Below are 72089 nucleotides of genomic sequence, written 5' to 3'. Positions count from 1 at the left end.
AGTTGCTGTGACCGCCAGTACGGCGCCGTGCACTTCCTCTGTGCTTTCCTTACCAAAGCCTGGTTGGTTAGTGGCATTCGTCAGTGCGGCACCGCATGCACTCTTGTGCCTTAAAATTGTTATTGAGTTTCCTTACACACCCAGTTGCGGTGTTGTGCCAGCAAAGGTCTAATCGGACTTCAATCCTAGTTGGGGTTGAGTTCGCTGACTACTTGCTCGCGCTCTATGTGCGGTACCGCGGTCCTGTGATGCAACAGGATCGCTTCCTTCATGCTGGGTGAAGTTTAACCCACGTGTGTATACTTATGAGTACCGCAATATAGTCCGTCATTACTTGGCAGCAGGTTCCATCTCTGCACGGTGGACCCCGGGCTGCGAACGCACCATACTCTATCTGTCTTATTATTTGGTGCGTTCCGCTAGCCCTAACACCAAATAACATAAAATGATTTTTCCAATGACAAATTAGAAACCAAATAAAAAAAAAAAAAAAAGGCTTTCTATGCCCCACTGAGTGAGAGATGCCACACACAGGAGTCAGGAGTGGCACACAAGCCCAGAGGCCAATATTTTTCTCCCAATGATTGATGTAGTGATTTTTTCAGGTAGATTTTGGAACCCAAATCAAGCAAAAAAAATAATAGGCTTTCTATGGCCCACAATTGGAGAGAGAGAGAGAGATGGCACACCCAGGAGTCAAGACTGGCACACAAGCAGAAAGGGCAATATTAATCTCCCACTGATTTTTTTTTTTTTTCAAGGAGACTTTAGAAAAAAAAAATAATAGAATAAAATGATTTTTTCAGGAAGAATTTAGAAACCAAATAAAATAAAATGATTTCTTCAGGGAGAATTTAGAAAACAAATAAAACAAAAAATAGGCTTTCTATGGCCCACTGAGTGAGAGATGATGCACACAGGAGTCAGGAGTGGCACACAAGCCCAGAGGCCAATATTTTTCTCCCAATGATTGATGTAGTGATTTTTTCAGGTAGATTTTGGAACCCAAATCAAGCAAAAAAAATAATAGGCTTTCTATGGCCCACAATTGGAGAGAGAGAGAGAGATGGCACACCCAGGAGTCAAGACTGGCACACAAGCAAAAAGGGCAATATTAATCTCCCACTGATTTTTTTTTTTTTTCAGGGAGGCTTTAGAAAAAAAAAATAATAGAATAAAATGATTTTTTCAGGAAGAATTTAGAAACCAAATAAAATAAAATGATTTCTTCAGGGAGAATTTAGAAAACAAATAAAACAAAAAATAGGCTTTCTATGGCCCACTGAGTGAGAGATGACGCACACAGGAGTCAGGAGTGGCACACAAGCCCAGAGGCCAATATTTATCTCCCACTGATTGATTTATTGATTTTTTCAGGTAGAATTTAGAACCCAAATCAACCAAAAAAATAAATAGGCTTTCTATCGCCCACTATTTGTGAGAGAGATGGCACGCTCAGGACTGGCACACAAGCCCAGAGGCCAATATTAATCTCCCACTTTTTTTTTTTTTTTCAGGGAAAATTTATAAACCCAATAAAAAAAATAATAAATAGGCTTTCTATGGCCCACTATCTGAGAGAGAGAGATGGCACGCTTAGGACTGGCACACAAGCCCAAAGGCCAATATTAATCTCCCTTTTTTTTTCAGGGAGAATTTATAAAACCAAAAAAAATAAATAAATAGGCTTTCTATGGCCCACTATTTATGAGAGAGATGGCACGCTTAGGACTGACACACAAGCCCAGAGGCCAATATTTATCTCCCACTGATTGATGTAGTGATTTTTTCAGGTAGATTTTAGAACCCAAATCAAGCAAAAAAATAAATAGGCTTTCTATGGCCCACTGAGAGATGGCACAGACAGGGATGGCACTCTAGCAGAAATGCCAATCTTAATCTCCCACAAAAAAAAAAAAAAAAAGGAACTGTCCTTCAATTACTATCTCCCTGCAGTAATCTCAGCCAGGTATGGCAGGCAGCAATAAGGAGTGGACTGATGCACAAATTAAATAAAAAGTGTGGACAAACAAACAAGATAGCTGTGCAGAAAGGAAGGAACAAGAGGATTTGTGCTTTGAAAAAAGCAGTTGGCTTGCACAGCGGCGTACACACAGCAATGCAGCTATCAGGGAGCCTTCTAGGGCAGCCCAATGAGCTACAGCGCTGAGGAAAAAAAAAAATGTAGCTTCCACTGTCCCTGCACACCGAAGGTGGTGTTGGACAGTGGAAATCACTACAGCACAAGCGGTTTGGTGGTTAATGGACCCTGCCTAACGCTATCCCTGCTTCTGACGAAGCGGCAGCAACCTCTCCCTAAGCTCAGATCAGCAGCAGTAAGATGGCGGTCGGCGGGAACGCCCCTTTATAGCCCCTGTGACGCCGCAGACAGCAAGCCAATCACTGCAATGCCCTTCTCTAAGATGGTGGGGACCAGGACCTATGTCATCACGCTGCCCACACTCTGCGTTTACCTTCATTGGCTGAGAAATGGCGCTTTTCGCGTCATTGAAACGCGACTTTGGCGCGAAAGTCGCGTACCGCATGGCCGACCCCGCAAAGGGGTCGGATCGGGTTTCATGAAACCCGACTTTGCCAAAAGTCGGCGATTTTTGAAAATGAACGACCCGTTTCGCTCAACCCTATTGTCATTGGAGAAGGGAGGATACACCTCTGATATCATTTGTCTTTAGGAGGATTTTGGCGCACTTTTAGCAGATGAGGAGGGCATCGGGGGATGGATGAGGTCGTAAATGGGGTTTAATTAAGATTATTAAAGGAGTCTGTGTCTTTCTTTCAATTAAAGGACTTTTTTCTTGGTGACTGTGTTTTCATACAATGTGGCGCCTTTTCTGTGGCGGCTGAGAGCTGATGTTTTTAGCCTGAGGGGAGCAGTATCCATCCTTCTAAAATTCTAACAAAATAAAACAACATTTCACAAATGATGCCGATGTAAAGCAGACATAAAGGAAATGTTATTTATTAATGTTTCTGTGTGGTATGACTGTCTGCATTAAAGGGATAATCATTCAAAGTTCGGAAATCACAAATTTTTCAACATTTTTGCAAAATTTCTGATATTTTTTATAAATAGACACAGAAAATATCTATATAAATTGTACAATATGTCGCAAAAAAACAATCTGGAAATCTAGGGGATATGTTTAAACATTCAAGAGTTATTAACACATAAATTGACATCGGTCAGATTTGAAAAATTTGGCCCGGTCACTAAGGGGATGACAGTGGGTCTTCTGCCTGAGCCAATGCATCTGCTGAATCAAACTTGTTTTTTTGCAAAACCCAAATAAGTCAATTCCACAAATGACCAGATTGTTTCCTGATATCCTTTTATAATCCATCTCTTACAGTATTATCAAACATTTAGCAGACGTAGAGGTCAGACTTCTTGGCTCCATTCCCGACACATGAGGATTAGTCTGCCAGGTTGTGCTCAAAACAAAACGTGTTGTGGAAAGTATGTCCCACTTTCGGCTTACTGTAGTTTGACATTGTTGCACATTTATTGTTGTGTTTGACAGTTTTTTGAGCATCAAAAGAGATCGTGTTCTGGGTAAAGAGCTGAGATAAAGAGAATGAAAATATAATCTATTCATGCATTATTTTTAGATTTTTGGCATTGTAGGAGCATGTATTGTATGGGAATTATTAATAGTTGTAAAAGAGCTTTCTACTACTTTGATACTGATGATCTATGATCTATCCAATTGATAGGTCATCAATATCTGATCGATGGGGGTCTGGGAGGCTGAATGTAGCCAGCATTAGCCGGAACAGCACAGATCTGTAAAATGTTGAGTGGCTGTTCTTAGGTACAGCAGCTCAGCTAATAGGAGCTGAGCTACAATTGTTCACAGCAACTACTGAAGAGTAGGGTTGAGCGACTTTTAGTTTTTTAGGGTCGAGTCAGGTTTCACCAAACCCCTACTATCTCAAAAGTCGAGTCGAGTGAAATCGTCCGATTATCGCAAAAAGTCGGGGGTCGACCGAAACACGAAACCCAATGCAAGTCAATGGGGGAGCAGAGTCGGCAGTGAGTGGAGGCCAGGAAAACACCTACAGTGCCCATTTTAATGGCAAAAACATCCATTCTTGGTACTGAAGCTTGTTAATCTTAATTTACCTTATAATAATAGTTAGGCATTGGACATTGGGGGTCATTTGGCTAAAGTTGTGGGGGGTATGACTGGGTCAAGTATTTAGTGGGCCCAGGAAACGTGGACCAGGTCACGGCAGTGGAGCAGGGAGAGGTAAGTATTTCAACTTTGCAAGTGCTGTGATCCTGAGCAAGCAGGGGGGGCCCACTCGTTCACATTGGCACTGGCACAGGGCCCCTCAAAGTATGGCAGGGTGTTTGCATGGCGGGGGCGCCTCCCACCGGCAGCGACACTTTTGCGTACTATGAGAGGCCCTGTGCAAGTGACGTCGCCAATGAGTATTCCCCCCCCACCTGATGAAGGAACCTGCACTTTCATCTGTACCTTCCTCTTTGTCCCCGTGTAAGGTGGTATAGTATGCGGGAAGGGGTACCTCACTTTCAGCGGGGTCAGAATCTGGCTGTGTAGCGTGCAAGGGGAATGTAGCGGTCTGGGTCAATGTACCAGCAGAGTCATCTAGCACTGGCTGGGCAATGGGCAGGATGAGGAGGAAACACAGATATAGGCCCAAATACAAAAGTATGCTAAAAGCAGTTCAAAATTGGTAACAGGACTAAACAGGCGGCATTGCTTTGTTCAGTGGAGGACAACTGTAATGAGAGGCTGACACCGTTAGTAGGCCCCAACCCAACTAGTAGCCCCACTGCATTTGTTCCATTTAACAACTATTTAACAAGAGCCTGAAGATAGAAGCTCAGGAAAGGCAACCAGGAGAACACCATGGAGCGGCAGACACTGTTAGTAGGCCCCAACCAAACTAGTAAATCAGTAAGTAGTCTAAATGCAGTTCAATATTGGTAACAGTAGTAAACAGGCGGCACTGCTTTGTTCAGTGGAGGAGAACAGCAAGGAGCGGCAGACACCGTTAGTAGGCCTCACCCCAACTAGTAGGCCAAAAGCAGTGTAATATTAACAAGTACTTAACGAGAGCCTGAAGATCGAAGTTCAGGACAGGAAACCAGGAGAACAGCAAGGAGCGGCAGACACCGTTAGTAGGCCCCAACCAAACTAGTAGGCCAAATGCAGTGTAATATTAACAACTACTTAATGAGAGCCTGAAAATGGAAGTTCAGGACAGGAAAACAGGAGAACAGTAAGGAGCGGCTGACACCGTTAGTAGGCCCCAACCAAACTAGTAGCCCCACTGCATTTGTTCCATTTAACAACTATTTAACAAGAGCCTGAAGATAGAAGCTCAGGAAAAGCAACCAGGAGAACACCATGGAGCGGCAGACACTGTTAGTAGGCCCCAACCAAACTAGTAGCCCCACTGCAGTTTTAAAATTCCGATAGGCTGAAAACCTGACAATTGCAGGTCATTTTTTTAAGAGGACAGCTGTATTGAGTGGCACAGACAGACACTGCTAGTAGGCCTTACACCACAAAGTTGGCTCAATGCAGGTTTAAAAAAGGTTACATGGGTACACAGGCAGCATTGGTGTGGTCAGTGGAGACAGACAGGAGACAGGGACTGCAGACAGACTTAGTAGGCCTAAAATAAAAAAGGAGGCTCTATGCACTTTTAAATAGGTTCCAGGGGTACACAGGCAGCATTGGTGTGGTCAGCGGAGGACTATTGGAAGGAGGGACCGCAGACAGACTTAGTAAGCCTAACATAGAAAAAAGTAGGCTCAATGCAGTTTCAATTATCTTGCAGGGGTACACAGGCAGCATTGGTGTGGGCAGTGGAGGACTATTGGAAGGAGGGACTGCAGACAGACTTAGTAGGCCTAAAATAAAAAAGGGAGGCTCTATGCAGTTTCAATTATCTTGCAGGGGTACACAGGCAGCATTGGTCTGGTCAGCGGAGAACTATTGGAAGGAGGGACCGCAGACAGACTTAGTAGGCCTAAAATAAAAAAAAGTAGGCTTTATGCACTTTTAATTAGGTTCCAGGGGTACACAGGCAGCATTGGTGTGGGCAGTGGAGGACTATTGGAAGGAGGGGCTGCAGACAGACTTAGTAGGCCTAAAATAAAAAAGGAGGCTCTATGCAGTTTCAATTATCTTGCAGGGGTACACAGGCAGCATTGGTGTGTTCAGCGGAGGACTATTGGAAGGAGGGACCGCAGACAGACTTTGTAGGCCTAAAATAAAAAAGTAGGCTCTATGCACTTTTAATTAGGTTCCAGGGGTACACAGGCAGCATTGGTGTGGTCAGCGGAGGACAATTGGAAGGAGGGACCGCAGACAAACTTAGTAGGCCTAACATAAAAAAAGTAGGCTCAATGCAGTTTCAATTATCTTGCAGGGGTACACAGGCAGCATTGGTGTGGGCAGTGGAGGACTATTGGAAGGAGGGACCGCAGACAGACTTAGTAGGCCTAAAATAAAAAAGGAGGCTCTATGCAGTTTCAATTATCTTGCAGGGGTACACAGGCAGCATTGGTGTGGTCAACGGAGGACTATTGGAAGGAGGGACCGCAAACAGACTTAGTAGGCCTAAAATAAAAAAAGTAGGCTCTATGCACTTTTAAATAGGTTCCAGGGGTACACAGGCAGCATTGGTTTGGTCAGCGGAGGACAATTGGAAGGAGTGTCTGACACAGTTAGTACTCCAAAAGAATACATAGATGTTAATGTCTCACAAAAAAACAAAACAAAAAAAAAAGGGTGGCATACTTAGGTACAGGGGTGGGCTCCTCTGCTGACTTTCAGACATTGTTATTTGGTGCAAAGTATTTACTGGTGTAAATGTAGGACAGGGCCACTGAATATTTTAAGTAGCATCATACATGTCAAAAAATTGGTATTGTCAGTGCCAGGCATTGAAGGATTTCACCGCATAGACTAATCAGTGGTGGAGCAGTGACAGATAATTTTGCAAGTGGTAGAGCACAGTTTGGGCTGCGGGGTGGGGGGCACTCTCTCGTGCCCGGCGGTACTGGCCCAAGGCCCCTCATGTTACAACGGTGTGTCTGACGTTGGGTGCGCGCCACCACCGCCAGAGACACTTCATTGTTCTATGAGGGACCCGGTGCCAGTGCCGTCGACCAAAAGTGGGCACACCCACCTCTTCAGACAAACGGCACTCTCACGGGTGCTTTCGCCAAGTGGCAAGACCACGGTCCCGTGGGGGGAGTCAGCCCATTTAGGGAGATGTAAACATGTCGTATGCTGGACATACAGCAGCTGCAAATGGAGAAATTGGAACACTCAGTAAGACCAGTCCAAAAGCAAGACCTTTTTAAAGGAAAGCTAGGTGTCAGCCGGGAAAGGTGGGGCAAAATAATTAGAAATCCATGAGTGGTTCATTTTAATGAAGGTTAGATCATCAACATTTTGTGTAGCCTGACGAGTCCTTTTTTCAGTCAGTATTGAACCAGCAGCACTGAATACTCTTTCTGATAGCACACTAGCTGCTGGGCAAGCGAGCTCCTGCAATGCATATTCGGACAATTCAGGCCAGGTGTCTATTTTGGATGCCCAGTAATCAAATGGGAATGACGGGTGAGGGAGAACATCGATAGGGAAGGAAAAATAGTTAGTAACTAAATGTTGTCTCCTGTCACTTTGAATTGATGCTGCAGTACCTGTCCTGTCTGCGGTCATTGCTAAATCACTCCACAACCTGGTCAGAAAACCCCTCTGTCCAACGCCACTTCTGACTTGTGCACCTCTAACACCTCTGCCCTGTTGCCCCCTGCAGCTCGTGTGAGAACCATCACCGGCGCTGTGTGCTGGGAATGCCTGAATCAAAAGGTCAACAAGAGTTGCTTGTTTGGTTGCCAATATTTATTCAAGGTTCTCATGTGGCATGATGTTTTGCAGTTTCCCCTTTTAGCGTGGATCCAGGAGGCAGGCCAACCAGTGATCGTCAGCGGTCATCATTTTTATAATGCGGGGGTTCCTTGTTAGGATACGCAAGGCATAATTCGCCATGTGGGCCAATGTTCCAGTTGTCAAATCACTGCTTGTGCTGGGTTGAGGAGCACTTTCGGGCAAATCAACGTCACTTGCCTCCTTCAAAAACCCTGAACCTGGCCTTGCAACGCCACCAGTTTCTATTGCCCCCTGAGAAGCTTCCTCATCCAAAAAATACCCATCCCCATCATCCTCCTCATCCTCCTCCTCTTCTCCCGCCACCTCGTCCAGTAGACTTCCTTGACCAGACAATGGCTGACTGTCATCATGGCTTTCCTCGTCCTCGGCTGCAAACCCCTGCTCCTTTAATGTGCGTCAAACTTTGCATCAGCAGACGCATTAGGGGGATGCTCATGCTTATTATGGCATTGTCTGCACTAACCAGCCGTGTGCATTCCTCAAAACACTGAAGGACTTGACACCGGTCTTGTAGCTTCGACCACTGCACACCTGACAACTCCATGTCTGCCATCCAACTGCCTGCCCGTGTATGTGTATCCTCCCACAAATACATAACAGCATGCCTCTGTTCGCACAGTCTCTGAAGCATGTGCAGTATGGAGTTCCACCTTGTTGCAACGTCGATGATTAGGCGATGCTGGGGAAGGTTCAAAGATCGCTGATGGTTCTGCACACGGCTGGAGTGTACGGGCGAACGTCGGATGTGCGAGCAAAGTCTGTGCACCTTCAGGAGCAGGTCGCGTAACCCCGGATAACTTTTCAGGAAACACTGCACCACCAGGTTTAAGGTGTGAGCCAGGCAAGGAATGTGTTTCAGTTGTGAAAGGGCTATGGCAGCCATAAAATTCCTTCCGTTATCACTCACTACCTTGCCTGCCTCAAGATGTACACTGCCCAGCCATGACTGAGTTTCTTGCTGCAAGAACTCGGACAGAACTTCCGCGGTGTGTCTGTTGTCGCCCAAACACTTCATTGCCAATACAGCCTGCTGACGCTTGCCACTAGCTGTCCCATAATGGGACACCTCGTGTGCAACATTGGCAGCTGTGGATGGAGTGGTCGTGTGACTGCGGTCTGTGGACGAGCTCTCGCTTCTGCTGGAGGACGAGGAGGAGGAGGAGGGGGGGGCGAACGCCTACAGCCAACTGTTTCCTAGACCGTGGGCTAGGCAGAACTGTCCCAATATTGCTGTCCCCTGTGGACCCTGCATCCACCACATTAACCCAGTGTGCCGTGATGGACACGTAACGCCCCTGGCCATGCCTACTGGTCCATGCATCTGTTGTCAGGTGCACCTTTCTACTCACAGATTGCCTGAGTGCATGGACTATGCGGTCTTTTACATGCTGGTGGAGGGCTGGGATGGCTTTTCTCAAAAAGAATTGTCGACTGGGTAGCTCGTAGCGTGGTACAGCGTAGTCCATCAGGGCTTTGAAAGCTTCGCTTTCAACTAACCGGTAGGGCATCATCTCTAACGAGATTAGTCTAGCAATGTGGGCGTTCAAACCCTGTGTACATGCATGAGAGGAGGAGTACTTCCTTTTCCTAACGAGAGTCTCTTGTAGGGTGAGGTGGACTGGAGAGCTGCATATGGTGGAACTAGCAGGGGTGCCGGTGGACATGGCAGACTGAGAGAGGGTTGGTGATGATGGTATTCTTGCAGTTGGCCTACATACAGTGTTTCCTACCAAGAACCTGGTGATTCCCTGACTGCTTTAGCCTTGCGACGAAACCTCCACATTTGATGCAGGTGGTGTGGTAAACGGTGGGTTTACAGTGAGGGAAGGGATGTAGCGTTGCTGACTAGCTTCATTGTGAGAGCGTTAAACAACGCTATGGGACGTTTGGTAGTCCAGGCTTGCAATTGCATGGTGGTTAAATGTCTACGCATGCAACTTGTATTTAGATTTTTAACATTCTGACCTCTACTGACGGTCCTTGAGCATTTCTTACAGATGACTTTGCACTGATCATTTGGATCTTGGTTAAAAAAATGCCAGACTGCACTCTTCCTACTATCGGATACCTTTTCAGGCATTGCACATTGAGCTACCAGGGATTCAATTTTGAGGAGGATAATTTGCATATTCCAGGTGCCTTCTGGAAAAGCGAAGAGTCTCCCTCAGCTAGAAGATCGTTGGGTACAGCCAGGACCAGCTGCTTGGAAAGCATCACCAAACCAGGGATTCAATTTTGAGGAGGATAATTTGCATATTCCAGGTGCCTTCTGGGAAAAGCGAAGAGTCTCCCTCAGCTAGAAGATCGTTGGGTACAGCCGGGACCAGCTGCTTGAAAAGCATCACCAAATCAGGGATTCAATTTTGAGGATGATAATTTGCATATTCCAGGTGCCTTCTGGGAAAAGCGAAGAGTCTCCCTCAGCTAGAAGATCGTTGGGTACAGCCGGGACCAGCTGCTTGGAAAGCATCACCAAACCAGGGATTCAATTTTGAGGAGGATAATTTGCATATTCCAGGTGCCTTCTGGGAAAAGCGAAGAGTCTCCCTCAGCTAGAAGATCGTTGGGTACAGCCGGGACCAGCTGCTTGGAAAGCATCACCAAACCGCGCGCCTTACGGCGCGCAAATTTTTGCCTGTAGGACATTATTGCAAGAGAGCTTGGCTGAGTAGATTACACAAGAAGGAAAACACACAGCAAGTCAGCAGGATCTAGGAGCAACATGGCAGATGTGACAACCTACATGGTGAGCTGCAGCATGTGCTACATGTTCACAGATTGACCAGAAGAAGAATCGAATTTCACCTGTCAGAAGTGTAGACTAGTGGCCCTTTTAGAAGAAAAGCTGCGGGGTCTGGAAGAAAGAATAGCAACTTTGAAACTCATCAAAGAGAATGAAGACTTCCTAGACAGAACAGAAGCATCTCTACTGGTCACAGAAGGTGAAAAAAGTGTCAGAGAACCTCCAAAAGCAGATGAGTGGAAGCATGTGACCAAAAGAAGCAAGAAGACCATGGAGAAATCACCAACCACACAACTGAAGAACCGATATCAAATCTTTGTAGAGGATGAAGATGGCACACCTAAGGATGAAGCAATACCAGCAAGCAAAAAAGAAAAGGGCACACAGCAACAAGTGACAGCAAAAAGTACAGCCAAGAAGCAACGAAGAGTGGTGGTGGTGGGAGACTCACTACTGAGAGGCACAGAAGCAGCCATCTGCAGACTGGACATAACTGCAAGAGAAGTATGCTGCGTTCCAGGTGATGATCAAGGATGTGACCGATAGGATACCAAAGCTCTTCAGCTCCAAGGACGTCCACCCATTTCTTCTGATACATGTTGGCACCAATGACACGGCAAGGAAGGACCTACCGACAATCTGCAAGGACTTTGAAGAGTTGGGGAAGAAAGTAAACTGGATGCACAGGTAGTTTTTTCTTCTATCCTTCCAGTAGACGGGCATGGGACCAGGAGATGGAACAGGATCCTTGAGGCGAACAACTGGCTAAGACGATGGTGCAGACAACAAGGATTCGGATTCCTGGACCACGGTGTGAATTACTTGTACGATGGACTCCTCGCTAGAGACGGACTACACCTCAACAAACCTGGGAAACACACATTCGCCAGAAGACTCGCTACACTCATCAGGAGGGCGTTAAACTAGAAGAAGAGGGGACAGGAAGAAAAACATTAGACTCGAACAAAGAAGACCCAGGAAAACATACTCAGAAGGGAGGTAAGAACATTTCTAAAACATTCCACAGCGAGGAGATTGGAACAAAACAAAATCCTCTAAACTGCATGCTCGCAAATGCCAGAAGCCTGACAAACAAGATGGAAGAACTAGAAGCAGAAATATCTACAGGTAACTTTGACATAGTGGGAATAACCGAGACATGGTTAGATGAAAGCTATGACTGGGCAGTTAACTTACAGGGTTACAGTCTGTTTAGAAAGGATCGTAAAAATCGGAGAGGAGGAGGGGTTTGTCTCTACGTAAAGTCTTGTCTAAAGTCATCTTTAAGGGAGGATATTAGCGAAGGGAATGAGGATGTCGAGTCCATATGGGTCGAAATTCATGGAGGGAAAAATGGTAACAAAATTCTCATTGGGGTCTGTTACAAACCCCCAAATATAACAGAAACCATGGAAAGTCTACTTCTAAAGCAGATAGATGAAGCTGTAACCCATAATGAGGTCCTGGTTATGGGGGACTTTAACTACCCGGATATTAACTGGGAAACAGAAACCTGTGAAACCCATAAAGGCAACAGGTTTCTGCTAATAACCAAGAAAAATTCTCTTTCACAATTGGTGCAGAATCCAACCAGAGGAGCAGCACTTTTAGACCTAATACTATCTAATAGACCTGACAGAATAACAAATCTGCAGGTGGTCGGGCATCTAGGAAATAGCGACCACAATATTGTACAGTTTCACCTGTCTTTCACTAGGGGGACTTTTCAGGGAGTCACAAAAACACTGAACTTTAGGAAGGCAAAGTTTGACCAGCTTAGAGATGCCCTTAATCTGGTAGACTGGGACAATATCCTCAGAAATAAGAATACAGATAATAAATGGAAAATGTTTAAGAACATCCTAAATAGGCACTGTAAGCGGTTTATACCTTGTGGGAATAAAAGGACTAGAAATAGGAAAAACCCAATGTGGCTAAACAAAGAAGTAAGACAGGCAATTAACAGTAAAAAGAAAGCATTTGCACTACTAAAGCAGGATGGCACCATTGAAGCTCTAAAAAACTATAGGGAGAAAAATACTTTATCTAAAGAACTAATTAAAGCTGCCAAAAAGGAAACAGAGAAGCACATTGCTAAGGAGAGTAAAACTAATCCCAAACTGTTCTTCAACTATATCAATAGTAAAAGAATAAAAACTGAAAATGTAGGCCCCTTAAAAAATAGTGAGGAAAGAATGGTTGTAGATGACGAAGAAAAAGCTAATATATTAAACACCTTCTTCTCCACGGTATTCACGGTGGAAAATGAAATGCTAGGTGAAATCCCAAGAAACAATGAAAACCCTATATTAAGGGTCACCAATCTAACCCAAGAAGAGGTGCGAAACCGGCTAAATAAGATTAAAATAGATAAATCTCCGGGTCCGGATGGCATACACCCACGAGTACTAAGAGAACTAAGTAATGTAATAGATAAACCATTATTTCTTATTTTTAGGGACTCTATAGCGACGGGGTCTGTTCCGCAGGACTGGCGCATAGCAAATGTGGTGCCAATATTCAAAAAGGGCTCTAAAAGTGAACCTGGAAATTATAGGCCAGTAAGTCTAACCTCTATTGTTGGTAAAATATTTGAAGGGTTTCTGAGGGATGTTATTCTGGATTATCTCAATGAGAATAACTGTTTAACTCAATATCAGCATGGGTTTATGAGAAATCACTCCTGTCAAACCAATCTAATCAGTTTTTATGAAGAGGTAAGCTATAGGCTGGACCACGGTGAGTCATTGGACGTGGTATATCTCGATTTTTCCAAAGCGTTTGATACCGTGCTGCACAAGAGGTTGGTACACAAAATGAGAATGCTTGGTCTGGGGGAAAATGTGTGGAAATGGGTTAGTAACTGGCTTAGTGATAGAAAGCAGAGGGTGGTTATAAATGGTATAGTCTCTAACTGGGTCGCTGTGACCAGTGGGGTACCGCAGGGGTCAGCATTGGGACCTGTTCTCTTCAACATATTCATTAATGATCTGGTAGAAGGTTTACACAGTAAAATATCGATATTTGCAGATGATACAAAACTATGTAAAGCAGTTAATACAAGAGAAGATAGTATTCTGCTACAGATGGATCTGGATAAGTTGGAAACTTGGGCTGAAAGGTGGCAGATGAGGTTTAACAATGATAAATGTAAGGTTATACACATGGGAAGAAGTAATCAATATCACCATTACCCACTGAACGGGAAACCACTGGGTAAATCTGACAGGGAGAAGGACTTGGGGATCCTAGTTAATGATAAACTTACCTGGAGCAGCCAGTGCCAGGCAGCAGCTGCCAAGGCAAACAGGATCATGGGGTGCATTAAAAGAGGTCTGGATACACATGATGAGAGCATTATACTGCCTCTGTACAAATCCCTAGTTAGACCGCACATGGAGTACTGTGTCCAGTTTTGGGCACCGGTGCTCAGGAAGGATATAATGGAACTAGAGAGAGTACAAAGGAGGGCAACAAAATTAATAAAGGGGATGGGAGAACTACAATACCCAGATAGATTAGCGAAATTAGGATTATTTAGTCTAGAAAAAAGACGACTGAGGGGCGATCTAATAACCATGTATAAGTATATAAGGGGACAATACAAATATCTCGCTGAGGATCTGTTTATACCAAGGAAGGTGACGGGCACAAGGGGGAATTCTTTGCGTCTGGAGGAGAGAAGGTTTTTCCACCAACATAGAATAGGATTCTTTACTGTTAGGGCAGTGAGAATCTGGAATTGCTTGCCTGAGGAGGTGGTGTTGGCGAACTCAGTCGAGGGGTTCAAGAGAGGCCTGGATGTCTTCCTGGAGTAGAACAATATTGTATCATACAATTATTAGGTTCTGTAGAAGGACGTAAATCTGGGGATTTATTATGATGGAATATAGGCTGAACTGGATGGACAAATGTCTTTTTTCGGCCTTACTAACTATGTTACTATGCTACTATGTATGTTACTTTAACCGGATGGCCACGCTGTCCTACAACTGGTTTTGGTTTTGCCACACGTTTTTGGCCAGATACGGGCCTGCCAGATGGAACCTGTTGCGATGTTGATGCCTGCTGCGACTCCTCCTCCGCTTCAGAGCTACTGCCGGCTGCACCCTATTCCCCCAATGGCTGCCAATCAGGGTCAACAACTGGGTCATCTATGACCTCCTCTTCTATGTCCTGTGCACCTTCCTCTGTGTCACCATGTAAGACGGTGCTATAGCGTTCGTGACGGGGCTCCATAGTCTCATCAGGGTCAGATTCTGGATCAGTACACTGCGAGGGCAATGTTGTGATCTGAGTCAAAGGAACAGCATAATAATCTGGCTGTGGCTGTGCATCTGTGCACTCCATGTCCGATTCGTGTTGTAATGGGCATGGCCTGTTAACAATTTCCCTTTCTAACCCAGAAACGGTATATGTAAAGATCTCCATGGAGTAACCCGTTGTTTCGCCTGACACATCCTTCTCTGTTGTTCTGGGTGAAGAACGCAAGGAAGCAACTTGTCCCTGACCAGGAACATCCACTGATGATGCGCTGCTTTTACATTTTGCACTTTCCGAAGAGGAGGCAAAAGAGCTAGAGGCAGAGTCAGCAAGGAAAGCCAAAACTTGTTCCTGCTGCTCCGGCTTTAAAAGCGGTTTTCCTACTCCCAGAAAAGGGAGCGTTCGAGGCCTTGTGTAGCCAGACGATGACGGTGGCTGAACAACTCGAGACTTAGGTGCTATATTGCTTTTCCCACGACCACCTGATGCTCCACCACCACTACCATCATTACCAGCTGGCAATGACCGCCCACGGCAATGACCTCTTCCACCAGACTTCCCCATTCATGGAAATATGTAACCAAACTAACAAACGGTATTTGGTACTGTAAAACCAGTTACAAGGTGGACGCAAAATTGTTGTTACTTTAAATCTCCCTTTATAGGTGTGTGAGACTGCAGGGAAAATCAGGCCCACTGTATTATAGTACACAGTTTTAGTGGCAGACAGTGGCTGGCAGATATGCCACTAACAGGACTGACGCAGATGCACACACTGGAAATAAAAATCTCCCCTTCTTTTTGTTTTATATGGAAGACTAGTGAATAAATCTGTCCCACTGTATTACAGTATATTTTCTGTGGCAGAAAATGACAGACAGATACCACAGACTGGACTGGCACAGATGCACAGATTTGCCAATATTAATCTCCCCTTTTTGTTTTTATATGGAAGACTAGTGAATAAATCTGGCCCACTGTTTTACAGTATTGTTTCTGTGGCAGAAAATGACAGACAGATACCACAGACTGGACTGGCAGAGATGCACAGATTTGCCAATATTAATCTCCCCTTCTTTTTTTTATGGGAGACTAGTGAATAAATCTGGCCCACTGTTTTACAGTATTGTTTCTGTGGCAGAAAATGACAGACAGATACCACAGACTGGACTGGCACAGATGCACAGATTTGCCAATATTAATCTCCTCTTTTTTATGGGAGACTAGTGAATAAATCTGGCCCACTGTTTTACAGTATTGTTTCTGTGGCAGAAAATGACAGACAGATACCACAGACTGGACTGGCACAGATGCACAGATTGGCCAATATTAATCTCCCCTTTTTGTTTTTATATGGAAGACTAGTGAATAAATCTGGCCCACTGTTTTACAGTATTGTTTCTGTGGCAGAAAATGACAGACAGATACCACAGACTGGACTGGCACAGATGCACAGATTTGCCAATATTAATCTCCCCTTTTTGTTTTTATATGGAAGACTAGTGAATAAATCTGGCCCACTGTTTTACAGTATTGTTTCTGTGGCAGAAAATGACAGACAGATACCACAGACTGGACTGGCAGAGATGCACTGATTGGCAATATAAATCTCCCTTTTTAGGTGTGGGACAGTGCAGAAAAATACAGGCCCACTGTTTCATACTACACAGTTTCAGGGGCAGAAAGTGGCTGTATATATATATATATATATATATATATATATATATATATATATATATATAAAGGGACTGTACTACAATTACTGCCTCCCTACAGTAATCTCAGAAAATAATGGCAGGCAGCAATAAAAAGGACTGCTGCACACAAAAGTGTGGACAAACAAACAAGATAGCTGTGCAGAAAGGAAGGAGCAACAGGATTTGTGCTTTGAAAAAAGCAGTTGGTTTGCACAGCGGCGTACAAACAGCAATGCAGCTATCAGGGAGCCTTATAAGGCAGCCTTATAAGGCAGCCTTATAAGCTACAGAGCTGATGCACTGAAATCTAGCCTCCACTGTCCCTGCAAGGAAAAGGTGGTTTTGGACAGTGGAAATCGCTACAGCACAAGCGTTTTGGGGATTTATATTCCCTGCCTAATGCTATCCCTACTTCTGATAAAGCGGCAGCAACCTCTCCCTATGCTCAGATCAGCAGCAGTAAGATGGCGGTTGGCGTGCACGCCCCTTTATAGCCCCTGTGACGCCACAGAAAGCAAGCCAATCACTGCCATGCCCTTCTCTAAGATGGTGGGGACCGAGAACTATGTCATCACGCTGCCCACACTCTGCGTCCATCTTCATTAGCTGAGAAATGGCGCTGAACGCGTCATATGAAACGCGAGTTTTGCGCGAAGGTCGCGTACCGCATGGCCGATCCCACGCTGGGATCGGACCGGGTTTCATGAAACACGACTTTGCCAAAAGTTGGCGACTTATGAAAATGACCGATCCTTTTCGCTCAACCCTACTGAAGAGTGTACTAAGCTGTGCTATTCCAATTCCATATACAATTTACATCTGGCCAGAGCTGCTAATTAAAGATTGATGGGGGGCACCAGGTGTTGGATCCCCACCGATCCGATATTAAGGACCTATCCTTAAGATAGCTTAACAATATCAGTGTAATTGACAGCCCCTTGTGGTGAATCGTCTGACTCGGCTGCACATTGAGGTAGACACAGGAATGCTGTCTCTTTAAACCTCCCACTGGTTTATTGAACATACTGCATAAACCAGTGTAGAGTTAGAAAAATAAACACGGCCTTTCAGGCCTAATGGAAAAAAAAAAAACATAACATATTGCACAGTCTGTGTTGGTGTGAGGATCCACCTGCTCAGGAGCAAACTTAAAAAGGTTCAACTTCCGCCATCACGCAAACACAGCCCTGCAGCTCTGATATCCAGGCACGCTCAACACTGAATTAGCTAGAAGGCTGTGTTTATCTTCTGGACTCCACCCTGTGGTGGAGATATGGTGAACAGCCTCACACCCACTCTTCAGCTGGTCACTAAACCTAGTCTTTAACATGGCCAATTAACCCCTCTCAGCACCTAGTGTGCTAGAGCATTTTTCTAGGTTCGTATCACTGCAGCTAATGACCTCAATGACACATATCTCCACTCCAGTACTTCGACAGTCAATTTGTCACACTCTCTAGCTAAATTGAAATATGATCTTTACATGATGTTATATATTCTTTTCATATTTTTTCTCTCATTTGGACTGATATTGTCTGCTTTTCTCCTTCAATAGTGACCCTTAGGACAGATTATTTTTTACATACTTTTTAAAACAGTTACAGATTCCTAAAAATAATCTCCACCATTGCACATATATATCTATGTAAATTACATCTTCTGAAAGGAAGAGGTCCAGCATTCTAGGGTGACCTATTGGAAGTAGCAATCCTAAAAGTCAATATCGACAATCTAATGATCCTTCATTAAAGTATTATAAGCAGTTTAACCCCTTTCTGCCATTAGATGTACTATTCCGTCCATGTGGGGTGGGCCTTACTTCCCAAGGATGGAATAGTACGTCATGGCTTTAATGCGACACTGCGACTTAAGTTGCAGCGATCGCATTAAAATTCCGACGCCATCTTACCTGCAGGAAGATGGTGTCGGCATCCTAGGGCCTGTCGCCGCCCCCCCCGGCCTCCCGATCGCTGTGATTGGCTGCTCAATTCTGAGCAGCCAATCGCAGCCTTTCTCATTGTTTCAGCCAATCAATTTGGCTGAAACAGTGAGGTCCCAGCCTAGGATCGAGTACCGATGTACTTGATCCTAGGCCAGTGCCTGGCAATGCCAGGCATGGGCCCAAACCCCCCCAGGATTGGCGCGATCGATCTCGATCGCGCCAATCGCAGGGCACAGCGGCGGTGTTACCGCTCTGTGCCCTGCCTGTACCTGCACGCTCTGCAGCCCCGGGCCATGGCTCCGGATCCCCTGCCATGGCTCCGGAGCATTCAAGTCTGATTGGCGCGATCGACGATCACATCGATCGCGCCAATCGCAGGACACAGCGGCGGTGTTACCGCCACTGTTACCGCCGCTGTGTCCTACCTACCTGCGCGCTCTGCAGCCCCGTGTTCCCCGCCTCCGGATTGGGATCCTTCCAGTCTGATTGGCGCGATCGATGTGATCGTCGATCGCGCCAATCACAGGGCACAGCAACGGTGTGACCGCGCTGTGCCCTGATGGTGACCTGCCGGTGACCTGCCGGTCACCTGCCTGTCACCTGCTGGTGACCTGCCGGTGACCTGCCTATGATCGGAGCTGTGAGCTCCGATCATAGGCTGGTGCATAGCAACACCAGCGTCACCAGGGCCTTCTTTGATTGGTGGGATCGATGTGATCATCGATCCCACCAATCACAGGTCACAGCAGCGGTGTGACCGCTCTGTGACCTGTCTCACCTGCCCCTGACCTGTGTAACTGCTCTGAAGGAATCCTCACACTTGGTGAGGATTCCTTCAGAGCGGTCACGCTGTGAGATCCCCTCCTGTGCTGAGACTTGTGGTGCCACAGTAGCCTGTGACACCACAATTCTAGCTAAAGAAAAAAGAAAGAAGAAAGAAGAGAGACTACAAACCGTAAGTGTTGATACCCCGATCCCGGCCCGATCTCTATTCATCCCCCCTTCTCCCATCCCCCCCTTCTCCCATCCCCCCTTCTCCCATCCCCCCTCCTTGCGCCATATCCGTGCCCAAATTTAGCCGCCGAGCGTTGATTGGTGACGCAGTTCACCTATCAACACTCGTGCTCGCTTTTTTTTTACCCGCTTAGCGCCGCCGAGCGTTGATTGGTGACGCAGTTCACCTATCAACACTCGTGCTCACTTTTTTTTTCCCCATCCCCGTGCGCTCCCCCAGCTGCTGCGTCTAATCCGTGCCTTTTCTTTTTTTTTTCCCCCATCCCCTTGCGCTCCCCCAGCCGCCGTGTGTAATCTGTGCCTTCCCTTTTCTTTTTTTTTTTCCCCCATCCCCTTGCGCTCCCCCAGCCGCTGCGTCTAATCCGTGCCTTTTCTTTTTTTTTTCCCCCATCCCCTTGCGCTCCCCCAGCCACCGCATGTAATCTGTGCCTTCCTTTTTCTTTTTTTTTCCCCCATCCCCTTGCGCTCCCCCAGCCGCTGCGTCTAATCCGTGCCTTTTCTTCTTTTTTTTTCCCCCATCCCCTTGCGCTCCCCCAGCCGCGGCGTCTAATCCATGCCTTTTCTTTTTTTTTTTCCCCCATCCCCTTGCGCTCCCCCAGCCGCTGCGTCTAATCCGTGCCTTTTCTTTTTTTTTTCCCCCATCCCCTTGCACTCCCCCAGCCGCCGCGTGTAATCTGTGCCTTCCTTTTTCTTTTTTTTTCCCCCATCCCCTTGCGCTCCCCCAGCCGCTGCGTCTAGGGTTGAGCGAAACGGGTCGAACATTTTCAAAAGTCGCCGACTTTTAACAAAGTCGGGTTTCATGAAACCCGATCCGACCCCTGTGCGGGGTCAGCCATGCGGTACGCGACTTTCGCGCCAAAGTCGCGTTTCAATGACGCGAAAAGCGCCATTTCTCAGCCAATGAAGGTAAACGCAGAGTGTGGGCAGCGTGATGACATAGGTCCTGGTCCCCACCATCTTAGAGAAGGGCATTGCAGTGATTGGCTTGCTGTCCGCGGCGTCACAGGGGCTATAAAGGGGCGTTCCCGCCGACCGCCATGTTACTGCTGCTGATCTGAGCCTAGGGAGAGGTTGCTGCCGCTTCGTCAGAAGCAGGGATAGCGTTAGGCAGGGTCCATTAACCACCAAACCGCTTGTGCTGTAGCGATTTCCACTGCCCAACACCACCTTCGGTGTGCAGGGACAGTGGAAGCTACATTTTTTTTTTTTCCCTCAGCGCTGTAGCTCATTGGGCTGCCCTAGAAGGCTCCCTGATAGCTGCATTGCTGTGTGTACGCCGCTGTGCAAACCAACTGCTTTTTTCAAAGCACAAATCCTCTTGTTCCTTCCTTTCTGCACAGCTATCTTGTTTGTTTGTCCACACTTTTTATTTAATTTGTGCATCAGTCCACTCCTTATTGCTGCCTGCCATACCCGGCTGAGATTACTGCAGGGAGATAGTAATTGAAGGACAGTTCCTTTTTTTTTTTTTTTTTTGTGGGAGATTAAGATTGGCATTTCTGCTAGAGTGCCATCCCTGTCTGTGTCATCTCTCACTCAGTGGGCCATAGAAAGCCTATTTATTTTTTTGCTTGATTTGGGTTCTAAAATCTACCTGAAAAAATCACTACATCAATCAGTGGGAGAAAAATAGTGGCCTCAGGGCTTGTGTGCCACTGCTTACTCCTGTGTGTGCCATCTCTCAGTGGGCCATAGAAAGCCTATTTATTTTTTTGCTTGATTTGGGTTCCAAAATCTACCTGAAAAAATCAATAAATCAATCAGTGGGAGATTAATATTGGCCTTTGGGCTTGTGTGCCAGTCCTAAGCGTACCATCTCTCTCTCTCAGATAGTGGGCCATAGAAAGCCTATTTATTGTTTTTTTTATTGGGTTTATAAATTTTCCCTGGAAAAAAAAAAAAAGTGGGAGATTAATATTGGCCTCTGGGCTTGTGTGCCAGTCCTGAGCGTGCCATCTCTCTCACAAATAGTGGGCCATAGAAAGCCTATTTATTTTTTTGGTTGATTTGGGTTCTAAACTCTACCTGAAAAAATCAATAAATCAATCAGTGGGAGATAAATATTGGCCTCTGGGCTTGTGTGCCACTCCTGACTCCTGTGTGCGTCCTCTCTCACTCAGTGGGCCCTAGAAAGCCTATTTTTTGTTTTATTTGTTTTCTAAATTCTCCCTGAAAAAATCATTTTATTTTATTTGGTTTCTAAATTATTCCTGAAAAAAATCATTTTTTTTGTATTTTTTTTTCTAAAGTCTCCCTGAAAAAAATAAATAAAATAAAATCAGTGGGAGATTAATATTGCCCTTTCTGCTTGTGTGCCAGTCTTGACTCCTGGGTGTGCCATCTCTCTCTCCAATTGTGGGCCATAGAAAGCCTATTAATTTTTTTGCTTGATTTGGGTTCCAAAATCTACCTGAAAAAATCACTTAATCAATCAGTGGGAGATAAATATTGGCCTCTGGGCTTGTGTGCCACTCCTGACTCCTGTGTGCGTCCTCTCTCACTCAGTGGGCCCTAGAAAGCCTATTTTTTGTTTTATTTGTTTTCTAAATTCTCCCTGAAAAAATCATTTTATTTTATTTGGTTTCTAAATTATTCCTGAAAAAAATCATTTTTTTTGTATTTTTTTTTTTCTAAAGTCTCCCTGAAAAAAACAAAAAAAAACAAATCAGTGGGAGATTAATATTGCCCTTTCTGCTTGTGTGCCAGTCTTGACTCCTGGGTGTGCCATCTCTCTCTCTCCTATTGTGGGCCATAGAAAGCCTATTAATTTTTTTGCTTGATTTGGGTTCCAAAATCTACCTGAAAAAATCACTTAATCAATCAGTGGGAGATAAATATTGGCCTCTGGGCTTGTGTGCCACTCCTGACTCCTGTGTGCGTCCTCTCTCACTCAGTGGGCCCTAGAAAGCCTATTTTTTGTTTTATTTGTTTTCTAAATTCTCCCTGAAAAAATCATTTTATTTTATTTGGTTTCTAAATTATTCCTGAAAAAAATCATTTTTTTTTAAATTTTTTTTTCTAAAGTCTCCCTGAAAAAAAAAAAAAAAAAATCAAATCAGTGGGAGATTAATATTGCCCTTTCTGCTTGTGTGCCAGTCTTGACTCCTGGGTGTGCCATCTCTCTCTCTCCAATTGTGGGCCTTAGAAAGCCTATTAATTTTTTTGCTTGATTTGGGTTCCAAAATCTACCTGAAAAAATCACTAAATCAATCAGTGGGAGATAAATATTGGCCTCTGGGCTTGTGTGCCACTCCTGACTCCTGTGTGCGTCCTCTCTCACTCAGTGGGCCCTAGAAAGCCTATTTTTTGTTTTATTTGTTTTCTAAATTCTCCCTGAAAAAATCATTTTATTTTATTTGGTTTCTAAATTATTCCTGAAAAAAATCATTTTTTTTGTATTTTTTTTTTCTAAAGTCTCCCTGAAAAAAAAAAAAAAAACAAATCAGTGGGAGATTAATATTGCCCTTTCTGCTTGTGTGCCAGTCTTGACTCCTGGGTGTGCCATCTCTCTCTCTCCAATTGTGGGCCATAGAAAGCCTATTAATTTTTTTGCTTGATTTGGGTTCCAAAATCTACCTGAAAAAATCACTTAATCAATCAGTGGGAGATAAATATTGGCCTCTGGGCTTGTGTGCCACTCCTGACTCCTGTGTGCGTCCTCTCTCACTCAGTGGGCCCTAGAAAGCCTATTTTTTGTTTTATTTGTTTTCTAAATTCTCCCTGAAAAAATCATTTTATTTTATTTGGTTTCTAAATTATTCCTGAAAAAAATCATTTTTTTTAAATTTTTTTTTTCTAAAGTCTCCCTGAAAAAAAAAAAAAATCAAATCAGTGGGAGATTAATATTGCCCTTTCTGCTTGTGTGCCAGTCTTGACTCCTGGGTGTGCCATCTCTCTCTCTCCAATTGTGGGCCTTAGAAAGCCTATTAATTTTTTTGCTTGATTTGGGTTCCAAAATCTACCTGAAAAAATCACTAAATCAATCAGTGGGAGATAAATATTGGCCTCTGGGCTTGTGTGCCACTCCTGACTCCTGTGTGCGTCCTCTCTCACTCAGTGGGCCCTAGAAAGCCTATTTTTTGTTTTATTTGTTTTCTAAATTCTCCCTGAAAAAATCATTTTATTTTATTTGGTTTCTAAATTATTCCTGAAAAAAATCATTTTTTTTGTATTCTTTTTTTCTAAAGTCTCCCTGAAAAAAAAACAAAAAACAAATCAGTGGGAGATTAATATTGCCCTTTCTGCTTGTGTGCCAGTCTTGACTCCTGGGTGTGCCATCTCTCTCTCTCCAATTGTGGGCCATAGAAAGCCTATTAATTTTTTTGCTTGATTTGGGTTCCAAAATCTACCTGAAAAAATCACTTAATCAATCAGTGGGAGATAAATATTGGCCTCTGGGCTTGTGTGCCACTCCTGACTCCTGTGTGCGTCCTCTCTCACTCAGTGGGCCCTAGAAAGCCTATTTTTTGTTTTATTTGTTTTCTAAATTCTCCCTGAAAAAATCATTTTATTTTATTTGGTTTCTAAATTATTCCTGAAAAAAATCATTTTTTTTGTATTTTTTTTTTCTAAAGTCTCCCTGAAAAAAAAAACAAAAACAAATCAGTGGGAGATTAATATTGCCCTTTCTGCTTGTGTGCCAGTCTTGACTCCTGGGTGTGCCATCTCTCTCTCTCCAATTGTGGGCCATAGAAAGCCTATTAATTTTTTTGCTTGATTTAGGTTCCAAAATCTACCTGAAAAAATCACTTAATCAATCAGTGGGAGATAAATATTGGCCTCTGGGCTTGTGTGCCACTCCTGACTCCTGTGTGCGTCCTCTCTCACTCAGTGGGCCCTAGAAAGCCTATTTTTTGTTTTATTTGTTTTCTAAATTCTCCCTGAAAAAATCATTTTATTTTATTCGGTTTCTAAATTATTCCTGAAAAAAATCATTTTTTTTGTATTTTTTTTTTCTAAAGTCTCCCTGAAAAAAAAAAAAAAATCAAATCAGTGGGAGATTAATATTGCCCTTTCTGCTTGTGTGCCAGTCTTGACTCCTGGGTGTGCCATCTCTCTCTCTCCAATTGTGGGCCATAGAAAGCCTATTAATTTTTTTGCTTGATTTGGGTTCCAAAATCTACCTGAAAAAATCACTTAATCAATCAGTGGGAGATAAATATTGGCCTCTGGGCTTGTGTGCCACTCCTGACTCCTGTGTGCGTCCTCTCTCACTCAGTGGGCCCTAGAAAGCCTATTTTTTGTTTTATTTGTTTTCTAAATTCTCCCTGAAAAAATCATTTTATTTTATTCGGTTTCTAAATTATTCCTGAAAAAAATCATTTTTTTTGTATTTTTTTTTCTAAAGTCTCCCTGAAAAAAAAAAAAAAATCAAATCAGTGGGAGATTAATATTGCCCTTTCTGCTTGTGTGCCAGTCTTGACTCCTGGGTGTGCCATCTCTCTCTCTCCAATTGTGGGCCTTAGAAAGCCTATTAATTTTTTTGCTTGATTTGGGTTCCAAAATCTACCTGAAAAAATCACTAAATCAATCAGTGGGAGATAAATATTGGCCTCTGGGCTTGTGTGCCACTCCTGACTCCTGTGTGCGTCCTCTCTCACTCAGTGGGCCCTAGAAAGCCTATTTTTTGTTTTATTTGTTTTCTAAATTCTCCCTGAAAAAATCATTTTATTTTATTTGGTTTCTAAATTATTCCTGAAAAAAATCATTTTTTTTGTATTCTTTTTTTTTAAAGTCTCCCTGAAAAAAAAACAAAAAACAAATCAGTGGGAGATTAATATTGCCCTTTCTGCTTGTGTGCCAGTCTTGACTCCTGGGTGTGCCATCTCTCTCTCTCCAATTGTGGGCCATAGAAAGCCTATTAATTTTTTTGCTTGATTTGGGTTCCAAAATCTACCTGAAAAAATCACTTAATCAATCAGTGGGAGATAAATATTGGCCTCTGGGCTTGTGTGCCACTCCTGACTCCTGTGTGCGTCCTCTCTCACTCAGTGGGCCCTAGAAAGCCTATTTTTTGTTTTATTTGTTTTCTAAATTCTCCCTGAAAAAATCATTTTATTTTATTTGGTTTCTAAATTATTCCTGAAAAAAATCATTTTTTTTGTATTTTTTTTTTCTAAAGTCTCCCTGAAAAAAAAACAAAAACAAATCAGTGGGAGATTAATATTGCCCTTTCTGCTTGTGTGCCAGTCTTGACTCCTGGGTGTGCCATCTCTCTCTCTCCAATTGTGGGCCATAGAAAGCCTATTAATTTTTTTGCTTGATTTGGGTTCCAAAATCTACCTGAAAAAATCACTTAATCAATCAGTGGGAGATAAATATTGGCCTCTGGGCTTGTGTGCCACTCCTGACTCCTGTGTGCGTCCTCTCTCACTCAGTGGGCCCTAGAAAGCCTATTTTTTGTTTTATTTGTTTTCTAAATTCTCCCTGAAAAAATCATTTTATTTTATTCGGTTTCTAAATTATTCCTGAAAAAAATCATTTTTTTTGTATTTTTTTTTCTAAAGTCTCCCTGAAAAAAAAAAAAAAATCAAATCAGTGGGAGATTAATATTGCCCTTTCTGCTTGTGTGCCAGTCTTGACTCCTGGGTGTGCCATCTCTCTCTCTCCAATTGTGGGCCTTAGAAAGCCTATTAATTTTTTTGCTTGATTTGGGTTCCAAAATCTACCTGAAAAAATCACTAAATCAATCAGTGGGAGATAAATATTGGCCTCTGGGCTTGTGTGCCACTCCTGACTCCTGTGTGCGTCCTCTCTCACTCAGTGGGCCCTAGAAAGCCTATTTTTTGTTTTATTTGTTTTCTAAATTCTCCCTGAAAAAATCATTTTATTTTATTTGGTTTCTAAATTATTCCTGAAAAAAATCATTTTTTTTGTATTCTTTTTTTCTAAAGTCTCCCTGAAAAAAAAACAAAAAACAAATCAGTGGGAGATTAATATTGCCCTTTCTGCTTGTGTGCCAGTCTTGACTCCTGGGTGTGCCATCTCTCTCTCTCCAATTGTGGGCCATAGAAAGCCTATTAATTTTTTTGCTTGATTTGGGTTCCAAAATCTACCTGAAAAAATCACTTAATCAATCAGTGGGAGATAAATATTGGCCTCTGGGCTTGTGTGCCACTCCTGACTCCTGTGTGCGTCCTCTCTCACTCAGTGGGCCCTAGAAAGCCTATTTTTTGTTTTATTTGTTTTCTAAATTCTCCCTGAAAAAATCATTTTATTTTATTTGGTTTCTAAATTATTCCTGAAAAAAATCATTTTTTTTGTATTTTTTTTTTCTAAAGTCTCCCTGAAAAAAAAAACAAAAACAAATCAGTGGGAGATTAATATTGCCCTTTCTGCTTGTGTGCCAGTCTTGACTCCTGGGTGTGCCATCTCTCTCTCTCCAATTGTGGGCCATAGAAAGCCTATTAATTTTTTTGCTTGATTTGGGTTCCAAAATCTACCTGAAAAAATCACTTAATCAATCAGTGGGAGATAAATATTGGCCTCTGGGCTTGTGTGCCACTCCTGACTCCTGTGTGCGTCCTCTCTCACTCAGTGGGCCCTAGAAAGCCTATTTTTTGTTTTATTTGTTTTCTAAATTCTCCCTGAAAAAATCATTTTATTTTATTCGGTTTCTAAATTATTCCTGAAAAAAATCATTTTTTTTGTATTTTTTTTTTCTAAAGTCTCCCTGAAAAAAAAAAAAAAATCAAATCAGTGGGAGATTAATATTGCCCTTTCTGCTTGTGTGCCAGTCTTGACTCCTGGGTGTGCCATCTCTCTCTCTCCAATTGTGGGCCATAGAAAGCCTATTAATTTTTTTGCTTGATTTGGGTTCCAAAATCTACCTGAAAAAATCACTTAATCAATCAGTGGGAGATAAATATTGGCCTCTGGGCTTGTGTGCCACTCCTGACTCCTGTGTGCGTCCTCTCTCACTCAGTGGGCCCTAGAAAGCCTATTTTTTGTTTTATTTGTTTTCTAAATTCTCCCTGAAAAAAATCATTTTATTTTATTTGGTTTCTAAATTATTCCTGAAAAAAATCATTTTTTTTGTATTTTTTTTTCTAAAGTCTCCCTGAAAAAAAAAAAAAAAACAAATCAGTGGGAGATTAATATTGCCCTTTCTGCTTGTGTGCCAGTCTTGACTCCTGGGTGTGCCATCTCTCTCTCTCTCCAATTGTGGGCCATATAAAGCCTATTAATTTTTTTGCTTGATTTGGGTTCCAAAATCTACCTGAAAAAATCACTTAATCAATCAGTGGGAGATAAATATTGGCCTCTGGGCTTGTGTGCCACTCCTGACTCCTGTGTGCGTCCTCTCTCACTCAGTGGGCCCTAGAAAGCCTATTTTTTGTTTTATTTGTTTTCTAAATTCTCCCTGAAAAAATCATTTTATTTTATTCGGTTTCTAAATTATTCCTGAAAAAAATCATTTTTTTTGTATTTTTTTTTTCTAAAGTCTCCCTGAAAAAAAAAAAAATCAAATCAGTGGGAGATTAATATTGCCCTTTCTGCTTGTGTGCCAGTCTTGACTCCTGGGTGTGCCATCTCTCTCTCTCCAATTGTGGGCCATAGAAAGCCTATTAATTTTTTTGCTTGATTTGGGTTCCAAAATCTACCTGAAAAAATCACTTAATCAATCAGTGGGAGATAAATATTGGCCTCTGGGCTTGTGTGCCACTCCTGACTCCTGTGTGCGTCCTCTCTCACTCAGTGGGCCCTAGAAAGCCTATTTTTTGTTTTATTTGTTTTCTAAATTCTCCCTGAAAAAATCATTTTATTTTATTCGGTTTCTAAATTATTCCTGAAAAAAATCATTTTTTTGTATTTTTTTTTTCTAAAGTCTCCCTGAAAAAAAAAAAAAAATCAAATCAGTGGGAGATTAATATTGCCCTTTCTGCTTGTGTGCCAGTCTTGACTCCTGGGTGTGCCATCTCTCTCTCTCCAATTGTGGGCCATAGAAAGCCTATTAATTTTTTTGCTTGATTTGGGTTCCAAAATCTACCTGAAAACATCACTAAATCAATCAGTGGGAGATAAATATTGGCCTCTGGGCTTGTGTGCCACTCCTGACTCCTGTGTGCGTCCTCTCTCACTCAGTGGGCCCTAGAAAGCCTATTTTTTGTTTTATTTGTTTTCTAAATTCTCCCTGAAAAAATCATTTTATTTTATTCGGTTTCTAAATTATTCCTGAAAAAAATCATTTTTTTTGTATTTTTTTTTTCTAAAGTCTCCCTGAAAAAAAAAAAAAATCAAATCAGTGGGAGATTAATATTGCCCTTTCTGCTTGTGTGCCAGTCTTGACTCCTGGGTGTGCCATCTCTCTCTCTCCAATTGTGGGCCATAGAAAGCCTATTAATTTTTTTGCTTGATTTGGGTTCCAAAATCTACCTGAAAAAATCACTTAATCAATCAGTGGGAGATAAATATTGGCCTCTGGGCTTGTGTGCCACTCCTGACTCCTGTGTGCGTCCTCTCTCACTCAGTGGGCCCTAGAAAGCCTTTTTTTTGTTTTATTTGTTTTCTAAATTCTCCCTGAAAAAATCATTTTATTTTATTTGGTTTCTAAATTATTCCTGAAAAAAATCATTTTTTTTGTATTTTTTTTTTCTAAAGTCTCCCTGAAAAAAACAAAAAAAAACAAATCAGTGGGAGATTAATATTGCCCTTTCTGCTTGTGTGCCAGTCTTGACTCCTGGGTGTGCCATCTCTCTCTCTCCTATTGTGGGCCATAGAAAGCCTATTAATTTTTTTGCTTGATTTGGGTTCCAAAATCTACCTGAAAAAATCACTTAATCAATCAGTGGGAGATAAATATTGGCCTCTGGGCTTGTGTGCCACTCCTGACTCCTGTGTGCGTCCTCTCTCACTCAGTGGGCCCTAGAAAGCCTATTTTTTGTTTTATTTGTTTTCTAAATTCTCCCTGAAAAAATCATTTTATTTTATTTGGTTTCTAAATTATTCCTGAAAAAAATCATTTTTTTTAAATTTTTTTTTTCTAAAGTCTCCCTGAAAAAAAAAAAAAAAAAATCAAATCAGTGGGAGATTAATATTGCCCTTTCTGCTTGTGTGCCAGTCTTGACTCCTGGGTGTGCCATCTCTCTCTCTCCAATTGTGGGCCTTAGAAAGCCTATTAATTTTTTTGCTTGATTTGGGTTCCAAAATCTACCTGAAAAAATCACTAAATCAATCAGTGGGAGATAAATATTGGCCTCTGGGCTTGTGTGCCACTCCTGACTCCTGTGTGCGTCCTCTCTCACTCAGTGGGCCCTAGAAAGCCTATTTTTTGTTTTATTTGTTTTCTAAATTCTCCCTGAAAAAATCATTTTATTTTATTTGGTTTCTAAATTATTCCTGAAAAAAATCATTTTTTTTGTATTTTTTTTTCTAAAGTCTCCCTGAAAAAAAAAAAAAAAACAAATCAGTGGGAGATTAATATTGCCCTTTCTGCTTGTGTGCCAGTCTTGACTCCTGGGTGTGCCATCTCTCTCTCTCCAATTGTGGGCCATATAAAGCCTATTAATTTTTTTGCTTGATTTGGGTTCCAAAATCTACCTGAAAAAATCACTTAATCAATCAGTGGGAGATAAATATTGGCCTCTGGGCTTGTGTGCCACTCCTGACTCCTGTGTGCGTCCTCTCTCACTCAGTGGGCCCTAGAAAGCCTATTTTTTGTTTTATTTGTTTTCTAAATTCTCCCTGAAAAAATCATTTTATTTTATTTGGTTTCTAAATTATTCCTGAAAAAAATCATTTTTTTTGTATTTTTTTTTTCTAAAGTCTCCCTGAAAAAAAAAAAAATCAAATCAGTGGGAGATTAATATTGCCCTTTCTGCTTGTGTGCCAGTCTTGACTCCTGGGTGTGCCATCTCTCTCTCTCCAATTGTGGGCCATAGAAAGCCTATTAATTTTTTTGCTTGATTTGGGTTCCAAAATCTACCTGAAAAAATCACTTAATCAATCAGTGGGAGATAAATATTGGCCTCTGGGCTTGTGTGCCACTCCTGACTCCTGTGTGCGTCCTCTCTCACTCAGTGGGCCCTAGAAAGCCTATTTTTTGTTTTATTTGTTTTCTAAATTCTCCCTGAAAAAATCATTTTATTTTATTCGGTTTCTAAATTATTCCTGAAAAAAATCATTTTTTTTGTATTTTTTTTTTCTAAAGTCTCCCTGAAAAAAAAAAAAAAATCAAATCAGTGGGAGATTAATATTGCCCTTTCTGCTTGTGTGCCAGTCTTGACTCCTGGGTGTGCCATCTCTCTCTCTCCAATTGTGGGCCATAGAAAGCCTATTAATTTTTTTGCTTGATTTGGGTTCCAAAATCTACCTGAAAACATCACTAAATCAATCAGTGGGAGATAAATATTGGCCTCTGGGCTTGTGTGCCACTCCTGACTCCTGTGTGCGTCCTCTCTCACTCAGTGGGCCCTAGAAAGCCTATTTTTTGTTTTATTTGTTTTCTAAATTCTCCCTGAAAAAATCATTTTATTTTATTCGGTTTCTAAATTATTCCTGAAAAAAATCATTTTTTTTTGTATTTTTTTTTTCTAAAGTCTCCCTGAAAAAAAAAAAAAATCAAATCAGTGGGAGATTAATATTGCCCTTTCTGCTTGTGTGCCAGTCTTGACTCCTGGGTGTGCCATCTCTCTCTCTCCAATTGTGGGCCATAGAAAGCCTATTAATTTTTTTGCTTGATTTGGGTTCCAAAATCTACCTGAAAAAATCACTTAATCAATCAGTGGGAGATAAATATTGGCCTCTGGGCTTGTGTGCCACTCCTGACTCCTGTGTGCGTCCTCTCTCACTCAGTGGGCCCTAGAAAGCCTTTTTTTTGTTTTATTTGTTTTCTAAATTCTCCCTGAAAAAATCATTTTATTTTATTTGGTTTCTAAATTATTCCTGAAAAAAATCATTTTTTTTGTATTTTTTTTTTCTAAAGTCTCCCTGAAAAAAACAAAAAAAAACAAATCAGTGGGAGATTAATATTGCCCTTTCTGCTTGTGTGCCAGTCTTGACTCCTGGGTGTGCCATCTCTCTCTCTCCTATTGTGGGCCATAGAAAGCCTATTAATTTTTTTGCTTGATTTGGGTTCCAAAATCTACCTGAAAAAATCACTTAATCAATCAGTGGGAGATAAATATTGGCCTCTGGGCTTGTGTGCCACTCCTGACTCCTGTGTGCGTCCTCTCTCACTCAGTGGGCCCTAGAAAGCCTATTTTTTGTTTTATTTGTTTTCTAAATTCTCCCTGAAAAAATCATTTTATTTTATTTGGTTTCTAAATTATTCCTGAAAAAAATCATTTTTTTTAAATTTTTTTTTTCTAAAGTCTCCCTGAAAAAAAAAAAAAAAAAATCAAATCAGTGGGAGATTAATATTGCCCTTTCTGCTTGTGTGCCAGTCTTGACTCCTGGGTGTGCCATCTCTCTCTCTCCAATTGTGGGCCTTAGAAAGCCTATTAATTTTTTTGCTTGATTTGGGTTCCAAAATCTACCTGAAAAAATCACTAAATCAATCAGTGGGAGATAAATATTGGCCTCTGGGCTTGTGTGCCACTCCTGACTCCTGTGTGCGTCCTCTCTCACTCAGTGGGCCCTAGAAAGCCTATTTTTTGTTTTATTTGTTTTCTAAATTCTCCCTGAAAAAATCATTTTATTTTATTTGGTTTCTAAATTATTCCTGAAAAAAATCATTTTTTTTGTATTTTTTTTTTCTAAAGTCTCCCTGAAAAAAAAAAAAAAAACAAATCAGTGGGAGATTAATATTGCCCTTTCTGCTTGTGTGCCAGTCTTGACTCCTGGGTGTGCCATCTCTCTCTCTCCAATTGTGGGCCATAGAAAGCCTATTAATTTTTTTGCTTGATTTGGGTTCCAAAATCTACCTGAAAAAATCACTTAATCAATCAGTGGGAGATAAATATTGGCCTCTGGGCTTGTGTGCCACTCCTGACTCCTGTGTGCGTCCTCTCTCACTCAGTGGGCCCTAGAAAGCCTATTTTTTGTTTTATTTGTTTTCTAAATTCTCCCTGAAAAAATCATTTTATTTTATTTGGTTTCTAAATTATTCCTGAAAAAAATCATTTTTTTTAAATTTTTTTTTTCTAAAGTCTCCCTGAAAAAAAAAAAAAAAAATCAAATCAGTGGGAGATTAATATTGCCCTTTCTGCTTGTGTGCCAGTCTTGACTCCTGGGTGTGCCATCTCTCTCTCTCCAATTGTGGGCCTTAGAAAGCCTATTAATTTTTTTGCTTGATTTGGGTTCCAAAATCTACCTGAAAAAATCACTAAATCAATCAGTGGGAGATAAATATTGGCCTCTGGGCTTGTGTGCCACTCCTGACTCCTGTGTGCGTCCTCTCTCACTCAGTGGGCCCTAGAAAGCCTATTTTTTGTTTCATTTGTTTTCTAAATTCTCCCTGAAAAAATCATTTTATTTTATTTGGTTTCTAAATTATTCCTGAAAAAAATCATTTTTTTTGTATTTTTTTTTTCTAAAGTCTCCCTGAAAAAAAATCAAATCAGTGGGAGATTAATATTGCCCTTTCTGCTTGTGTGCCAGTCTTGACTCCTGGGTGTGCCATCTCTCTCTCTCCAATTGTGGGCCATAGAAAGCCTATTAATTTTTTTGCTTGATTTGGGTTCCAAAATCTACCTGAAAAAATCACTTAATCAATCAGTGGGAGATAAATATTGGCCTCTGGGCTTGTGTGCCACTCCTGACTCCTGTGTGCGTCCTCTCTCACTCAGTGGGCCCTAGAAAGCCTATTTTTTGTTTTATTTGTTTTCTAAATTCTCCCTGAAAAAATCATTTTATTTTATTTGGTTTCTAAATTATTCCTGAAAAAAATCATTTTTTTTGTATTTTTTTTTTCTAAAGTCTCCCTGAAAAAAAAAAAAAAACAAATCAGTGGGAGATTAATATTGCCCTTTCTGCTTGTGTGCCAGTCTTGACTCCTGGGTGTGCCATCTCTCTCTCTCCAATTGTGGGCCATATAAAGCCTATTAATTTTTTTGCTTGATTTGGGTTCCAAAATCTACCTGAAAAAATCACTTAATCAATCAGTGGGAGATAAATATTGGCCTCTGGGCTTGTGTGCCACTCCTGACTCCTGTGTGCGTCCTCTCTCACTCAGTGGGCCCTAGAAAGCCTATTTTTTGTTTTATTTGTTTTCTAAATTCTCCCTGAAAAAATCATTTTATTTTATTCGGTTTCTAAATTATTCCTGAAAAAAATCATTTTTTTTGTATTTTTTTTTTCTAAAGTCTCCCTGAAAAAAAAAAAAAATCAAATCAGTGGGAGATTAATATTGCCCTTTCTGCTTGTGTGCCAGTCTTGACTCCTGGGTGTGCCATCTCTCTCTCTCCAATTGTGGGCCATAGAAAGCCTATTAATTTTTTTGCTTGATTTGGGTTCCAAAATCTACCTGAAAAAATCACTTAATCAATCAGTGGGAGATAAATATTGGCCTCTGGGCTTGTGTGCCACTCCTGACTCCTGTGTGCGTCCTCTCTCACTCAGTGGGCCCTAGAAAGCCTATTTTTTGTTTTATTTGTTTTCTAAATTCTCCCTGAAAAAATCATTTTATTTTATTCGGTTTCTAAATTATTCCTGAAAAAAATCATTTTTTTTGTATTTTTTTTTTCTAAAGTCTCCCTGAAAAAAAAAAAAAAATCAAATCAGTGGGAGATTAATATTGCCCTTTCTGCTTGTGTGCCAGTCTTGACTCCTGGGTGTGCCATCTCTCTCTCTCCAATTGTGGGCCATAGAAAGCCTATTAATTTTTTTGCTTGATTTGGGTTCCAAAATCTACCTGAAAACATCACTAAATCAATCAGTGGGAGATAAATATTGGCCTCTGGGCTTGTGTGCCACTCCTGACTCCTGTGTGCATCCTCTCTCACTCACTGGGCCCTAGAAAGGCTATTTTATGTTTTATTTGTTTTCTAAATTCTCCCTGAAAAAATCATTTCATTTTTTTTGGTTTATAAATTCTTCCTTAAAAAATCATTTTTTTTTTTTTTTTTTCTAAAGATTCCTTTTTAAAAAAAACAAACACAAATCAGTGGGAGATTAATATTTACATTTGTGCTTCAGTGACAGTCCTGCGTGTGTGGCATCTCTCTCATTTGTTGCCACCAACAACAGAGTGTGTAACATTGTGCCTGATTTTCGTTGTGGTCTCACCCACCTGTAAAGGGGTAGCTAAATCATACTGAAGTTATAGCTCACCGTGTAAGTTGTGTGACTGCAACAAATACCGTTAGTTTGGTAACGTTTTTAAAACAATGAGGAAGTCTGGTGGAAGAGGTCGTGGCCGGGGGCGTTCATTGTCAGCTGGTAATGAGGGTAGTGGTAGTGGTGGAGCATCAGGTGGTCGTGGGAAAAAAAATATTGCACCTAAGTCTGGAGCTGTGGAGCCAGGTTCGTCGTCTGGCTACACAAGGCCTCGAACGCTCCCTTTTCTGGGAGTAGGAAAACCGCTTTTAAAGCCGGAGCAGCAAGAGCAAGTTTTGGCTTATCTTGCTGACTCAGCCTCTAGCTCTTTTGCCTCCTCTCGTGAAACTGGTAAAAGTAAAAGCAGCGCGTCGTTAGTGGATGTTCACGGTCAGGGACAAGTCGCTTCCTTGTCCTCTTCAGCAAAAACAACAACAGAGAAGAATGCAGCAGGCGACACAACGGGTTACTCCATGGAGCTCTTTACACATACCGTCCCTGGCTTAGAAAGTGAAGCAGTTAACAGTCCATGCCCATTACAAGTTGAATCTGACATGGAGTGCACTGATGCACAGCCACAGCCAGACTACTATGCTGGTCCTTTGACTCAGACCACAACATTGCCCTCGCAGGGTGCTGATCAAGAATCAGACCCTGATGAGACTATGTTGCCCCATCACGAACGCTATACCACCGACCGACAAGGTGACACAGACGAAGTTGCACACGAGCTACAAGAAGAGGTAATAGATGACCCAGTTCTTGACCCCGATTGGCAGCCATTTGGGGAACAGGGTGCAGGCGGCAGCAGTTCTGAAGCGGAGGAGGAGGGGCCGCAGCAGGCATCAACATCGCAACAGGTTCCATCTGCCGGGCCCGTATCTTGCCCAAAACGCGTGGCAAAGTCAAAACCTGTTGGAGGACAGCGTGGCCATCCGGTTAAAGCTCAGTCTGCAATGCCTGAAAAGGTATCCGATGCTAGAAAGAGTGCAGTCTGGCATTTTTTTAAACAACATCCAATTGATCAGCGCAAAGTCATCTGTCAAAAATGTTCAATTACCTTAAGCAGAGGGCAGAATCTGAAAAGTCTCAATACAAGTTGCATGCATAGACATTTAACCACCATGCATTTGCAAGCTTGGACTAACTACCAAACGTCCCTAAAGGTTGTAGCACCCTCGGCCAATGAAGCTAGTCATCAACGCAACATCCCTTCCGGCAGTGTAGGGCCACCATTTTCTGCACCACCTGCAGTATCTGTGCAGGTTTCTTTGCCAGGCCAAAGAAGTCAGGGTCAGGGAATCACCAGTTTCGTAGTAGGAAACACTGCATCTAGGGCACCGGCGGCAACAATACCATCTCCCACCGTCTCTCAGTCTGCCATGTCCACCGGCACCCCCGCTAGTTCCACGATCTCCAGCTCTCCAGTCCAGCTCACCCTACATGAGACTATGGTTAGAAAAAGGAAGTACTTAGCCTCGCATCCGCGTACACAGGGTTTGAACGCCCACATAGCTAGACTAATCTCGTTAGAGATGATGCCCTACCGGTTAGTTGAAAGCGAAGCTTTCAAAGCCCTGATGGACTACGCTGTACCACGCTACGAGCTACCCAGTCGACACTTTTTTTCCAGAAAAGCCATCCCAGCCCTCCACCAGCATGTTAAAGAGCGCATCGTCCATGCACTCAGGCAATCTGTGAGCACAAAGGTGCACCTGACAACAGATGCATGGACCAGTAGGCATGGCCAGGGATGTTACGTGTCCATCACGGCACACTGGGTAAATGTGGTGGATGCAGGGTCCACAGGGGACAGCAAGTTTGGGACAGTTCTGCCTAGCCCACGGTCTAGGAAACAGTTGGCTGTAGCCATTCGCACCCCCTCCTCCTCCTCCTCGTCCTCCTGCAGAAGCGAGACCTCGTCCACAGACCGCAGTCGCACAACCACTCCATCCACAGCTGCCACTGTTGCACACCAGGTCTCCCATTATGGGGCAGCTACTGGCAAACGTCAGCAGGCTGTATTGGCTATGAAGTGTTTGGGCGACAGCAGACACACCGCTGAAGTTCTGTCCGAGTTCTTGCAGAAAGAAACGCAGTCGTGGCTGGGCACTGTAGATCTTGAGGCAGGCAAGGTAGTGAGTGATAACGGAAGGAATTTCATGGCTGCCATCTCCATTTCCCAACTGAAACACATTCCTTGCCTGGCTCACACCTTAAACCTGGTGGTGCAGTGCTTCCTGAAAAGTTATCCGGGGTTATCCGACCTGCTCCTCAAAGTGCGTGGACTTTGCTCACATATCCGCCGTTCGCCCGTACACTCCAGCCGTATGCAGACCTATCAGCGTTCTTTGAACCTTCCCCAGCATCGCCTAATCATAGACGTTGCAACAAGGTGGAACTCAACACTGCACATGCTTCAGAGACTGTGTGAACAGAGGCGGGCTGTTATGTTTTTGTGTGGGATGATACACATACACGGGCAGGCAGTAGGATGGCAGACATGGAGTTGTCAGGTGTGCAGTGGTCGAAGATTCAAGACATGTGTCAAGTCCTTCAGTGTTTTGAGGAATGCACACGGCTGGTTAGTGCAGACAACGCCATAATAAGCATGAGCATCCCCCTAATGCGTCTGCTGATGCAAAGTTTGACGCACATAAAGGATCAGGCGTCTGCAGCTGAGGAAGAGGAAAGCCTTGATGACAGTCAGCCATTGTCTGGCCAGGGCAGTGTACAGGACGAGGTAGCGGGCGAAGAGGAGGACGAGGACGAGGAGGATGATGGGGATGATTATATTTTTAATGAGGAAGCTTTTCCGGGGCCAGTGGAAATCGTTGGCGTGGCAAGGCCGGGTTCTGGTTTTTGGAGGGACACAAGTGACGTGGATTTGCCTGAAACTGCCCCTCAACCAAGCACAACCACAGATTTGAGAACTGGAACTTTGGCCCACATGGCGGATTGTGCCTTACGTATCCTCAAAAGGGACACACGCATAACAAAAATGATGAACGATGACGATTACTGGTTGGCCTGCCTCCTTGATCCTCGCTATAAAGGCAAATTGCAAAATATAATGCCACATGAGAACTTGGAACTAATATTAGCAACCAAACAATCAACTCTTGTTGACCGTTTGCTTCTGGCATTCCCTGCACACAGCGCCCGTGATCGTTCTAACACGAGCTGCAGGGGCCAGCAGACCAGAGGTGTTAGAGGGGCAGAAATCAGAAGTGTCGTTGGCCAGAGGGGTTTTCTGACCAGGTTGTGGAGTGATTTTGCTATGACCGCAGACAGGACAGGTACTGCAGCATCAATTCAAAGTGACAGGAGACAAAATTTGTCCAGTATGGTTACTAACTATTTTTCATCCCTTATCGACGTTCTCCCTCAACCGTCATTCCCATTTGATTACTGGGCATCAAAATTAGACACCTGGCCAGAATTGGCAGAATATGCATTGCAGGAGCTTGCTTGCCCGGCAGCTAGTGTCATATCAGAAAGAGTATTCAGTGCTGCAGGTTCAATACTAACAGAAAAAAGGACTCGTCTGGCTACCCAAAATGTAGATGATCTAACCTTCATTAAAATGAACCACAACTGGATTTCGAAATCTTTTGCCCCACCTTGCTCGGCTGACACCTAGCTTTCCTATGTAAAGGTCTTGCCTGTGGACTATTCTGAACGACTTTTCCAATCTCGTAATTTGCAGCACCTGATTGTCCAGCATCCGACATGTTAACACCTCCCTAAATGGCCAAAGTCCCAACACGGGGCCGTGGTATCGCCACTTGGCGCCAGCACCCGTGAGAGTACTGTTTGTCTGAAGAGGTGGGTGTGCCCGCTTTTGGTCGACGGCACTGCCACTAGGTCCCTCATAGTACAATAAAGTGTCTGGCGGTGGTGGTGCGCACCCAACGTCAGACACACCGTTGTAATATGAGGGGCCCTGGGCCTGTACCGCCGGCCACAAGACAGTCCCCCCCCCAGGTCAAACAGTGCTCTACCACTTGCAAAATTTTCTCTCACAGCTCCACCAATGTTTAGTCTATGCGCTGACATCCTTCAATGCCTGGCACTGTCAATACCATTGTATTGACATTTTTCTTATGTTAGGCCTTTCTGCGGTCATTCCTTCCACTAGGCCTCCACTGACCTGTCTACTGCTGCCCGGGTTCCCCTGGAACCAATTTTAAATTGCCTACAGCCAGCCCAATTTATTATGTTAGGGCTTCGAAGCCTGTCTGCGGTCCCTCCTTCCACTAGGCCTCCACTGACCTGTCTACTGCTGCCCGGGTTCCCCTGGAACCAATTTTAAATTGCCTACAGCCAGCCCAATTTATTATGTTAGGGCTTCGAAGCCTGTCTGCGGTCCCTCCTTCCACTAGGCCTCCACTGACCTGTCTACTGCTGCCCGGGTTCCCCTGGAACCAATTTTAAATTGCCTACAGCCAGCCCAATTTATTATGTTAGGGCTTCGAAGCCTGTCTGCGGTCCCTCCTTCCACTAGGCCTCCACTGACCTGTCTACTGCTGCCCGGGTTCCCCTGGAACCAATTTTAAATTGCCTACAGCCAGCCCAATTTATTATGTTAGGGCTTCGAAGCCTGTCTGCGGTCCCTCCTTCCACTAGGCCTCCACTGACCTGTCTACTGCTGCCCGGGTTCCCCTGGAACCAATTTTAAATTGCCTACAGCCAGCCCAATTTATTATGTTAGGGCTTCGAAGCCTGTCTGCGGTCCCTCCTTCCACTAGGCCTCCACTGACCTGTCTACTGCCGCCCGTGTTCCCCTGGAACCAATTGTAAATTGCCTACAGCCAGGCCAATTTATTATGTTAGGGCTTCGAAGCCTGTCTGCGGTCCCTCCTTCCACTAGGCCTCCACTGACCTGTCTACTGCTGCCCGTGTTCCCCTGGAACCAATTGTAAATTGCCTACATCCCAATTTTTGTTATGTTAGGCCTTCGAAGCCTGTCTGCGGCCCGTTTTTCCACTACTACGACACTGACCAGGCCACTGCTGCCCGTGTTCCCCTGGAACCAATTTTAAATTGCCTACAGCCAGCCCAATTTATTATGTTAGGGCTTCGAAGCCTGTCTGCGGTCCCTCCTTCCACTAGGCCTCCACTGACCTGTCTACTACTGCCCGGGTTCCCCTGGAACCAATATTAAATTGCCTACAGCCAGCCCAATTTATTATGTTAGGGCTTCGAAGCCTGTCTGCGGTCCCTCCTTCCACTAGGCCTCCACTGACCTGTCTACTGCCGCCCGTGTTCCCCTGGAACCAATTGTAAATTGCCTACAGCCAGGCCAATTTATTATGTTAGGGCTTCGAAGCCTGTCTGCGGTCCCTCCTTCCACTAGGCCTCCACTGACCTGTCTACTGCTGCCCGGGTTCCCCTGGAACCAATTTTAAATTGCCTACAGCCAGCCCAATTTATTATGTTAGGGCTTCGAAGCCTGTCTGCGGTCCCTCCTTCCACTAGGCCTCCACTGACCTGTCTACTGCTGCCCGGGTTCCCCTGGAACCAATTTTAAATTGCCTACAGCCAGCCCAATTTATTATGTTAGGGCTTCGAAGCCTGTCTGCGGTCCCTCCTTCCACTAGGCCTCCACTGACCTGTCTACTGCTGCCCGGGTTCCCCTGGAACCAATTTTAAATTGCCTACAGCCAGCCCAATTTATTATGTTAGGGCTTCGAAGCCTGTCTGCGGTCCCTCCTTCCACTAGGCCTCCACTGACCTGTCTACTGCTGCCCGGGTTCCCCTGGAACCAATTTTAAATTGCCTACAGCCAGCCCAATTTATTATGTTAGGGCTTCGAAGCCTGTCTGCGGTCCCTCCTTCCACTAGGCCTCCACTGACCTGTCTACTGCTGCCCGTGTACCCCTTGAACCAACATCAGAAAATATAAAAATAAGTATTTTGCTTATAAAAAAGAAAATACTGGAGAGATATCAAATGCAGACATTTTAACATTAAAAACAAACACATACAACAAAAATCTGGTACAGTACTAAAAATGGCCACCAGCTACAATAACTTTCTCCTGCAAGTAGTTAACTGAAAGTTTTTTCAATTTAAAACACAGATATGGCATCCACCGAGTGTTGTCCTGTCGCGTCTTCTTTATATTATTGCCAAGAAGATGCAAAACAATGAAAATAATAAAATCATTATTTACCAAAAAAATAGAGTAAGTCAAAACCACATTGCAAATAAACATTCATTACAAATAAAGAAGCAGGGCGCGTCCGAGGGTGAGTATATACCTAATAAGAATATAATGACCCTCGGAGGCGCCCTGCTTCTTTCCGACAGCCTTGCTTCATAAGAATCAGCCCTTCCGTGGTGTAGAGAGAGGGTGTGTTACACTCCAAGGTGTTCCCCAGGTTGCCTTTCCTGAGCTTCGATCTTCATGCTCTCGTTTAGTAGTTGTCGGAAAGTAGGCTGCATTAGGCCTACAAATTGGGTATGGGGTGTAGAGAGATGGTGTGTTCAACTCCAAGGTGTTCTCCAGGTTGCCTTTCGTGAGCTTCGATCTTCTGGCTCTCGTTTAGTAGTTGTTGGAAACTACACTGCATTAGGCCTACAAATTGGGTATGGGGTGTAGAGAGATGGTGTGTTCCACTCCAAGGTGTTCTCCAGGTTGCCTTTCCTGAGCTTCGATCTTCCGGCTCTCGTTTAGTAGTTGTTGGAAACTACACTGCATTAGGCCTACAAATTGGGTATGGGGTGTAGAGAGATGGTGTGTTCCACTCCAAGGTGTTCTCCAGGTTGCCTTTCCTGAGCTTCGATCTTCCGGCTCTCGTTTAGTAGTTCTTGGAAACTACACTGCATTAGGCCTACAAATTGGGTATGGGGTGTAGAGAGATGGTGTGTTCCACTCCAAGGTGTTCTCCAGGTTTCCTCGCCATTGCTTCGATCTTCCGACTCTCGTTTAGTAGTTGTAGAAAACTACACTGCATTAGGCCTACAAAATGGGTATCGGGTGGAGAGAGATGGTGTGTTACACTCCAAGGTGTTCCCCAGGTTGCCTTGCCATTGCTTCGGTCTTCCGACTCTCGTTTAGTAGTTGTAGAAAACTACACTGCATTAGGCCTACAAAATGGGTATCGGGTGGAGAGAGATGGTGTGTTACACTCCAAGGTGTTCCCCAGGTTGCCTTGCCATTGCTTCGGTCTTCCGACTCTCGTTTAGTAGTTGTAGAAAACTACACAGCATTAGGCCTACAAAATGGGTATGGGGTGGAGAGAGATGGTGTGTTACACTCCAAGGTGTTCTCCAGGTTTCCTCGCCATTGCTTCGATCTTCCGACTCTCGTTTAGTAGTTGTAGAAAACTACACTGCATTAGGCCTACAAAATGGGTATCGGGATGAGAGAGATGGTGTGTTACACTCCAAGGTATTCCCCAGGTTGCCTTGCCATTGCTTCGGTCTTCCGACTCTCGTTTAGTAGTTGTAGAAAACTACACTGCATTAGGCCTACAAAATGGGTATGGGGTGGAGAGAGATGGTGTGTTACACTCCAAGGTGTTCCCCAGGTTGCCTTGCCATTGCTTCGGTCTTCCGACTCTCGTTTAGTAGTTGTAGAAAACTACACAGCATTAGGCCTACAAAATGGGTATGGGGTGGAGAGAGATGGTGTGTTACACTCCAAGGTGTTCTCCAGGTTTCCTCGCCATTGCTTCGATCTTCCGACTCTCGTTTAGTAGTTGTAGAAAACTACACTGCATTAGGCCTACAAAATGGGTATCGGGTGGAGAGAGATGGTGTGTTACACTCCAAGGTGTTCCCCAGGTTGCCTTGCCATTGCTTCGGTCTTCCGACTCTCGTTTAGTAGTTGTAGAAAACTACACTGCATTAGGCCTACAAAATGGGTATCGGGTGGAGAGAGATGGTGTGTTACACTCCAAGGTGTTCCCCAGGTTGCCTTGCCATTGCTTCGGTCTTCCGACTCTCGTTTAGTAGTTGTAGAAAACTACACAGCATTAGGCCTACAAAATGGGTATGGGGTGGAGAGAGATGGTGTGTTACACTCCAAGGTGTTCTCCAGGTTTCCTCGCCATTGCTTCGATCTTCCGACTCTCGTTTAGTAGTTGTAGAAAACTACACTGCATTAGGCCTACAAAATGGGTATCGGGTGGAGAGAGATGGTGTGTTACACTCCAAGGTGTTCCCCAGGTTGCCTTGCCATTGCTTCGGTCTTCCGAATCTCGTTTAGTAGTTGTAGAAAACTACACTGCATTAGGCCTACAAAATGGGTATCGGGTGGAGAGAGATGGTGTGTTACACTCCAAGGTGTTCCCCTGGTTGCCTTGCCATTGCTTCGGTCTTCCGACTCTCGTTTAGTAGTTGTAGAAAACTACACAGCATTAGGCCTACAAAATGGGTATGGGGTGGAGAGAGATGGTGTGTTACACTCCAAGGTGTTCTCCAGGTTTCCTCGCCATTGCTTCGATCTTCCGACTCTCGTTTAGTAGTTGTAGAAAACTACACTGCATTAGGCCTACAAAATGGGTATCGGGTGGAGAGAGATGGTGTGTTACACTCCAAGGTGTTCCCCAGGTTGCCTTGCCATTGCTTCGGTCTTCCGACTCTCGTTTAGTAGTTGTAGAAAACTACACAGCATTAGGCCTACAAAATGGGTATGGGGTGGAGAGAGATGGTGTGTTCCACTCCAAGGTGTTCTCCAGGTTGCCTTTCCTGAGCTTCTATCTTCAGGCTCTCGTTAAATTGTGGTTAAATGGAACAACTGCATTTGGCGTACTAGTTGGTTTGGGGCCTACTAACAGTGTCTGCCGCTCCTTGCTGTTCTCCTGGTTTCCTGTCCTGAAATTCCGTTTTCAGGCGCTCGTTAAGTAGTTGTTAATGTTTGACTGCATTTGGCCTACTAGTTGGGTTGGGGCCTACTATCGGTGTCTGCCACTCCTTGCTGTTCTCCTCCACTGAACAAAGCTGTGCCGCCTGTTTACTACGGTTGCCAATTTTGAACTGCATTTCGACTACTTACTGATTTGGGCCTACTCTCTGTGTCAGCCTCTCATTCCAGTTGTCCTCCACTGCAATGCCCCCTGGTTATTCCTGTGTTACCAATTTTGAACTGCATTTAGCCCACTTTATTATTTGGGCCTATATCTGTGTTTCCTCCTCATCCTGCCCATTGCCCAGCCAGTGATAGATGAGTCTGCTTGTACATTGACCCATAACGCAACGTTCCCCGTGCACGCTACACAACAACATTGTGACCCTGCTGAAAGTCAGGTTGCTCTTCCCGCATACCATACCACCTTACACGGGGACAAAGAGGAAGGTGCAGATGAAAGTGCAGGTTCCTTCATCAGGTGGGGGGAGGAATACTAGTTGGCGACGTCACTGGCACAGGGCCTCTCATAGTACGCAAAAGTGTTGCTGCCGGTGGGAGGCGCCCCCGCCGTGCAAACACACCGCTGTACTTTGAGGGGCCCTGTGCCAGTGCCAATGCCAACGAGTGGGCCCCCCCTGCTTGCTCAGGTTCACAGCACTTGCAAAGTTGAAATACTTACCTCTCCCTGCTCCACTGCCGTGACATGGTCCAGATTTCCTGGGCCCACTAATTACTTGAACCAGCCCTACCCACCACAACTTTAGCCAAATGACCCCCAATTTCAAATGCCTTCCAATTATTATAAGGTAAATTATGCTTGACAAGCTTCATTAAGAAGAATGGATGGTTTTGACATTAAAATGGGCACTCTAGGTGTTTTCCTGGCCCCCACTCACTGCCGACTATGCTGCCCCATTGACTTGCATTGGGTTTCGTGTTTCGGTCGATCCCGACTTTACGTCATAATCGGCCGACTTCACTCGACCCGACTTTTGAGATAGTCGGGTTTCGCGAAACCCGGCTCGACTCTAAAAAGGTCAAGGTCGCTCAACTCTAGCTGCGTCTAATCCGTGCCTTTTCTTCTTTTTTTTCCCCCATCCCCTTGCGCTCCCCCAGCCGCTGCGTCTAATCCGTGCCTTTTCTTTTTTTTTTCCCCCATCCCCTTGCGCTCCCCCAGCCGCCGCGTGTAATCTGTGCCTTCCTTTTTCTTTTTTTTTTTCCCCATCCCCGTGCGCTCCCCCAGCCGCTGCGTCTAATCCGTGCCTTTTCTTTTTTTTTCCCCCATCCCCTTGCGCTCCCCCAGCCGCCGCGTGTAATCTGTGCCTTCCTATTTCTTTTTTTTTTTTCCCCATCCCTGTGCGCTCCCCCAGCCGCTGCGTCTAATCCGTGCCTTTTCTTTTTTTTTTTCCCCATCCCCTTGCGCTCCCCCAGCCGCCGCGTGTAATCTGTGCCTTCCTTTTTCTTTTTTTTTTTCCCCATCCCCGTGCGCTCCCCCAGCCGCTGCGTCTAATCCGTGCCTTTTCTTTTTTTTTTTCCCCATCCCCTTGCGCTCCCCCAGCCGCCGCGTGTAATCTGTGCCTTCCTTTTTCTTTTTTTTTTCCCCCATCCCCTTGCGCTCCCCCAGCCGCTGCGTCTAATCCGTGCCTTTTCTTTTTTTTTCCCCCATCCCCTTGCGCTCCCCCAGCCGCTGCGTCTAATCCGTGCCTTTTCTTTTTTTTTTCCCCCATCCCCTTGCGCTCCCCCAGCCGCTGCGTCTAATCCGTGCCTTTTCTTTTTTTTTCCCCCATCTCCTTGCGCTCCCCCAGCCGCTGCGTCTAATCCGTGCCTTTTCTTTTTTTTTTCCCCCATTCCCTTGCGCTCCCCCAGCCGCCGCATGTAATCTGTGCCTTCCTTTTTCTTTTTTTTTTCCCCATCCCCGTGCGCTCCCCCAGCCGCTGCGTCTAATCCGTGCCTTTTCTTTTTTTTTTCCCCATCCCCTTGCGCTCCCCCAGCCGCCGCGTGTAATCTGTGCCTTCCTTTTTCTTTTTTTTTTTCCCCATCCCCGTGCGCTCCCCCAGCCGCTGCGTCTAATCCGTGCCTTTTCTTTTTTTTTCCCCCATCCCCTTGCGCTCCCCCAGCCGCTGCGTCTAATCCGTGCCTTTTCTTTTTTTTTTTCCCCATCCCCTTGCGCTCCCCCAGCCGCCGCGTGTAATCTGTGCCTTCCCTTTTCTTTTTTTTTTTTTCCCCATCCCCGTGCGCTCCCCCAGCCGCTGCGTCTAATCCATGCCTTCCCTTTTCACATCCCCGTTCGCACACCCAGCAGCCGCCGAACTCTGATAAGAGAACCGTGTCACTTATCAGAGCTCTCGTGCCTGGCGTTTTTTCCACATCCCCGTTCGAACACCCAGCAGGCGCTGAAATTTGATAAGTGACGCGGTTCACTTATCAGAGCTAGGGCCTGCTGTTTTAGACTTTTCTTTCACAGGTATTTTTTTCCTTTAGCTTTTTCTTTTGAGAATAGTTTGCACCAAACACTATCCCCCCACACGTACACATAGTTCCCAATAAAGTACACAAAAGCACCATACTCAAAAAAAATGTCCCGTTCGTCCCGTTCGTCCCAACAGTGCTATTCAGCGGAGGAGGCATATGCTTTCCTTGCCTCCGACACTGATAGCGAGGGAGAGGATCCCACTTTTCTTTATTTTTCTGATTCTTCCTTATCCTCTTCCTCATCCTCTTCCCCCTCCTCATCTTCCTCCTCCGGCCCTGCGGAACCGCCACGCAGACGCCGCAGGACAGAAGAAGTGGCCATCATTCATGAAGATGAAGATGAGGCAGGGCCCACTCCTGAAGATGAACCAGCGTGCCCCTCTTCGGACCCCGTATGGACCTCGCCCCCCGAAAATTACGAGCCACTGATTCCTGATTTTGTGGCAAAATCAGGAATCAGGTTTGACACCACCGGCCTCACAGAAATAGACTTTGTCAAAGTCTTTTTCTCTGAGGATTTTGTTAACCACATGGTGGAGCAAACTAATTTGTACGCTCGTCAATTTTTGGAGCAAAACACCGGTTCATCATATTCTAACTGGTCTCCTGTAGACGCAGTTGAAATGATGCAGTTTTGGGGCCTGATGCTTCATATGGGGCTCCTGAAGAAGCCAGAAGTTCGGCAATATTGGAGTGTTGATATTTTATTCAACACTCCAGTGTTCCGAATGGTCATGGTCCGAACGCGTTTTGAGGCCATCCACAAATTCCTGCATTATAACGATAATGCACAGTGTCCCGCACGAGATGACCCCAACTTTGACCGTCTGTTCAAAGTTCGGCCTGTCATCGAACACTTCAACAAAAAGTTCGGTGAAGTGTACGTGCCCAAAAGGGACATCTGCGTGGATGAGTCCTTGGTTCATTTTAAGGGGCGGCTTGGATTCCGTCAATACCTGCCCAGCAAGAGGGCCAGGTACGGAATCAAACTCTACAAGCTGTGTGAGAGTAGCTCAGGGTACACCCACAGCTTTAGAGTTTACGAAGGGAAGGACACCAGGATTGAACCGCCTGAGTGTCCCCCTGTCCTGGGAGTGAGTGGGAAAATAGTGTGGGATTTTGTGCACCCACTGCTGGATAAAGGTTATCACCTCTACACTGATAACTTTTGTTCCAGCATCCCACTCTACAAATCCCTCTCTGCGCGAGGCACCACAGCCTGCGGTACTGTCCGCAAAAATCAGAGAGGCCTCCCAAAGACGCTACTTGGGCAGATGCTCAGAAAAGGTGAGAGCAGAGCCCAATGTAGCGACCACCTGCTGGTGGTCAAGTACAAGGACAAGAGGGATGTCCTTCTCTTGACCACCATACACGGTGATGGCAGTGCCCTCAGCACTGTATGGGGTACCTCTACACAGGTCTGCAAACCGGACTGTGTACTGGGGTACAACAAAAACATGGGGGGCGTTGATCTCTCCGATCAACTCCTCCAACCGTACAGTGCTTTGAGGAAGGCCAAGGTGTGGTACAAAAAGCTGTCCGTGCACATCGTACAAATGGCAATGCTCAACGCTTTCCTGCTGTCACGATGTGCACGCCACAGCGATACGTCGTACCTTCAGTTCCAGGAGGTAGTGGTTAAGGCCCTGTTATTTGGCACGAGGGAAGGAGCTGACCCCAGTACTTCCGGAACTGAAGGTGCTCGTATCGTACCAGGTCAGCATTTCCCGGGGGTGGTCCCGCAAACTGGAAAAAGAGGTAAGTCGCAAAAAAGGTGCCGAGTGTGTTACAAAAGAGGAATACGCAAGGACACCATTTATCAATGCGACACCTGCCCCGAAAAGCCTGGCCTGTGTACGAAGGATTGCTTCAGATTGTACCACACCTCCATGCACTACTAATTTACTTTACAGTAGATTAGTTCCAAAAAGGGGGCACATCTATGTAAGTTCATTGGGGGTCTAGTTTACAAAATGTCACTTGTGGTTTTTTTTTTTACTGTTTGGGCACATCAGGGGGTCTGCAAACGGAACATGACGCCTGCAGACCATTCCATCAAAGTCTGCTTTCCAAAACGTTACCACATCCCTTCCGAGCCCCGACGTGTGCCCAAACAGTATTTTTTCCCACAAGTGCGGTATCAGCGTATTCAGGACAAATTGGACAACAACTTTTGGGGTCCAATTTCTCCTGTTACACTTGGGAAAATTAAAAATTGGGGACTAAATGATCATTTTTGTAGGAAAAAATAGGATATTTTATTTTCATGCCCGGGCGTTATAAATTTAAGTGAAACACTTGGGGGGTCAAAATTCTCACCACAAACCTAGATAAGTTCCCAATTAGGTCTAGTTTCCAAAATGGGGTCACTTGTGGGGGATTTCTACTGTTCAGGCACATCAGGGGCTCTGCAAACGGAACATGATGTCCGCGTACCATTCCATCAAAGTCTGCTTTTCAAAACGTCACTAATTCCCTTCCGAACCCCAAAGTGTACCCAAACAGTAGTTTTCTCCTACATGTGGGGTATCAGCGTACTCACGACAAATTCGACAACAACTGTTGGGGTCCAATTTCTCCTGTTACACTTGGGAAAATTAAAAATTGGGGACTAAATGAACATTTTTGTGAGAAAAAATAGGGTGTTTTTTTTTCACGCCTGGGCATAATAAACTTTCATGAAGCACTTGGGGGATAAAAGTGCTCACGACACATCTAGATAGGTTCCTTTGGGGGTCTAGTTTCCAAAATGGGGTCACTTGTGGGGGGTTTCCACTGTTTAGGCACATCAGGGGCTCGCCAAACGCGACATGGCGTCCGATCTCAATTCCAGCCGATTTTAGCTTGAAAATGTCAAACGGCGCTCCTTTCCTTCTGAGCCCTTCCATGCGCCCAAACAATGGTTACCCCCCACATATGGGGTATCGGCGTACTCAGGACAAATTGGACAACAACTTTTAGGGTCCAATTTCTCCTGTTACACTTGGGAAAATTAAAAATTGGGGACTAAATGATAATTTTTGTGGGAAAAAATAGGGTTTTTCTTTTCACGCCCAGGCATTATAAACTTTCGTGAAGCACTTGGGGGATAAAAGTGCTCACGACACATCTAGATAAGTTCCTTAGGGGGTCTAGTTTCCAACATGGGGTCACTTGTGGGGGGTTTCCACTGTTTAGGCACATCAGGGGCTCGCCAAACGCGACATGGCGTCCGATCTCAATTCCAGCCGATTTTAGCTTGAAAATGTCAAACGGCGCTCCTTTCATTCTGAGCCCTGCCATGCGCCCAAACAGTGGTTCCCCCCTACATATGGGGTATCAGTGTACTCAGGACAAATTGGACAACAACTTTTGGGGTCCAATTTCTCCTTTTACCCTTGAGAAAATAAAAAATTGGGGACTAAACGATCATGTTTGTGGAAAAAATAGGATTTTATATTTTCACGCCCGGGCGTTATAAACTTTCGTGAAGCACTTGGGGGATAAAAGTGCTCACGACACATCTTGATAAGTTCCTTAGGGGGTCTAGTTTCCAAAATGGGGTCACTTGTGGGGGTTTTCCACTGTTTAGGCACATTAGGGGCTCGCCAAACGCGACATGGCGTCCGATCTCAATTCCAGCCGATTTTAGATTGAAAATGTCAAACGGCGCTCCTTTCTTTCTGAGCCCTGCCGTGCGCCCAAAAAGTGGTTCCTCCTCACATGTGGGGTATCAGTGTACTCAGGACAAATTGGACAACAACTTTTGAGGTCCATTTCATCTTTTTACCCTTGGGAAATTAAAAAAATTATTGCTGAAAGATCATTTTTGTGACTAAAAAGTAAAATGTTATTTTTTTCCTTCCATGTTGCTTCTGTTGCTGTGAAACACCTGAAGGGTTAATCAACTTCTTGAATATGGTTTTGCGCACCTTGAGGGGTGCAGTTTTTAGAATGGTGTCACTTTTGGGTATTTTCTGCCATATAGACCCCTCAAAATGACTTCAAATGTGAGGTGGTCCCTAAAAAAATGGTTTTCTAAATTGTGTTGTAAAAATGAGAAATTGCTGGTCAAATTTTAACCCTTATAACTTTGTAGAAAAAAAAAATTTTGTTTCCAAAATTGTGCTGATGTAAAGTAGACATGTGGGAAATGTTATTTATTAACTATATTGTGTCACATATCTCTCTGGTTTAACAGAATAAAAATTCAAAGTTGGAAAATTGCGAAATTTTCAAAATTTTCGCCAAATTTACGTTTTTTTCACAAATAAACGAAAGTTATATCGAAGAAATTTTACCACTATCATGAAGTACAATATGTTACAAGAAAACAGTCTCAGAATCACCGGGATCCGTTGAAGCGTTCCAGAGTTATAACCTCATAAAGGGACAGTGGTCAGAATTGTAAAAATTGGCCCGGTCCATAACGTGCAAACCACCCTTGGGGGTAAAGGGGTTAATAAGTCTCCAGAAGTATTCAGTGCTAAGGCCGGGGCTGCATTACAGTGACTGGCAGGCAATCCCAGCATGTTTATTGGGTGTGTAACAGACGCCAAATCTGTGGGGCGGGGATTTGAGAAATCAATCTGAGCACCAGCCGTGTTTGTGCTAACGTGAACCGTATTTTTGCTAACCGAGCGGATGGATCCCCGCTACCACAAGGACTGTACTTTATGTTACCACTTTGTTTTCCTTTTTTTATCCAAAAGACCGTGTTTATTTTGACTTAACTTTGGTTTATGCCACATATATACTAAAATAGTGAAGATCTTAAAGAGACAGATAAGATGTCATTGCTGCAAAATATGGGCAATGATCAGGTTTCTAAATAACATTCAATCAGCCAATTTTACCTTGAGGTCTACTTTTATATATTGATCTTAGACAATTCTATAAATGATGGAAATTAACTTCCTAGAAAGGTTTTTAATTTCCTATGTGGGTTTTATTGCCAGCTTTCCCAACTGGGAAATCTGTGAATGTTGAAAGTGGTAAGTATTTGAATAAGTAAAAACACAGTCCCTATATTTCTTATTTTCGTTCATCTATTTCCAGACTAATATAAAGTCCCTTAATAGCAGGAAATGTTTCAATTGCGGTTCAGAGCAGAGAGCATGTATTATGTAAAAGTGCAGTCAGATTCTGCTTTCCTACTAATGTAATTTAGTCATTGATTTTTGAGGCTGTTTGCTTGACCATAGAAATGTAGTAACCTCAGAGTAGAATATGTTGTCATTTCTCAGCAAAATGGACTTGGCCTGGAGCACAAATGGCAGAGAAAAGCTTTTTTTTTTTGGTTGGTTTGCAAATTTAAATTGAAAAAAAAAAAAATATATAGCAATGTAGTTTACGGGTTTTACAGTAGACAATTGTCTTAACTTCACTGTTGGCCCCGGAATTCTCATACATTCTGACACAGGCCGATAGCTCCGCAGTGAGCTTGAAGGAGTCTGGCTGTCTGGTTCAGTATCTTAGGTAAGCCATTCCCGTTCTCTACAATGCTATTGACGAATATATTAAGTTTTGGACAGAGAACGGTGCCAGTGTAATCATTAATAGTATCTGTTGGTTTGTAGAATTTGGAAATAAAGGGGTAAGTATTAGGTGAATTTTTGATGTAGCAGATTTTCTGCACCAATTAAGTAAATGAGTTTCATTGCGTATTTGACTGTTCCTTTTTACTTGTGTTTTTTGACGCTGCATTTTTTGTCTTATTGTTGTGTCTTGTTTTAAACAAAACTGCTTTGTTTTGCTACTTCCTGGTATTTGCCTTTTACAAAACTTAATTTATTTGGATTATATGTGTTTTTAAATGGCATTCCACAGTGAGAATTCACTAAAAACGTGCATGTGTGGATTTGAAACACGCACCGCAGGTCAGTATATGCAGTGTAAAGCTCAGTGGACATGAGGTTTCTATAAATCCCATCCACTTTGCTTGAACTATAAGATGTTGCATTTTCTTGAGCAGTGAAAATACGCAGCATGAAATACTCATTATGACAAAACCTAAATGTCACAAATTGGACGCAGTGAGTGACAGCTCAGTCATGCAATCTAGTCAGTGCCAGTGTTAGGCGCCTAGGGCCCCGCTCATCCAGGGGCCCCCCAGATGAGCCAGTGGCATGCCACTAATAGCTGCACACCACACAGCCGCTGAGGGGCCTGGCATCGCCCCCCCCATCGCTGATTCAACTTATTGGCATCATAGACACCAATACAGTTGAAAGCAGTGATGGAGGAGAGAGCATCACATGACGCTCCCTCTCCCATCACTCCCCCTCTGCACAGTGGTTAGCACTGCAGCCTTGCAGCGCTGGGGTCCTGGGTTCTATTCCCACCCAGGACAACATCTGCAAAGAGTTTGTATGTTCTCTCCGTGTTTGCGTGGGTTTCCTCCGGGCACTCCGGTTTCCTCCCACATTCTAAAGACATACAGATAGGGATTCTAGATTGTGAGCCCTATCGGGGACAGTGATGATAATGTGTGTAAAGCGCTGCGGAATATGTTAGCGCTATATAAAAATAAAGATTATTAAAGATTATTACTGTGTGTTTGGGGGGATCTGCACTATACTGTGTGTGGGGGGGAGCTGCACCATAATGTGCGTAGGGGGCTGCATTATACTGTGTGTGTAGCTGCAGTATGCTATGAGGGGGGCTGCAGTATGCTTTTAGGGGAGCTGCAGTATACTCTGAGGGGAGCTGCAGTATACTCTGAGGGGGGCTGCAGTATACTCTGAGGGGGGATGCAGTATACTCTGAGGGCGGCTGCAGTATACTATATGAGGAGGTTGCAGATTACTCTGAGGGGGGCTGCATTATACTATATGTGTGTGTGGGGGCTGCAGTATTCTCTATGAGGGAGCTACACTATACCCTGAGGGGGGCTGCATTATACTGTGTGTGTGGTGCTGCAGTATTCTCCATGAGGGGGCTGCAGTGTACTCTGAGGGGGGCTGCATTATACTCTACCAACGACCATGGGGAGTGCAATATACTGTTTGGGAGCTGCATTATACTGCATTGAGGACTATCTGTCCCCATAATTCTTCCTCAGCCAGTGTAAAGAAACTCCAGAACAGACATCGAACAACATCAATGCCATTGATCACGCTTGTTTAACGGCCTGAACTCTGCAACTGTAAATACAGACAAAATATTTGTGTGATGTGGAATATGTGAGCATTTGGGGTACGACTTTAAACTTTTGTCCAGGGCCCCACTTTCTCTAAAACCGGCCCTGAATCTAGTGCAGAGGTGTGCTTAACCGTCGGTATTTTGCTTGACAATCAGCTGTCAAATCTGAGACTGGGAGGTGCTGAGATTCCTTCTGTTGGTCCCTGTTTCAGGTGATTACACAGCTACTTAGCTAAGCTGTCAGTCCCAGATCTCTGTCAGACGTCACGTTTGTGGTTTCCCTTGAATTCCTGTGCTCTATTTCTTGATCTGTTGCTACCTGACCTTGGGCCTCGTTCTAACCATCCATTTGCTTAACCCCTTTGCTGTGATTCGTAACCTAACTGGTATTCTGACCTGTACCATGACCTGACTTCGCTTTTGCTTTTCCGCTTTACTTTACTGTGTTTTCTTGGTATCTGACCCCAGGACTTTTGACTATCCTGCCCTAGGGCTTGATCATGAGCAGTGACTGCGCACATTTAGTAGTCCATAACATTTTTAGTATGTTGTTTCTGGCTTAACACTTTTTAAATATTTCTGAAATATTTTTTCTCTATTTTTACTTTTTAATTTTTATCTGTTTTATTAGAATTTTTAGCAAGATTCCAATGACTGGAGTTTATTTTCACCCTGCATTAGTGGTGCTGAATCTTTATAACAGTATTGGTATTGTTATGGAGTTTGTTGTTTTTTTTTCAACTATTTAAACAGGAAGTGAAATAAAGGGGTCACTCCCTTGGAAGAAGCTGTAGTGGTGAAGCTCTTAGCAGCTAACCTCACCAAGAATAAGTATTTATTTTTAGTAAGTTTTATCTTGTCAGTATAATAAAAGCTTTATTGTAGTAAACTAATATTCACACAGCTTCACTTCAAGAGGACATATCCCAGTTTCATTTTATTTTAAGATGCACCTTACACTAGATGGTAGATTTAGTGTTGATTAATGGAGAGCTGGACCCCAGTTTAGAAGCTACATTTCTGTAAATGTGTGAATGGGATCATACAAGTCTTATGTACTAAAAAAAAATGATTGTGAAGATATGTCCTAATTTGCGCGTCACTCCGTTATTCACTTTATGTACAAACAACACGTGTATCACACCTAGTTGGGGGTATTCAGGACATAACAGTCACCCCAAAAATCTAATAGGCAAATTGACTGGGGCCCTCACAACCAGGCGGCAATCCACTTGCTCATTGGCCACACAATCAACCTTCATATACAGAAAAGCAGCCCAAGGAAGCTCCTATCACCAGTTTTAGCATAGTAAACTGGCCTACTGGCCTCATGATGTGATAGTGGCCGCAGAGCTGAATTTTATTGTTTTATCTCTCATCTCCATTGCAGTGATATTAACTAGTAGAGTTTATTTGCCCACTTCCCTTTCCACTGAGGGGGCATTAGCGCAGTTCATTAACATTTGGCTAACATAATCCTTATAGGTTTACTTATGTATCCTGATATCAACACATGCAAGTCCACGCAAATAGTTGAATTTGAAGTTAACATCTGTCTGCTGCTGGTAGTAGTTGTCCTCTAGTGGTAAAAAGTAAGAAGACATCCACATGATGGTCCGTCAGGAATATTTAAAAGTAACAACGAAAAACTCACTTTATCCCAATTCATGGGTCATCACACAAGCAATTATGTGAAGACATGATAAAAGGTGTTTAAAACGTTATTTCCTTTGCATGATTAATTTTTCTTAAAAAAGACCCCTTAAGATGAAGCAAATCAAAGAGTGTCCAAATGCTCATACACATAGTGATCAACTATAGTAAGTCATAAAATGAGGCACAGAGTGTTCCATTCCCCTGCAGTGCTCCCACAGGAAATAATGGAGTATTACACTGTGTCTATTAAAATCAGTTGACTTTATAGGATATTTTTAGATTGGAAATAGGAATGGGTGGACCCGTGGATGTTCGGGTTTGTTGAGTTTCAGGCATCAGAACTTGAACCGAACTTGATACCAAACACAATGGAAATCAATGGGAACCCAAAGTTTGGTGCTTTAAAATGGTTGTAATATAGTCATTGTAACGGGTAGGGGGCTGGAAAAGGAAGCAAAATGGAGGTAATAGCAGGACAATTTCCCTTCAAACGAATATGGATTGGAAATTACTTAAAATAACATAGAATAAAAATTAATATTCTTAAACCATGGGGCGGAGGTCCAAATGGAGGTGGTGGAGGTGGACATGGCAGCTTAAGTGTAAGAGACGGAGGAGGCAACAATAAGCTGCCTTTAGTGGGAGATATATTATCTGAATCCTCTGTATTCCCCTAGCCACGCTCCAGTGATGCTCATGAACTGCTTTGTGTGCCATCCTGCTGTGAACATGGATTCTCCTCCAAAAAAATTGTCCCCTGGCTGGACGTTTGTGTACCTGGCCACTGTTGGTACAGGAATCCACCCACTGTGCCATGTGTGAACAAGTGGCCTGATAATGGTGTCCCGGTTCCTCCTCCTCTTCCTCCTGTGTTACGACCTCATACATCATCACATGAAGTGTTTTTTCCAGCAGGCATAGAAGTGGGATAGTAACGCTGATTAGGGCATCATCAGCGCTGGCCATGCTGGTGGACAGGTACGGACTGTGGCTGAAATTCAGCCCTGGCATTTGAAACCAAACAGGCCCATGTTGTCCCCATTCCCAAGAACCAGATGGAATATATTACTAATATTACCCTGGATGGAGGATAGAAAGATTTACTACAAGACCAATATTTCAAATGATACCCGTGGCCTGCTGGGGTAAGTGACGGAGTCAGTGACCTTGTGCTTTGTCACAACTCTTAACAGTATGGGTGTCCTCAGAACATCGATTCTGTTAACAATGTAGCAGACAAGGCAGCCCACAACCAGACAGGCCCTTCTGGCATTTGCCAGAATTGCCCAATGGCCAGTCCGGCCCTGCTGGTGGAGTATTCGAAGCAGTGAAACACAGCACACAGATCCCGCATAGAGGCCCACAAGTTGGCGGTGAACTGGAGTTGTTCCACAGAACGACTCAACCATGTATGCTGCAGCTGAAACTACACTATTGCCTGCTGCTGCTCGCAGATTCTATTCAGCATATGCAAGGTGGACTTCCACCTTGTTGATATGTAAGTGACAGCAAGGGTGGTAGTGGAGGACTTCAGCTCCATCACACCCTGGCCTCCCCTCACATAAACATAGTGTCCATTATAGTAAGTGTACCTGTGTCTCCAGGTCCAACTCCTTCAGAGTCTCCTCTCTGCTGAAGGGGACTCTCTCCACATGATTTCGCACAAACTGAGGCCCAGTCCATTGCAACTTTTAAATGAACGACTTTACTAGTTTCTTTATACAGCACATCTTTGTACTCCACAGCTTTTATCACAGTTTGCACAATACACATATCTTCATCTTTCCTTGCGCTTCTCTCATGCCTACACAGCACGTACACGGGTCGGACCGTCCCAGATGGTCTCTCAGCGTCCTCCCTGTTTGCCTCTGCCACGGTTAGACAATCCTCTGTTTCGCCCCAGACATCAGACCATCTGTACCAGTGGGGGAACTATAAAGTTATGTGCCCCGGTGCAAACTTTCAAATGGGGCCACCTCCACCATGCCAAAATATTTTCCACCCAAATTCACATTTTCCCTATTCATTTCACACACTATAGCTTTTGTTACGACTGGCGGAACGCACCAAGAAAGGTGATATAGATGCGTTCGCAGTCCGGGGTCCACCGTACAGGTGAAAACCTGCTGCTAGTAAATACAGACTATGTGGCGGTACACTAAAGTATATACACGTGGGTTCAACCTCACCCAGCGTGAAGGGAGCAATCCTGTTGTGTCACAGGATCGCGGTACCGCACCTAAAGCGCGAGCGAGTAGTCAGCGTACTTAACCCCAACTGGGATTGAAGTCCGATTAGACCCTCGCTGGCAATACACCGCAACTGGGTGTGAAAGGAAACTAAATATAAATATATAAATGCACAGGAGTGCGAGCAATGCCGCACTGACTGACGCCACCAACCACACTGGCTTGGGTATGGAAAGCGCTAGGCAAGCGCACGGCGCCGTACAGGCGGACACAGCAAGAGGACGCTGTAATGTGTGTATCGTGCAGATGATTAGTCGGGCGCTAGATAGCTACCAACATCCGCGAGCAGACAACAACTCTAGGGAGGGATATTTAGGAGCTTTCATCCATCGACATACATTCATCTACACACACACATATAACATTATGAGACAATACTAGCGCATGGCCGTGCGGTCATGCGCAGTTTATATAGTTGCAGCACAGGAAGTGGCCACAGAACTTTTGCCCTTCCAAGACCTGCCAAGAGGACCAATGGAATGTGCCGCAGAGCCTGAGCACATGACCCTCGATCTCCAACGGGAGATCTTGCCCTGGGCATGCTCAGTGTGTGCAGATAAGGACTTAGTCCCAGAGAAGTCCGCTCGCTGCTGACCAGTATTGGCTTTAAAGGCAGAAGCTGGAAAAGCAGCAGTAACTCTTCTCACAGAGTCAGACTGAGCGAGACGCTGGGATCGACGTCCCTGCTGAGCAGACTCCACTGCGGCTGGAGGAGAATCAGAGACGGATCGAGATTCCCCCTGTGCAGCAGAGGAAATTCGACTCCTAACATTACCCCCCCTCCTAGGGCCCCCCCCTCCTTGGGCCTCCCTACGTTCGAAGGCAGCAATGAGCTGCGGAGCCCGAATGTGCTCAACAGGCTCCCAGGACCTGTCCTCGGGGCCATAACCCTTCCAGTCCACCAAATAAAATTTTTTACAACGCACCACCTTGCAACCCAAAATAGCGTTCACCTCATAATCGTCCGAAGACGAACCCGATGTCCCAGCAGATGACTCGGAGAACCAGGACATATACACGGGTTTCAAGAGGGACACATGAAAGGTGTCGGTGATACCCAGGCGTGGCGGAAGGGCCAAACGATAGACCACAGGATTAACCTGCTCGAGGACCTTGAAAGGACCCAAGTAGCGAGGAGCAAATTTAGTGGACTCAACTCGCAGCCTGATGTTACGGGCGGAGAGCCACACCAAGTCGCCAGGAGCAAAGGTCGGAGCATCGGCGGAGGACCTCATTCTCTCCTTAGAGGCCCGAATGGCATCCTGAGTGCGGTCCCAAATATCCCGTGCCTCCACAGCCCAGTCTGCCACCCTGGAGTCGGCGGAAGACACGGGCATAGGCACAGGTACCCGTGGATGCTGACCATAGTTGAGGAGGAATGGGGTTTGTCCAGTGGAGTCGGCTACGGCGTTGTTCAGTGCAAACTCTGCCCATGATAGCAAGGATGCCCAGTCATCCTGCCTGGCTGAAACAAAATGTCGCAGGTATGTGACCAAGGTCTGGTTGGCCTTCTCTACCAACCCATTCGTCTCGGGATGATAAGCGGAAGAGAGATTCAACTCAATACTGAGAAGATGACAGAGCTCTCTCTAGAACCGAGACGCAAACTGGGGACCCCGGTCACTGACAATTTTGTCTGGCATACCATGCAGGCGGAAGATATGTCTAATGAACAACGCTGCCAAGGCCCGTGCAGAAGGTAACCGTGGTAGCGGCACCAAATGCACCATTTTTGAGAAATGATCGGTGATGACCCAAATGATGGTACAGCCGCGAGACTTGGGCAAACCCACAACAAAGTCCATCCCGACCATCTCCCAGGGCCTATCTGCCACCGGCAAGGGATAGAGCAAACCAGCTAGCCTTTGACGCGGAGATTTATTTTTGGCGCAGGAGACACACGCCAGAACATAATCCCTGACATCCCGGACCATATGCGGCCACCAGTACGTCCTCGCCAGTAGCTCAGATGTCCTCTTTGTCCCAAAGTGTCCACCCACCCTGGACGAATGAGCCCAAGAGGGAACCTCCGGTCGCAAATTAATGGGCACAAAGTCTTGCCCGGAGGCACAGACTCTAGCGAAACCGGCGCCACGGTTCTCAGGCTCTCGGAAGGGACAATAAGCCGAGGCTCCTCTTCCTCCTCCTCAGTTGACATAAGGGAGCGAGAGAGAGCGTCAGCACGGATATTCTTCTCCCCGGCGAGATAATGAAGAGAAAAGTGGAACCGGGAGAAGAACAGGGACCATCTGGCCTGGCGAGAATTTAGCCGCTGGGCTGTCTGCAAATAGACCAAATTTTTGTGGTCCGTGTAAACTTGGAAGGGAAACCGCGCACCCTCCAGAAGGTGTCTCCACTCCGAAAAGGCCAACTTCATTGCTAGCAACTCCCTGTCCCCGATGGAGTAGTTCCTCTCCGCTGGCGTGAAGGTCTTAGAGAAGAAGAAGCATGGATGCTTCCGACCTTGAGCATCCTTTTGGTAGAGGACTGCTCCAGCACCAACGGACGAGGCATCCACCTCCATTAGGAATGGCTTATCCACATCGGGACGATGTAAGATGGGAGCGCTAGCAAAGTGGGACTTAATAGAAGTGAAGGCCTTGGAGACCTCTTCCGACCACAATTTGGGATTCGCTCCCTTCTTGGTGAGGGCTACCAAGGGAGCTACCAGAGTTGAGAAGTGGGGAATGAACTGGCGGTAATAGTTTATGAACCCCATAAAGCGCTGCACCACTTTAAGAGAATGGGGCTCTTGCCAGTCCATCACAGCCTGTAGTTTGGCAGGATCCATAGCCAATCCCTGGGCAGAGATGATATAGCCCAGGAAAGGTAAGGACTCCTGCTCAAACACACACTTCTCCAACTTTGCATAAAGAGAGTTTGCCCGTAGGAGATCGAAGACTCTGCCAACATCTCTCCGGTGGGAGTCAATATCTGGAGAAAAGATGAGAATATCATCCAGATAGACTACTACCGAGGTGGAAAGCATATCCCGAAAGATATCGTTGACAAAGTCTTGGAACACGGCAGGTGCATTACAGAGCCCGAAGGGCATCACCAGATACTCATAGTGCCCATCTCTGGTGTTAAATGCCGTTTTCCACTCGTCCCCCTCACGGATGCGAATCAGGTTATAAGCACCCCGCAGATCTAGTTTAGTAAACACTCTAGCTCCCCAAAGCCTATCGAAAAGCTCAGATATCAACGGCAATGGGTACTTGTTCTTAACTGTAATAGCATTAAGACCCCTGTAGTCTATGCATGGACGTAGTTCTCCATTCTTCTTCTGCACGAAAAAGAACCCTGCCCCAGCAGGTGACACTGACTTCCTGATGAACCCTCTTGCCAAATTCTCTTGTATGTACTGAGACATTGCCTTCGTTTCCGGGAGAGATAATGGATAGACTCGACCCCGGGGAGGCTCAGCACCAGGCAAGAGATCAATAGGACAGTCATAGGGGCGATGAAGAAGAAGAGTCTCCGCTGCCTTTTTGGAGAACACGTCTGCATAAGACCAATATTGCTTGGGGAGAGAGGAGAGATCTGCGGGTACCTCTGTAGTAGTAACCTGAACGCACTCTCGATGACACCTGTTCCCACAAGATTCACCCCATCCCAGAATTCTGCCTGAGGACCACTCGATGTGAGGACAGTGGTACCGTAACCAAGGTATCCCCAAGAGAACCTCATCAATTCCCTCAGGAATGACGAGTAGAGATATAATCTCCTGATGGTGACATGGACAGAGTAAAAGGGATAGTTTGATGTGTAATCTGTGTGGGCAGTGTCGACCCATTCACCACTCGTACCGTTACTGGTTGAGATAGCATGACCAGAGGAATTGCGTGACGTTGGGCGAAGGCTGAAGACACGCTGATGTTTCCTCGACCGCTGGAGACATCTGGAGGCAAGATGTCCAGACTGTTGGCAAAGATGACAAATCTGGAGTGCACGAGCGGTCCGGGACTTAGATCCTGCTCGAGACTCTACCACAGGCTCATGGGGCTCAGGAGCCTGGTCTGGAGATTCCAAAGGTTTGGCAAAGGTGGGAGCCAGCCGAAACCTCTGCCTACACTGGGCTCGCTCTAACCTCCGCTCGTGAAAACGGAGATCAATACGAGTGGATAGAGTTATTAATTCCTCTAGTGTGGCGGGAATCTCCCTAGTGGCCAGGGCGTCCTTAACGTGGTCAGCCAGCCCCCTCCAAAATATTGGAATGAGGGCTTTATCCGACCACTCCAGCTCAGATGCTAGGGTGCGGAAGTGGACGGCAAAATGACTGACCAAGGACGAGCCCTGAGTCAATGCCAACAATTGGAGCGCCGTATCATGGGTGACACGAGGTCCCAAAAAGACCTGTTTCAGAGTGCTCAGAAACAACGGAGCACTCTGCACCACATGATCGTTACGCTCCCATAGCGGCGTAGCCCACTGCAACGCTCTATCCGACAGAAGAGACACTATAAATCCCACCTTAGCCCGCTCTGTTGGGAAACGAGAGGCCAGAAGCTCGAGATGGATAGAGCACTGACTCACGAAACCCCTACAAGACTTACAGTCACCAGAGAATTTCTCTGGAAGCGGGAGGCGAGTTAGAGTCGGGACAGGAGCGGCAGTGGACAAGGTGGCTGCAGCAACACTAGCAGCCTGAACAGCAACAGCAGTGACATCCACAGCTGAGGTTGAACGCTCAAGAGCCGCCAACCTTCCCTCCAGCTGCTGGATGTACCGCTGTGAACGCTGATCGTCCATCATTTACTAGCCAGACCCTGGCGCTAGTATCCTGTTAGGACTGGCGGAACGCACCAAGAAAGGTGATATAGATGCGTTCGCAGTCCGGGGTCCACCGTACAGGTGAAAACCTGCTGCTAGTAAATACAGACTATGTGGCGGTACACTAAAGTATATACACGTGGGTTCAACCTCACCCAGCGTGAAGGGAGCAATCCTGTTGTGTCACAGGATCGCGGTACCGCACCTAAAGCGCGAGCGAGTAGTCAGCGTACTTAACCCCAACTGGGATTGAAGTCCGATTAGACCCTCGCTGGCACTACACCGCAACTGGGTGTGAAAGGAAACTAAATATAAATATATAAATGCACAGGAGTGCGAGCAATGCCGCACTGACGGACGCCACCAACCACACTTGCTTGGGTATGGAAAGCGCTAGGCAAGCGCACGGCGCCGTACAGGCAGACACAGCAAGAGGACGCTGTAATGTGTGTATCGTGCAGATGATTAGTCGGGCGCTAGATAGCTACCAACATCCGCGAGCAGACAACAACTCTAGGGAGGGATATTTAGGAGCTTTCATCCATCGACATACATTCATCTACACACACACATATAACATTATGAGACAATACTAGCGCATGGCCGTGCGGTCATGCGCAGTTTATATAGTTGCAGCACAGGAAGTGGCCACAGAACTTTTGCCCTTCCAAGACCTGCCAAGAGGACCAATGGAATGTGCCGCAGAGCCTGAGCACATGACCCTCGATCTCCAACGGGAGATCTTGCCCTGGGCATGCTCAGTGTGTGCAGATAAGGACTTAGTCCCAGAGAAGTCCGCTCGCTGCTGACCAGTATTGGCTTTAAAGGCAGAAGCTGGAGAAGCAGCAGTAACTCTTCTCACAGAGTCAGACTGAGCGAGACGCTGGGATCGACGTCCCTGCTGAGCAGACTCCACTGCGGCTGGAGGAGAATGGGAGACCGCAGCGGAGACGGATCGAGATTCCCCCTGTGCAGCAGAGAAAACTCGACTCCTAACAGCTTTATTGCAAAGTTGTATAGTGGTATTCTGGTAAATATTTGTCCCCCGTACTGCCATTGTTATGTAATGTATAAATGAAAATAAACCATTAAACTCATCAAGGGCTTACATAGAAGTCATGGGGATCCATATAAGAAGTATAATACACCCCCATAGTCCTCCTTATAATATAATGCACCCCCATAGTCCTATATATAATAATATGCACAGTTCATAGTCATTCATATAGTATAATACACTCCCCATAGTCCTCCACATAGTATTATACACTCCTCAGTCTTCCATATAGTATAATACACTCCTCATAGTCCTCCATATATTAAAATACACTCCTCAAAGTGCTCCATATAGCATAATACACTCCTCAAAGTGCTCAATATAGTATAATACACTGCTCAATCCTCCATATAGAATAATACTCTCCTTAGTCCTCCATATAGTATAACACACTCTCCAGTCCTCCATATAGTATAATGCACTGCTCATAGTGCTCCATATAGTATAATGCACCCCTCCTAGTCCTCCATATAGTATAATACACTCCTCAGTCCTCCATATAGTATTATACACTCATAGTGCTCCACATATTAAAATACACTGCTCAGTCCTCCATATAGTATAATACACTCCTCATAGTGCTCCATATAGTGTAATGCACCGCCATCGTCATCCATGTCGTGCAATTCACTTCCCATAGTATAATGCACCCCATAGTTCTTCATATAGTATAATGTATTCCCCATAGTCCTTGACACAGTATAAAACAGACCACATATAGTATAATGCAGCCACCCCACAGAGTATAATGCAGCCACCCCACAGAGTATAATGCAGCCACCCCACAGAGTCTAATGCAGCCACCCCACAGAGTATAATGGAGCCCTGACATACAATATAATGTAACCCCCACTGAATGTAATGCAGCCCCCTCATAGTATAATGCAGCCTCTCCATACAGGGGCAGTGAGAAAGGCAAGGGCAAATGGTGACTAGGGGGCAGGGGAGAAGGACACAAGGGGGCTCGGGGAGACAGGCACAAGGATGACACAGGAGGGCTAAGGAGCAAGGAAGACAGGCACAAGGGGACATGTGGGGGCTAGGAGGCAGGGGAGAATGGCACAAGGGGACTAGTGGGCAAGGGAGACTGACACAAGGGGACAAGGAAGACTTACACAAGGGGACACATGGGGACTGGTCAGCAAGGGAGACTGACACAAGGGGACACACGGAGACTAGTGGGCAAGGGAGACTGACACAAGGGGACTAGTGGGCAAGGGAGACTGACACAAGGGGACTAATGGGCAAGGGAGACTGACACAAGGGGACAAGGGAGACTGACACAAGGGGACAAGGGAGACAAGAACAAGGGGACAAGGGAGACAGGCACAAGGGGACACACAGGCACTAGTGGGCAAGAAAGACTGACACACGGGGACAAGGGGTACAAGCACAAGGGGACACACAGGGACTAGTGGGCAAGGGAGACTGGCAAGGCTACACATGGGTACAAGGGACCCAAGCACAAGGGGACTAGAAAGAAGGGGAGAAGGTCACAAGAGGACACGGGACTAGGGGGCAAGGGAGACAGGCACAAGAGGACACAAGGGGACTCCAAGGGCAGAGTAGATAGGGATGTACGGGGAAACAGGGCTGCAAGGGGACGGGGAAGATGGGGAGACTTGGGAGCAGGGAATAAGGGGGCACAGGGATTACGAGGACAGGGTAGATGGGGAGCACACTGTGAGAAAGGGGACAGGGGAGACTTGAGAGCAGGGCAGACGGGTCACATGGAGACAAAGGGCAGGAAATGCATGGGGGGTGCAGGAGGACTCAGGGAATGGGAGATGGGGAGCATTGGGGGACCAGGGGAGGAGGGACAAGGTGTGTACAAGGGCCCGGAGGAGCACAATGACCTGAACCTGGGGACCTACGAGGACATGGGGCATGGAAGAGCAGGCAGAAAAAGGAGCTGGTGTCACAGGGGGCCGGGGACACTGGGGGCCGAGGACAGCGACACAGGGGCAGCAGAGACACCTCACTGCCATCGGTCCCGTACACCTCCATGTTCATCACCATATCCTGCACATGGCTGAGCCGCTGCGGCATCCCCCGCCTGGATGGCTCGGTCCACGCGCCCCCCATCTGCACTGGAGCTGACTGCTCTCGGTCCCAGCAGCCACCACAGGCTCTGCCAATATGGCGGCCCCATCACCTGTGCAGATGCTGCTCTGCCTGGGCCCTGCAAACAGCAGGTGCGTGATGAAGTGACATCATCGTGCACCCACAGTGTAAGAGACAGAGGGGAATGATAGGAGAGGGAGCGTCAGCTGACGCTCTCTCCTCCATCATGTCTTTGAACAGTACCGACGTCAGACAGAAAACAGAAAAATACTTAACATAAATATACAGTACTAGACAACAAAAATATACAATGTCAATATCAATATAAAACATCAGGATGAACCAAGAAAGGTGTTACAGGCAGATATCACATTGCAACCCCTTACAGATATGTCACATATGAGGCAGTGAGTGGGAAGGCAGAAGTGACGCTGCAGCACATTCAGGCAAGCATCAGCAGGGTGGAAACTCCAAAAGCGTGCATAGACGGCCAGCACTTTAAGAAGCAGGGATGGCTCGCCTGGAAAATTAATGGCGGACGGAAACTATATACTGTAGGAAAGCCACCCCCAGCGTTTTTTTAAAACTGTCAGTCTCCTCCAGAGGGAATGACAGCATTTCAAAGGCCATGAATTTTGAAATTCTGTCATTCAAGAACATTGCTCAAGGGTGGCTAGAAGGTACTTCCTCTTTCTCTCCAGTGTTTGGGAGATGGACAGCTGATTGCTTCCATTGGAGGGTGTGGTGATGCCTAGTGACACTGTTGGTGGTGGGGGTGTGCTGTCACATCCTACTATTTGTGGTTAGCCAGGTGACCCTCTTGATTGGGAGAGAAGAAGAGGCCGAGACTGCAGCAGAAAAGGGAGCAGGAGGAGGCTGAGATCTTTTCTATTTTTTTCATCTGTGTATTATACTACACCTCATGCTTTGAATTCAGATGGTGACAGGTCCAGAAAATATATGCCTCGCTTCAGGCTCTGATGTCATAGAGTGCAAACCACTCATCATTGCCTAAAGAAATGCCATGCCAGGGAGCTCCTTTGAGCTGGCTTTGGTGCGCTCAGGTCATCGGCATGGTGGGCAGTAGCAGCTGACGTACTGGGTAGGGGCAGACCGTTGTGCTTTTGCACCCTGATCCCTCTTTTGCTGTGCAGCTGGGAAAGTGTGACCACCTCCTTTCCCTCTAAGGGTTGGTTCACATTACATTTTGGAGTCTGTTACACGGACTACGTTACACCGCGGTATTAACACGGTGTAACGTAGTCCGTCCAACGCCGCCATTATTCCCTATGTTGGACGCATCGCTAGTGCACGCAAACAATGGGCGTGCGCTAGTGATGTGCCGTCATTGAGTGACAGACCCGAGACGCGGGCTGCAGTGTTTCCGGGTCCGTCACTGCTAGCGCAGATAGAGCTAGCAGATGCTTTATCTGCGCTAGCGATGTGCATATACCGGCACTTGCGTTACAGCAGCCCGTAGCCTATGTGTTGAACGGGCTGCTGTTAATGCAGTGTGAACCCAGCCTAAACTGCACACTTCACATGGATGGCCTTCACTTCACAGGAAGTTACTTCCCTTTCACTTTGCAAGCTGATAGATAAGATGTTAAGATCCTTCCTAATAAGAACTACCATTTGTAAGTTGTTATCTTTGTTCCTGAATAAGTATATATTCACTATTGATCTGCTGGACAGTACAGAGATTAATCCGGGGCTAACAGTTTTTACACACAGTACTCCCACAGACACGGTTGCAGAGGGGAAAAATTAGTTTTTTCACACAGTACCCACACAGACATGGGTGCAGAGTAAAAAAAAATGTTTTTGGCTACATGACATTATATTTCTGATATACACAGTTGTTTCTTCTATGCGATATTTACCTAATGATATAAACTACAGTATATAACATTCTGTGTGATATCTAAAGCCATATATATACTTGTAGAACCAGGAACACATGGGCTGCGGAATATGTTGGCGCTATGTAAATAAAGATTATTATTATTATTATGGGCTACTTGCACATTGAACAAGTCTGTAGGAACATCTTCACACACACCACCAAGAAACTTGAAAACACAAAAGAGCACAGTGAGGCCAAAAATACTCTGTTGTAAAAAAATCACAGTAATAAGCAAGTGCTAGTCAAAAGATGCCAAAAACAGGGTATTTAGTTGATACGTTTTTTTTGCAAAAAAATGTATACTAAACTTATCAACTAAATACCCTGTTTTTTCCATCTTTTGACTAGCACTTGCTTATTACTGTGATTTTTTTTTTACAACAGAGTATTTTTGGCCTCACTGTGCTCTTTTGTGTTTTCATATATATACTTGTGCCTAGTGAACTGCTTTCTATGAACATTTGTTTTTTAAGGGTGCACAGCTTATCTTGTGCTTCTGTCTTCAGACCATTACTGCTTTTATGCACATATTGTGGTGACTTTTCTAGGATCACCACTTTTACTGCATTAATGTAATTTTGTATTTCAATACATTCTTATATATGTTTGAGATTTTGGATCCCATTCCTTCTATTTATACTCTGTAGGCTCAATATGCTGTGGAATGAAGGGATGTTTTACTTTATGAATGATTATGATATGTTTCTATAAAATTAAGGATATCTGCAAAAGGAAATCTAAAACTCACAGGCAATGTCAATGCTGACTTAAGTGATTGTAAATTGACAAGTGGCTATTCATTAGAGCTTGGAGAAAGTTCAACTTCTTCGTCTAGCAGAAAACAGGTGTCTGTAGCTTTGTCATCTACAGAAGCAGAGTACGTGTCTGCAGCCCACGCAAGTCAAAAGGTCATTTGGTTAAACTGATTATAAGGTGATGTTGGCAAATAGTGTTGAGCGATACCTTCCGATATCAAGAAGTATCGGTATCAGATTGGATCGGCCAATATCCAAAAAATATTGGATATCGCCGATACCGATACCCGATACCAATGCAAGTCAGTGGGACACAAATATTGGAATGTAGATAAGCCCTTTCTGTCCTTTTACATCCTGTTCCAGAGGAAGGAAGAGTGTGGGTGGTGTGTGGGCGGACACTGTGCGTGTCTGTGTGTGCGGGCGCGGTCTGTGCGGGCCTGTGGGTGATCTGTACGGGTGTCTCGGGGGTCTGTGCGGCCTGCTGGTGCTCTGTGTGGCCTGCCAGGGCTCTGTGTGTGTCTGCCGGGGCTCTGTGCGGGCCTGCCGGGGCTCTGTGCGGGCCTGCTGGGGCTCTGTGCGGCCTGCTGGGGCTCTGTGTGGGCTTGCCGGGGCTCTGTGTGGGCTGCTGGGGCTCTGTGCGGGCTTGTCAGGGCTCTGTGCGGCCTGCCTGGGCTCTGTGCGGACTTGCCAGGGCTCTGTGCGGGCTGCCGGGGCTCTGTGCAGGCTTGCCGGGGCTCTGTGTGGGCTGCTGGGGATCTGTGCAGGCTGGTGGGCTCTGTGCGGGCTTGCCGGGCTCTGTGCGGGCTTGCCAGCGCTCTGTGCGGGCTTGCCGGGGCTCTGTTCGGACTGCCGGGGCTCTGTGCGGGCTTGCCAGAGCTCTGTGCGGGCTTGCCGGGGCTCTGTGTGGGGCTGCATTGGCTCTGTGCAGCCTTCTGTGGGTCTGTGCTGGCTGCCGGGGGTCTGTGTAGGCATCGTCCAATGGGACTACAAGTCCCATCGGACGGTGCCTGCAACAGTGACAGTGATTGACACATTAGCCAATGATGGGACAGTAGTAGTCCCATCATCCGGCTAATGTGTTGAATGTAAAAAAAACCAAAAACACACATACTACATACATTACATTCATACATTACATACAATACATACAGTAAATACAGACATACAGTACATATAACATATAGTACATACTCACCATTACTTGTCATTATTAATCCAATAGTAATAAAGGGTTAATAAAACACGCACACATTAGGAAAAAAGTATTTTAATATTCTTCATTTAACCATACTTACCATACTACAGCACTTGCAAAAAACGTAAATAATAAACCGTATACTACCTGTCCGCCGTAGTCCAATTAATAACGAGTGTCCCACGACGATCTCCCCTATAGAACAGTGACATGGGGTGATGTCACTGCTCTATAGGACCCTCAGTAACACACTGACAGGAGACAATGGCTCCTGCAGTGCATCACTGAGAGGTTACCTTAGGACAAAGTCTCACTTTATGGCAATTGCTGCGTGGGAAAATTTCTCACACTGCAATGCCAAAAGTGAGACTAGGGACTATTTTTTACAGTGGCGGAGGAATACAGTGCGGAAGGATACCTTCCTCCCGTCATTGTGTTCATTGAGCCCCTGGAGAGCCGTCGCATCAGCTGATGCTGCCGTTTTCCACAGGAAATCGTCATGGGACACTCGTGGATTTCTGCAGACAGGGAGTATATTGGTTGTTTGTTATTTTAATATTTTTTACAGGTGACACTTGCTTCGGGGATCAAAATGACAAGTAATGGTGAGTATGTACTCTATGTTATATGTACTGTATGTATGTATTGTATGTAACGTATGAATGTAATGTATGTAGTATGTATGTAGTATGTATGTGTGTATGTAGTATGTATGTAGTATGTATTTATGTATGTAGTATGCATGTCGTATGTAGTATGTATGTAGTATGTAGTATGTATGTAGTATGTAGTATGTATGTAGTATGCATGTATGTAGTATGTATGTAGTATGTATGTATGTAGTATGTATGTATGTCATATGTATGTCGTATGTATGTAGTATTTATGTAGTATGTATGTAGTGTGTATGTTGTATGTATGTAGTATGTATGGTTTTTTTACATTCAACACATTAGCCGGATGATGGGACTACTACTGTCCCATCATTGACTAATGTGTCAATCACTGTCACTGTTGCAGGCATCATCCGATAGGACTTTTATTCCCATCGGACGATGCCTGCACAGAACCCCAGCAGCCGGCACAGAGCCTCGGCAGGCCGCACAGAGCCCTGGCAACCCGCACAGAGCCCCGGCAGCCCGCACAGAGCCCTGGCAACCCGCACAGAGCCCCGGCAGCCCGCACAGAGCCCCAACAGGCACGCACAGAGCCCCAGCAGGCACGTACAGAGCCCTGGCAGGCCGCACAGAGCCCCGGCAGGCACGCACAGAGCCCCGGCAGGCTGCACAGAGCCCTGGCAGGCCTGCAAAGAGCCCCGGCAGGCCCGCACAGAGCCCCAGCAGGCCGCACAGAGCCCCGGCAGGCATGCACAGAACCTTGGCAGGCCGCACAGAGCCCCGGCAGGCCGCACAGAGCCCTGGCAGGCATGCACAGAGCCCCGGCAGGCCGAACAGAGCCCCGGCAGGCACGCACAGAGCCCCCACGGTCACGCACAGACCCTGCCTGCACACACACACACGCAGTCTCCGCCCACACACCGCCCACACTCCATTATTGTGCATCATTGCACTATGGAAACTTCAGATTCCGGTATACGATATCGCAAAAATATCGGAACTCAGTATCGGAATTCTGATACAGCGAATATCGGCCGAAACCCGATATTTGCAGTATCGGAATGCTCAACACTATTGGTAAGCCATCAACTCAACACTGATTTATGAAGATGACCAAGGATGCATTAAACTTGCACTCAGTGAGAATATCAATGCGAGAATCAAACACATTGACATTAAACATCGTCCCGTGTATCATTTGATAGAATGTGGGATAACTGAGTTAATTTATTGCAAGAATGACCAGATGACAGCTGATGTTATTGTAAATCATGCACCAATGGTTTTGTTCCAGATACAGCGGAGTAATGGACAGGAAAAGAATCAATTTAACACAGTACTAGTGTTGAGCGATACCGTCCGATATTTGAAAGTATCGGTATCGGATGGTATCGGCCGATATCCGAAAAATATCGGATATCGCCGATACCGATATCCGATACCAATACAAGTCAATGGGACACAAATATCGGAAGGTATCCTGATGGCTCCCAGGGTCTGAAGGAGAGGAAACTCTCCTTCAGGCCCTGGTATCCATATTAATGTGTAAAATAAAGAATAAAAATAAAAAATATTGATATACTTACCCTCGGACGGGCCCTGGTTGTCACCGCTGCAATCGCCATGCTTTTCTTCCTAAGAATGAGCGCTTTAGTGACCTTCGATGACGTCGCGGCTTGTGATTGGTCGCTGAGCGGTCATGTGACCGCTCACGCGACCAATCACAAGCCACGATGTCATCGAAGGTCCTTAACGCGCTCATTCTTAGTAATGAGCGCGTTAATAACCTTCGATGACGTCGCGGCTTGTGATTGGTCGCGTGAGCGGTCACATGACCGCTCAGCGACCAATCACAAGCCGCAACGTCATCGAAGGTACTTAACAAGCTCATTCATAGGAAGGAAAACATGGTGATTGCAGCTGTGACAACCAGGGCCCGTCCGAGGGTAAGTACAGGTCCTTCTCAAAAAATTAGCATATAGTGTTAAATTTCATTATTTACCATAATGTAATGATTACAATTAAACTTTCATATATTATAGATTCATTATCCACCAACTGAAATTTGTCAGGTCTTTTATTGTTTTAATACTGATGATTTTGGCATACAACTCCTGATAACCCAAAAAACCTGTCTCAATAAATTAGCATATCAAGAAAAGGTTCTCTAAACGACCTATTACCCTAATCTTCTGAATCAACTAATTAACTCTAAACACATGCAAAAGATACCTGAGGCTTTTATAAACTCCCTGCCTGGTTCATTACTCAAAACCCCCATCATGGGTAAGACTAGCGACCTGACAGATGTCAAGAAGGCCATCATTGACACCCTCAAGCAAGAGGGTAAGACCCAGAAAGAAATTTCTCAACAAATAGGCTGTTCCCAGAGTGCTGTATCAAGGCACCTCAATGGTAAGTCTGTTGGAAGGAAACAATGTGGCAGAAAACGCTGTACAACGAGAAGAGGAGACCGGACCCTGAGGAAGATTGTGGAGAAGGACCGATTCCAGACCTTGGGGAACCTGAGGAAGCAGTGGACTGA

Source organism: Ranitomeya imitator, chromosome 2 (assembly GCF_032444005.1).
Source record: "Ranitomeya imitator isolate aRanImi1 chromosome 2, aRanImi1.pri, whole genome shotgun sequence".
Lineage (NCBI taxonomy): Eukaryota > Metazoa > Chordata > Amphibia > Anura > Dendrobatidae > Ranitomeya > Ranitomeya imitator.
The sequence above is the reverse complement of the archived record's forward strand: the minus strand, read 5'-3'. Positions refer to the sequence as shown.